The sequence below is a fragment of the Loxodonta africana genome, chromosome 8 (assembly GCF_030014295.1).
Source record: "Loxodonta africana isolate mLoxAfr1 chromosome 8, mLoxAfr1.hap2, whole genome shotgun sequence".
Classification (NCBI taxonomy): domain Eukaryota; kingdom Metazoa; phylum Chordata; class Mammalia; order Proboscidea; family Elephantidae; genus Loxodonta; species Loxodonta africana.
The window spans coordinates 107,247,083-107,319,171 of record NC_087349.1 but is presented as its reverse complement, the minus strand read 5'-3'; the positions used below and the strand labels follow the sequence as shown (position 1 = coordinate 107,319,171).

The window sequence follows — 72,089 nt, the reverse complement described above, 5'->3', positions numbered from 1 at the left end:
TACTTCCTACATTCCACCTTCCAATTATTAACAGATATTTACAGTTATTTGTTCTCATTTTGAGTCATGCCACATAAGCAAATGAAGGTCCTGAAAGCTTGACTCCATCCACATCATTAAGGTTAACTCTAGTTTGAGGAGGCAGCTCTTCCCCGTAGTATTTTGAGTGCCTTCCAACCTGAGGAGCTCATCTTCTGGCACTATATCAGATAATGTTCTGCTGCTATTCATAAGGTTTTCACTGGCCAATTTTTTCAGAAGTAGATTGCAAGGTCCTTCTTCCTAGTCTTTCTTAGTCTGGAAGCTCCACTGAAACCTGTCCACCTCGGGTGACACTGCTAGTATTTGAAATACCAGTGGCAAAGCTTCCAGTATCACAGTAACACATAAGTACCACAGTAAACAAACTGACAGATGCGTGGTGGTCTTTCTACTTACTCCTGCTATATTTTTTTTAAAAAGGACTAATTCCTCAGCCCTCTGTCACTTCCATTTCACTCCACTGGCAGTAAATGTGGCAGAATTCTTTGACTTCCCTAAAATAAAAAAAAAAAAAAAAAACATTTATTCTTGGTTTCTGAACTGACGGAGATTTTCCCTCATATTAATAAGTCTTAGCAATCATGCAGTGAGCATTTGCAAAGAGTTAAATTATCCAGGACCTCCTCTCACATTATATCTTTAAATTGGCCTCCCTTCCATTGTTATTAAACCATAGAAACCATGTAATACGAATTGCATTCATTCAATAAGAATTCCACTTACGTGCGGGAAAATATCCATTGGCCCTGTCACTATGAAGGACTACTAGACAAGTCTTTTTTAAGTTCATATTTCTCCCCTAAAATTTGACCTCTATGTAAGAAGACTCTCATAAAACTGGATTTCCTCACCTTTGCTCAAGAATAGTAGCTGTCTGAGTTAGAATTTGTTCAAGTAATGGAATCTTGACTGTCCTTTATATTATCTTTGGTACACAGGCTGAAGGCTTTATCTTTATCACTGTCATGATTCTAACAATAAAACAACTTTAGCTAACATACAGTGACAGGTAAATCATTTAAAAACAATTGTACAAAAAGTTCTTTTTCAGTCGCGATTATCTTTCTTAATAGTAATTCCTAAACCTGTCCATTTTAATGATTCATGAAATCACTCCCAAATGGTGTGTAAAACATGTACCTTCAAGTTTATTTTCAAATTTTATTGCAGTTATAAAACGGCAAAAAAAAAATTCCTGTTCTTCCTCTCACCAGGTAAAGAAATAACAGTTCAAGTTTATGTTTTCTATAAAAAATAAATAAAAGCAGAAAATCACCTACAACGGAAATTGATTCTTCTGTCATTTCAGCAGAAACTACAACACCTGAATTCAGGTAGGATGTCTTACAACGGAACCATTTGAGAGGGTCCCATCAGAACAAGGAAAAAAATAAAAGGCTTTTCTCATCCTCACAATTATTTTACATGATTTTTATAAATATATCTTTATTATTGTCTTAAGCAAAAACATCAAGGGAAGATGTATGTTGGACCAACCGCTGCTGAATAAAATTATTCATAGTTATTGTCTAAGATCATGGAAGAATTAGAGGGGAGGATAATGTAAAAGTTTGGCTAAAGAAGGCCTTCTAGTCTTAAACAATAGTTTATTGACTCAGCTAATCCTTATGCTGAGTGTTTATACATTAATTGCTCTTCTAGGTTCTGGAGGTTAAAAGACCAATAAGATTTTCAATTTAAATGCAGGGAATTTAAAGAAAATTAGCAGTAATAGATGTGTGGATAAATAAGCTATGTAATTAACTATGTAATAGCCTGTTGTTGTCGTCAGGTGCCATTGAGTCGATTCTGACTCATAGTTACCCTATAAAAAGCCCACTGCCGTGGAGTCGATTCCAACTTATAGTGGAAAAAAAAAATTTTTTTTTCTTTTTTTTTTTTAATAGTGAATAGGACAGGGTAAAACTGCCCCATAGGGTTTCCAAGTAGCAGTTGGCGGATTTGAACTGCAGACTTTCTGGTTAGCAGCTGAGCTCTTAACCACTACATCACCAGGGCTCCATGTAATAGCCTATGATAAGTAAAATAATAAACCAATAACCAGACCTCTTGCTATTGAGCCAACTCCGACTCACGGCAGCTCCATATGTGTCAGGGCAGAACTGTGCTCCATAGTGTTTTTAATGGCTGATTTTTCAGAAGTAGATCTCCAGGCCTTTCTTCCAAGGTGGCCCTGGGTGGACCCAAACTGCCAACTTTTAAGTTAACAGCTAGTGGCTTAGCTATTTGTGCCACTCCAAGTAAAATAATAAAAAAAAAAAAAAATTGAAGTATGCAAATTCTATACCAATACCACACAGAAATTAATCGTTAATTTATTAACTCTGCTGGGGGAAATACCTGTAACATATAAAAAAGGCAACGGGAGGAGGCATATCAGTTGATCTGATCAATGGATATGACTAGATTGAAGACAATGGTTAGACGACTTCAAGAAGTGTAGAGTTCTTTTAATATGCTTTTGAGGGGAGATGGCAGGAATGGCAGACAATATGAAGGGAAACTGGCAAGGCTGGGTCATGAAAGTCATGTCAGAAGGTGGAGTTTAAGTGATGGCAGCCATCAGATGTCTCTACGCAGGACACTGCTTTAGTCATATGTGTGTTTTATTGAACTATAGCAATTGAGAAACCCTGGTGGCATAGTGGTTAAGTGCTACGGCTGCTAACCAAAAGGTCTGCAGTTCAAATCCACCAGCCGCTCCTTGGAAACTATGGAGCTGTTCTACTGTGACTTATAGGGTTGCTATGAGTCGGAATTGACTCAACGGCAACAGTTTTGAATAGAGATTGAATTAAAGACCAAAGAAGTGACCGAAAAGGCAGAAGATTCTGTTAAGAGGGCATTGCTATAAGCAATGTAACAATGTAATAACTATGAGAATTAAAGGACAAAATGATTTTCAGCAGTGAAAAGCCACTATAAAGACAGAGTTGATGTGGAGTGAGAAAAGCGGAGGAAGAAACAAAGATTCCTGGAAGCCTGGCTTGGGTAAACGGTCTTAGCATTCCCAGAAACCAGCAATGTACAAAAAGAAGTGTGTTTATTCCAGAAGATAATAGATTAATTTGGGAATTACATCAAGCAGTCTGTGGCACAATCAGGTACAGATGGATTTTGCTTTGTTTTTATTTATAAATCTGACTGAGTGTGTTTATTTTCTAAAAAATTATACACTGGCAAAAATAATAAAGATACATTGAAAACATCTACTTATGAATCATAATAATTACTTTTTTAATCTTTTCTGTGGAAGCGTATGACAACACTTCCTACACTAACAAAACACTAATCATGTTTTACCTGCATTAATTCAACTCAACAAGCATTTATTGTGAACTACCTATGTCACAGTAATATTCTACAACAATAGAGATGCTGAGATAATTAAGAAATAGTACTTGTTGCCAAAGAACATGTAGTCTAGTGAAAGCAAAACAGAGAAGTGACCAACAATTCAAAATAATAAGAGCTTTAAAAGAGGTATTATGGAATCACAAACCGGCAGGGCCCAGGGGAGATAACAGGCGGGCCGAGGTACCATCTGGCCATACCGAAATGATTGTGCAATTTTCTGACTGATTCAGATGCTCCAACCCTAAATCCAAGAAGTAGGCAGTGGAGAAATGGTCAAGCCTCTTGATCTTGATTCCAGTGCTCTCTCTGGTTCCTGAGAGAGCTTGGATATGCCAGGAGATGTGAACTATGAGAAGCTTTTTTATAATCCATTCTGGCATCAAATTCCCCATTAGTCTGAGGTAATACGAGTTTGCATCTTTTTCTTTGCCTTCACAGGTATTTTAGTGGGATGTTTGGAAAGGCTACTTTTAGAAGATTTTTATATGGAATACATAACTTCAGGAAGTTCTCCACCAGAAATTTTTTTTCTAAATATGAAAGTCAATAAAGAGACATAAAAAAAGGTTGATGCATATGAATACGTAAGCATTAAACATTTTCATGCCATCAGTAAAACAGAAAAGTGTGGTCAAATATTTTTAAAATGTATGATAAAATATTAACATCATTGTAATACTCTTTCAAATCAATAAGAAAAGATAAATATCCACATAGCAAAATGTCCCAAAGGAAATATCTTGTGCCCAGTTTTTGCCTGGAGAACTGAGTGAATAAGGAGATGACCAGTTGAGATAGAGAATGCAGGAGAGGGACAATAGTTGCTGAGGGATGACTAATTTTCTTCCAAGGTAAAGACATAAACATGAGATTCCTCAGATTACATATGGATTCTTTCCTGGGATCCGTGAGTCCCCAGAAGGGATAAGAGCCACTGTGAGGAGGAAATGAATCGGGGAAAATGTATAGATTTCATATAACAGAACAAGGACAAAAACTGGAACATTTAAAAGACCAGAAGGAATCTGGAGACCTCTAAAGAAATGAGAAGGAAAATCAAGCGCAGTTCAAAGAGAAGTGGATACTGCAGTGTCATGGAAGCCAAAAGCCTCGAGGAGAGCGTGACTGATAACAATACATGCATCACAGCATTTGTATAAGGAAGGCACTGAAAAACGCCCAAGGGATTTTGAAATTAAGAAATCAGTGATGGCCTTAGTGAGTACAATTTCAATGAGATGCTTGCCTATGATTATGACGTAAACGAAAAACAAAAAAACATGAACACAATGTTATATGCAGAGTGTGATTTCAAATAAACAATACAAGGTATAGGAAAGATATAGAATGAAATATTAATGGTCTGGAAAAATATACCATGAAATGTTATGACTATTATGTCTGAAGTTTGTTTAGGAGCTCAAGTGCTAACCAAAAGGTTGGCAGTTTGAAACCACCAGCCGCTCATTGGAAACCCTATGGGGCAGTTCTACCCTGTCCTATAGGGACGCTATGAATGAGAGTCAACTTGATTGCAACAAGTTTGTTTGTTTGTTTGTTTTGAGTCTCTATTTTAAGAACAATAGGTTAATAAACAAATGAAAAATTAATAATATTCGATTATACTAATAATCACTAATTGGAAGATCTAGCCAACAGCAAAAGATAAAAAGTAAAAGAAGCCAGACTGAAAAAGCTACGTCCTGTATGATTCCAAATATATGACATTCTGGAAAAGTTAACACTACAGAGAGAGTAAAAAGATCAGTGGTTGGCAGAGTTGCGGGGGGAGGTGGTGGGAGGAATGTATAGGTAGAGCAAAGGACATTTTAGGAACACTGAAACTATTCTGCATGCCCGGGTAATGGTGGACTCATGACACTGTGTACCTAAAACTGTAAATACAAAGAGTGAACCTTAATGTAAACTATGGACTTCAGTTAATTATAATGTATCAGTGTTGATTCATCAATTGTAAGAAATGTCCCACATTAAAGCAAGATGTTAATAACAGGGGAAACCGTGTGTGTTCAGGGGATGAGTATGTGCAAACTCCCTGTATTTTCTGTACACCTAAAACTGCTCTAAAAATAAAGTGTACTAAATTTTCAAGAAGGTAAGAATAAATTTTGAAAATGTGTCTTGCCTACATTAAAAAGTTAAATACCTTATTAAAAATAGATCAAGAATACTTGAATAAGAGAGAAAAAATAATCAAATTTCTATTGGGTAAAGGAATGAGTAGAAATAGCTACAAAGCTGGAGTACTTGTAAGTCAAAAGACTTTATATTCTGCAAAAAAAAAAAAATTGGGATACGTCAGAGAAGATCGGCAAAACATTGGTAACTGCTGCAACTGGGTGAGGGTTACGTGGGATTTTGGGTCATGACTCTCTACTACTGTGGAAAGTATGTGTCAAATGTCCCCCAATACAAAGTCAAATATATACATTAAGACGCAAGAAGAAGAAACTGAGACCATGACAAATCAAACTCTCAGGGGTACTCAACCCTGTTGCCATTGAGTCGACTCTGACTCATAGGGACCCTATAGTGAGCACATAACATAATTTTAAATAAACATTTAAAGTAATAAAATAACAAAATAATCTATTAAGTGTGAGAATTTACAAAAAACAAAAAGTCCTGAGGTGATTGGGAAGAAGTAAATAATAAATGTCTAAGCACAAAAAAATAAAATTCGGTGGAAAAAATTTGGAAAGGAAAAGATAGTGGTGATGGTTGAAAGTAATTAATGTCACTGAATTATACATGCAAAAATTGTTGAAATGGCAATTTTTTTGTTACACACCCACATACGTATATATATATATAAACCAAACCAAATCCGTTGCTGTTGAGGTAATTCCGACTCATAGCCATCCTGTAGGACAGAGTAGAACTGCCCCATAGGGTTTCCAAGGAGCACCTGGTGGATTCCAACTGCCGACCTTTTGGTTAGCAGCCATAGCTCCTAACCACTATGCCACCAGGGTTTCATGTATACACACACACACACACACATATACGTATATATACATGTATATATAGGTATATTGGAAACCCTGCTGGCATAGTGGTTAATTGCTACTGCTGCTAACCAAAAGGTGGGCAGCTCAAATCCGCCAGGCACTCCTTGGAAACTCTATGGGGCAGTTCTACTCTGTCCTATAGGGTCACTATGAGTCGGAATCGACTGGACGGCAGTGGGTTTGGTTTTTGGTTTTATATATATATATATATATATAGAAATAGCAGATCCAAACACTAAAATAGGTGAAAAACCTAAGAACCAATTCCTTACAAAATAGAGAAACCTCTGGAAAAGGTATAAAAATGATCAAAAGAAAGCATTTTAAGTTTTTTTTTTTTTTTTTCTAATTACACCCCACATTTGCATTTAGTTTACTTGGATATTAGCTACACTGGGGAAAAAAAAGACAATCAAATGGAATTGAAATAATCACTGATTCTTACAGCAGAACACTGTCATCAAGCAGTTATTATCTCCTTTCCTTTCATATCTCTCCATAAACATGCAAAACATATTAATCAGTCTGCTCAGAGATTTCATAAAAAGTGCCTCATTATCTGTTCTATTAATAGTTGCCAGATTTTTTTAAATAAGAAGTTGGTTGCTCTGAATGATTAATATTTTAAATTGTTGTTTTCTCCCAGTTTAAAGCAAACTTGGAATAATTAAAAAGGGGAAAGCACTCGGAGATGAGCATTTTTTGTCAAGAGTCTCCAAGGATATTTCCAGTTCTCATTCAAGCAATAGTATTCTGAATCGTTTTAAGTATGGTATTTCCTATTAAAACACCCTCTTTTCACCAATCCCCTCACCCCTTCCCTTTACAACTGTACAACCTAACATTTCTCAGGCCTCATTTAATTCTGCTAGCTATATAACAAATTCTGATTTCTTCCTGATTTCCTCTTGATTTCTACCAGACTACTGCTCCAGCTACCTGAATGTTGCCAAAAGCATTACGTAATTATGATTAATGGAATAAAGTCCATAAATTGACAGACATTAAGTGTCCTTCAATTGAGGACCTGCTTAGACTAGCCATTCAAGCTGTCAGCTTCTCCTTCTCCCCCCGCTCTCCGCCCCCCAAAACGGGATAGCTTGTATTCCTTCAGTGGCTTTATCTCATGTTGATTAGCAGATGAAAAGAAGTGAATATTTTACCAGTGGATTTTATCAGCTTGCAGAAGATCTTTCAATTGTCTTTACCAGTGACATGGCTGAGGTGTAATGCATTAAAGAATCACAGGGTATATTTTGTTTTCTTTAATTTTGTATATGCTTGATTTCTCTTTATCCTCCTACAGAGGAAAATCAACTATGAGTACCCCAAATTACCGAATGTTTCGTTCTGTTGTGTGTAAGGCTGCCATGAGTCAGAGCTAACTCCACTGCAACCAACAAGAACCCCAAATTACCAAGGCTTCTAGGCTTCTGGTTCTGAGGCTTCCTAAGACTCGCTTTCTCCCTGTCCTCTCCTTTTATGGTACCCTGCCACCAATAAGGAGGAGCCCTGGTGGCGCAGTGGTTAAGCAATTGGCCGTTAACTAAAAGGTCGGTGGTTCAAACCCACCAGTGGCTCCACAGAAGAAAGATATGGCAGTCTGCTTTGTAAAGATTTGCAGCTTGGGAAACCCCGGGGGGCACTTCTGCTCTGTCCTATAGGGTCGCTATGAGTCAAAATCGACTTAATGGCAACAGGTTCAACCAACATGGGACACTGATAAAAGAAGAATCTGAAGTCAGCCACAATCCTTGGACTTAAATCCATTCATATCTTTGGGTCTTTGAATTTTTAATGCATTAATATGAAATTAATCGGGTTAGAACAATGTCATATATTACTGGAACCCCATAGAAGGAGGAATAAGCTTAGTGTAATTGAGAATAGGCTTTCACTGCCTCAGATATAACGTGCCTAAAACTGGCCCTGTTTTAGCCACTTCGGTATTTCTGGGGCCAGGACTGGTGGTGAGAGAACAAAGACAGGCAACAGGGAATTTGGGCAGGTTACCTTTCATTACATTCATTTTTTCCCCCTTCTCTTTCTGTTCTTCAATAGCCAGAGGTTGGGATTCCAGAAGCCATTTACTTGGACTCTTTCCTTTATGTACACCATCAGCATAATTGGTGATTTCACTTCTACGGAAGGGTTTCTCAACTTCAGCACTATGGCATTTGCGGAGAATAATTCTCTGTTGTGAGGGCTGTCTTGTGCATTGCAGGATACTTAGCAGCATTCTCGGTCTCTACCACTTGATGCTAGTAACACCCCCCACCCAGATTTGTTGTTATTTTTGTTGTTGTTAGGTGCCGACAAGTTGGTTCAGACTTATAGTGACATTATGTATAACAGAAAGAAACGTTGCTGGGTCCTGTGCCATCCTTGTGATCGTTGCTATGTTTAAGGCCATTGCTGCAGCCAGGGTGTCTATTCATCTCGTCGAGGGCCTTCCTCTTTTTTGCTGACCCTTTGTTTTACCAAGCATGAAGCCCTTCTCCAGGGATTGGTCCCTTCTGACCCATGTCAGAATGTGTCCAGAGTAAGCGAGACAAAGTCTCACTATCCTTGTTTCTAAGGACCATACTGCCTACACTTCTTCCAGGACAGATTTGTTCACTCTTCTGGCAGTCCATAGCATATTCAGTATTCTTAACCAACACCATAATTGAAACCCAGCTATAATAACCAAAAATGCCTCCAGACATGTTCCTAAGGGACAAAGTTGTACCTGATTGAGAACTGTTGGCCTATACATAGTGGAATCATTTCACGTTTTTCTCTTATTTTGATAGACCTAGAATATCTTTAGCCACTTTAAGCATGTCCATAAGACCTGCAAATCTAATCAGTACTAAAGGAAATCAAGAACATCTTCTCATGCACGCCTGAACCAATAAGTGATTGGGGCCTTGCATCATTGCAATCAAAAATCTAAGCCCTGGAGAAAATGAAGAGTTTCAATAAAGAATTGCAATTATTGGAGAGTCTCATTGCCATAGAGTTGATTCCAACTTATATTGACCCTATAAAACCAAAAAAACCAAACCCATTGCCACTGAGTTCATTCCAAGTGATAGCAACCCTATAGGACTCATAGCGATCTGATCCTAAAGAACAGAGTAAAGCTGCCCCATGGGGTTTCCAACAAGAGGCTGGTGGATTCAAACTGACGGCCTTTTGGTTAGCAGCTAAATTCTTAACCACTGTGCCACCAGGGCCCCTGTTGGAGAGTGAGGACTAGATATTTTGTAAACAAAACAAAACAATTTATTGACCTTCTACTACAAGGCATATTTCAATTCAGTTATTAACAAGAAAAAAAAAAATCCCTTCCCATAATTTGCTTCTTAAAGACTCATTTTTACAGTTGCTGCTGGTAATGGTTTTCTGGGAAGAATTACATAATCATGGCTCTACTGAAGTTGATTAAAGTTCCACAAACATAAATCCAACAGAGAAAAAAATATGTAACATGAATACACAATTAATACTTATTGCAGTATTTTATCATTTGTGTCTAATTACTTTGCAGCAAAATAATTATTTTTTACTTTCTTATGCATGTTTAAGATTAACGTTGCTGATAATTTAATGACTTTCAAATACAAGTGTACTTAATCCTCACAGTTCATACCTCATGATATACAATACAAGGCTTGGGGTGATTAAACAGTAATTTAATATATTAAACAGTGGTGGCTTACTCTGGTGGTGCAATAGTTAAGCACTCGGCTGCTAATTGAAAGTTTGGAGGTTCAAACCCACCAACCTCTCCGAGGGAGAAAGATAGCAGTCTGCTTTCATAAAGATTACAGTCTTGGAAACCCTATGGGACAGTCCTACTCTGTCCTATAGGGTTGCTATGAGTCGGAATTGACTCCACAGCAGTGGGTGGTGGCTTGCTTGTTGCTGTGATGCTAGAAGCTGTACCACCAGTATTTCAAATACCAGTAGAGTCACCCATGGTGGGGAGATTTCAACGGAGCTTCCAAACTAAGACAGACTAGGAAGAAAGGGCTGGCAGTCTACTTTAAAAAAAATCAGACAATGTAAATCCTTTGGATCACAACAGAATACTGTCAGATATAGACAATAGATTGGAAGGTACTCAAACTATACAGTGGCTGTGACAATGGACTCAAGTACACCAATGATCGTGGAGATTGCATAAAACTAGACAATGTTTTGTTCTGTTGTACATGGGATTGTCCTAAGTTGGAGCCTATTTGACAACTAACAACAATGACAAATGCAATCTCTGTTCTTAAAATGCATGCAAATCACATGGGTATCTTGATAAAAATTCTGATTCAGCAGATTTGTCTTGGGGCCTGAGATTCTGCATCATTCTAACAAGTTCCCAGGTGATACAATGTTGCTGGTCCAAGTGAAGCTCTCTGAGTAGCATGGTCCTAAGATGTTTATCTTAAGGGTTACATCATAGTTTGGCATGTGTGCCCTGTTGCTGCCCCAGCTTTGAGGAAAGGAAGCGTTTACTTTAAATTCAGATTTCAAACATAGATTCTTTTCAGCAAAAGATGTTAAAAACTCTGCCTATAGTAAAAGAAACACAAAGAGAAAGCAGTTTCCAGAGCTGAAGAATCCCAACAGAGGAAAGTCAGTCATAGGGCCCTGAGAGCTGATACCCTGGGACCTGCTGCCTTGAGAAGCCCTTCCGGGATAACAAGAAAAAGCCCAAACCCTCTGTGTTCTAGACGAGAATAAGGGCTCCAATGCAAAAAACCAGCATTCTAGCTGGAGTCACAAAACAGACTGCATTAAGGATTTATAGAAGACGACTCATGTTAGACTAGGACAGGGACCAACCATGCATGCTAAGGGAGAAGGAACTGGAGAAGGATATTAAAAGGTACTGTTGTCCATTTTTCGATTGCACCCAACCAAATGCAGACAATTTGTATAGTTCACATTCCAGAGTATGGCTGCAAATGTTTTCAGAAAATGCCATTTTCATGAAGTTTCAAATTAAGTAGCTACAATAGATGTTACAATATAAAATAACAGCCTTGATTGTCCAGCTTCTTCCTATCTGTGAGAGTCAAGAGTTTGGTTTTCAGAGCAGACAGAACCTCTTAACACCACCCCTTGAAGAAATTCTATCTTAACGAAGCTCATTTTTCTACCAAGAATTCTTAAAGATACTTCGAACAGATTTTAAAAATGCAAAAAGGAAATCTTACTCTTGGATGTCAACATCATATTTTTTTTTTCATTAAGTTGTTATTCATTATTATCATGTAGCAAAATTACTAACATGGAAATGTCAGATTAATTTTGCTGTCACTTTGATATAATTAGACAATTGTAGGCAAGCTTTTTCTTAGTTTTCCTTCCTGTTCTTATGATCCCACAGTCAAAGTTAGAGGTGTTCGCATAGTCCTATAGAGACCACGAATAGTAGAAAGTAAGGCTGGAAAGAGTGGAGGGAGGCATTCAAATAAGGATCTTGAATATGGAAAAACCCATTGCCATTGAAATGAGTCCAACTCATGGCAACCCCATGGATGTCAGAGTAGAACTGTGCTCCGTAGGGTTTTCAATGGCTGTGATCTTACAGAAGTAGATCACCAGGCTTTTCTTCATGGATACCACTGGGTTGCTTCCAACTGCCAACCTTTTAGTTAGGAGCTGAGTGCAAAACCTAGAGATGTGGAAATATAAGGAATTGTGTACCCTGACGTGTGTACCTGTTTCCACTTATTACTTCAAAATGGAAAACCTGGCAGGTAATAATTATGATGTTGATTTCTCTTAAGGAAGGACAGACTGGGTGGGACAGGCTAGCCTCTGTTCTGCCTTGTCTGTCCCCAGGGTCCCTGACACTGGTCCCCATTTTACTCCCGTGGGCCTCCATTCCATTTTCTGTAAAACAAGGATATTTGACAAGATGGTCCTAAAGTACCTCTCAATTTGATGATTCTACAACTTTAATATCTTTATTATTGAAGAAAATGCACATGATAATGCATCCTGTCAGCACATCAGCTAAAATAGGACATGATTAAGTAATAAAATGTCAGTTTTCAACATCATGGTGTAATTTTTTTTAAATGCATTTTGAGACAGGAAGATTGTTCTAAGATTTTATACGTGTTAATTTTTTTTTAAGTATTCTTTTCCCCCATGGTATGAATGGGAATAATTTAGTGGACTTTTTGTTAGTATCTATACAAAATTTTGTTCTAAACTATTGCATTATTAGCACACAGATACAAGTATCCTAAACACAAAAACTTTGAAAAATCAGAAAACTGATACCGAAGGGGAAATCTAAGAAAATAAATTTATGAATTCAAATTTCTATCACTTTGTTAAAACTATATTTTCATTTATTTATCTTTAATCTTCTGTAATATTGTTGTTACCCATAAGAATTGAAAAAAAATTATTAAAGTGCATTAAGTTAGATGATTAACTCTACTGTGCTTGCTCTACCAACACCCACCCCAATTAAACTCAACATTCAGGGCATTCTGATCTCACTATGAGTTGGAATTTACTCAACAGCAATTGGTTTGCTTTGGTTTTTTTTTTAACTTTCCATGTGCCTTGCTTCATATTGTTAATACTATGTCACTCTGCATTCTAATTTTTTTATTAATTTATTTTTTGTTGTTGGGAATACACACAGCAGAACATATACCAATTCAACAATTTCTGCATCCACAATTCAGTGACATTTATTACATTCTTCAAGTACTGCAACAATTCTCACCCTCCTGTTTTTCCTCCATTAACATAAACTCACCACGCCTTAAGTTTCCTAATCTTTCAAATTGCTATTTTCAATATGATCCCATCTAGATAGTTCTTGAAAGAATACAATGCTCAAGTCAGACATTGTCTACCAGTTAAGTTAAACTACTGTTTGGTTTTAAAGAGGACCTTCAAATAGCCACCAAACATATGAAAAGATACTCAACATCATGAGCCAGCAGAAAGATCTAAATCAAAACCACAATGAGATACAATTTCACTACCACTAGAATGGCTCAGATAAAGATAAATAAATAAAATGACAAATGTTGGTGAGAATATGGGGACCTTGGAACCCTCATCCATCCACTGCTGGTAGGAATGGAAAATGGTACAACTAAGACAGGACTCACAAGAGAGTTCCTACTCTGTCTCCACCCTATCTCCTAAAGTTGTTTTCTTTGCAGAGACTTCTTTGAATTAGGTGTCAAAAGAAACCGGTCAGAGCCAGTTTCTGATGTCATCTTAATACCTTAGGTGACCTTCTGCCTGATCTGGAAGAAGAGAGAATCTTTCTCAGAAACACACACACACATACCCCAACCTAATTAGAAAGCTAAGAGTCTGGCCAGCACCAAACCACTTTCTACATCTGATGCACCTGCACAAAGAAGGTCCTATTAATCAAAATGCATGGTGCCCCAGCCCACGAACCAGAGATATACGCCCACTTCCTACCCTTAGCCCCATAAAACCCTTCCCCTGGTACCCCTTGGGAAGGCAATCTTGGATGGCATGCAGCCCCAAATGTCTCCTTGCTTTTTTTTTTTTTTTTTTTTTGCCCACCAATAATGTCGACTTTCGTTCTCCCCGACTCAGTCTCTGTCATTTTGGCCCTGGATGGAGTCATGTGGAGCAGAACCCTGAGTTCCCAGCAACAAAGCCATTGTACAAAACAGTGTAGCAGTTGCCCAAAATACCAAAAATAGTACCACCATATGACCCAGCAATGTAACTTGGGTATATATATATATATATATATATATATACACAGAGATATATATATACAGAGATATATATATACAGAGATATATATATGTAGATATATATAGATATGCTCAAGGGACTTGAAAGCAGCGATGGGAATAGACATTTGTGCACCAATATTTATTTCAGTATTATTCACAACAGCCAAAAGGTGAAATAACCTAAATGCCCATGAATGGATGAACAGTATGTAGTAATACATATTATGGAATACTACTCAGCCGGAAAGAGAAATGAAGTCTTGATACACCCTAAAACGTGGATGGAGCTTGACGACGTTGTACTGAGTGAAATAAGTGCATTCCAATTTTTCACTAACATTTTATTGCAAGGTACACGTATGACTGAGGAAATTGTCAGTTGAGTTGTATGAGGCTGTCATTCCAGTAAAATCAGTGATTTGCAACAGATAAGAACACACCAACTTCTTATTTGCTTTCTTCAATCTTTAGAGAAATTTAAAATCTACAATAATCATCATAATATAGAGGTCGCCAGGCGGCAGAAGATTCCACTGCAGCTTGCTGGGCGGCCTTGCCATTCCCAGTGCCATTGTTTGGTCAGCCTCACCATCTGCATGACAATTGCAGTTCCTTTGCTCTGCCAGCCTCCCCATTTTCAGTGCCATTGCTTGGCAATCTGCATCAGAATTGCAGTTCTTTTGTTTGTCCTACCCCATGAAAATCCTGGCACCTGCGTGGTATGATTAAGAATGTTACTGATGTAACCTGTATGAACTCGCCTACTTATAAACCCCTTAAAAGTAACTATTTTCCTTGCCTGGGTGAAGCAGCCTTGGATGCAGCAGCCCTGATTTTTTCCTTCCTTCCTTCCGCAACAAAATAAAAGACAGATTTACACTCTCCCACCTCGGTCTCTCATTTACTGGCTGATAGAGTCACACCGAGCAAAACCTGGTCTTTCCACCCAATAACAATCAGGTATATTTTTGGAAAGTGGGTAGGTCCTTCTCAAACAGCTGTCCTAGAACTCATCACCTACCCACAGAAAGTACCTCCTCTCTGCTTTTTTAACCATCCCTAGAGAACAAGCTTCTCATCCAAATTGAACTAATTCTTCAGAGAGGACTCTTTTTACAGCCACAGACCTCACGTGATCCCCTATTTTAAACTGCACTGTTGTAGAGCAAAATCACGAAGCCTGGTTAAAATTGAAAGTAAAGAGTTTTCTTGAGGGAATAGAGACAGCTGCCACACAGAAGAACATTGCAGTAGGGAAACGTGGAGTTCTGGCAAATGGAACACATGAATCTAAGGGGGTGCAACGGAGGGCACGTGGTTATAGGGCTGGAGGAGGAAGTACAAAACAGAATACTGTAATTGGTTTACAGTGAGGTTGGTCAAAGGCGAGACAAAGTAAAGCATAATCTTTGACATTATTGGTAACATGAACACATGTATTGGCTAAAAGACATAATTGAAAGATACGGGGTCAAGGAAGGGGAGCTTCATGTTGGTTACAAAGCAGCAATAACATGATGGAATTTTTCAGGAGTGGTCTGTTAAAACTTACCTTGCTCAGAGCATCAGTCTTGGGAGGAAATTGGGAACAAAGAGTTTCCACCAGTGAACAAATGAGTTTCCATGAGTTATTCACATCCTTTAGGCTGAGTGCAAAGAAACACATTTCCTTAATAATAGGGATTGGTTCCTAGGCAACAAAGCTAGAGTCAGAGAGAAAGGTCACACTGAGCTTTTAGAATTAGCTCAGTCTTTTTACAAATAGGTCAAATGCCTCTTTTTTGACTTGATCCCTTATCAGAACTAACCTCAGTTACATTTTGCTTCTTGTCACCAACCTGTTTCTCAGCGCGTTGGCCTTCGTGAAGCTTCTAAGTCACATGGACAGCTGGGTTGATTTTTAATTACCATACATTTTCAAGATTTGAGGCCAAGTATTACACAATGGAGAATACATGGCCATAATGCAGGCTTTTCTACTTATACTAATTTTACGGGGAATAGCTGGTTCCAAGGAGAATATTTCAATTATCACCACAAATTCAGTTGCTACATTCAAGCCTATAATTATATCAGGTTTGAGGATAACTAAAAATCAATAATGCTAAATGTTGGTTTTAAATAACTATTTGCTTTCTAAATAATGATGAATACAGTGATCTAAATGTCAGAATGAATACATTAATGAAGTCGTAGAGGCTAATGTAATATTTGTTTGAACACTGTAACTAGTTTGGCCAAAGTACTGAGTCAAAAAAAAAAAAATTCCCCCAAAATTACATTTTATATAAAAGGATGTGTCCTCATAATATCAATTGTAATAATAATCCATCATAATATTGATTTTGTTCAAATATAAGCTTCTATGATAATATGGGTATAACATACAATTTGTCATTTCAGAAGCAGTCATTGTGAACCTACTTTGTGTTGACGGTAGTCTAATGCAGCACACTTGCGTGAACAAAACACAGAAGACCTCTTGCCATGCCAGTTGGGGAATCAGATAAAGAACAAGAAGCAAATAGTCACAAAAGATGAGAACTGCTGTGAATGAAACACAGAGAGTACCATGATAGAGAATTAGGTAGGAGAAAGAAACTAGACTAGAGACTATGGGGAAAGAGATCTTTCCAGGCAGAGATTTCAGATGTGCGTCATGTGGAGTAAGAACTTGGCTTGTTACAGGAATTCCAAGAATGCAAGCTGGAGCTAAAAAAAAAAAAAAACACAACTCAGCCAAACTCATTGTGATCCAGTCGATGCTGACTCATAGCAAGCCTATAGGACAGCAAGCCTATAGGACTATAAATCTTTACAGAAGTAGACTACCACTACCACATCTTTCTCCCATGGGGCAACTGGTAGGTTTGAACCATCGACCTTTTGGTCAGCAGCCTAGAACTTAACCACTGTGCCACCAAGGCTCCTCAAACCAAAAAAAAAAAACCCAAACCCAGTGCCATCGAGTCGATTCCGACTCATAGCAACCCTATAAGACAGCGTAGAACTGCCCCATAGAGTTTCCAAGGAGCGCCTGGTGGATTCGAACTGCCGACCCTTTGGTTAGCAGCCGTAGCACTTAACCACTATGCCACCAGGTTTTCCACCAAGGCTCCTAGAGTTTCATAAATAAAGGGTAGCAGTATCTGTTTATGGTGATGGAAAACTTAGCAATGAATACTGTTGATGGTTACATAATTAATGTAATTGATGTCACTGAATTGTATATGTAAAAAATGCCAAACAGACAAATGTGTTATCTATCTATATTTACAACAACAAAAAAAAAGGGGGGATAGGTACTATCAAGGAGAAATCCCTGGGTGAAGCAAATGGTTTTAAGCACTCAGCTACTAACTGAAGGGATGATGATTCTAACCTGCCCAGAGGTGCCTCAGAAGAAAGGCCTGGTGATCTGCTTCCAAAATGTCACAATCTTGAAAACCCGACGGAGCACAGTTAGTTCTACTCTGCACACATAATGTCACCATGAATCAGAATCAACTCCATGGCAATGGGTTTGGCTTTGGTTTAAGCCCTTGGTAAGGTGTTTATTTCACAAGTAATCAATCAATACACCAAACCCATTGCCATGCAGTTGATTCTGACTTATAGCCACCCTAGAAAACAGAGGAGAACTGCCCTCATAGGGTTTCCAAGACAGTAAATCTTTACAAAAGCAGACTGACACATCTTGCTCCCACAGAGAAGCTGGTGGGTTTGAGCCACTGACATTTTCTGTTAGCAGCCAAGTGCTTAACCACTCTGTCATCAGGGCTCCTTATAGGAAGCAATAGACACACTTAAACTAGAGGACTGACACAGTCCAATCTAAATATTTAAACAAAATCTCTGACACCTGGCTGGAAACTATATTGTGTGTGGAGTTGGGGATGAAGTGGGAGTGAACTTGAATAGATGTGGAGAGACAATGACATCAGTCCCCAGCCAGCTGACCCCTGCCAATTTTAAAAGTATGATGCTTTCTGAGTTCATCTTCTCAGGGGAATCAGAAATAGCCCACTAATTCACCTTTCAGCCAAATAATAGATTGGCTTATAAAATAAACAATATCACCCTTGAGCAATTTGTCCCTTAAACAATCAACTACATGAGACCAGTGCTTCAAGTCCTCTTCACTTTCAGCAAGCAAGGTTGTATCATCTGTATAACACAGGTTATTAAGGAGTCTTCCTCCAAACCTGAAGCACTTGCTGATGAAGATCAAAGATCACAGCCTTCAGTATGGATTACACCTCAACATAAACAAAACAAAAATCCTCACAACTGGACCAATAAGCAACATCATGAGAAACAGAGAAAAGATTAAGGTTATCAAGGATTTCATTTTACTTGGATCCATAATCAACACCCATGGAAGCAGCAGTCAACAGATCAAAAGACTAATTGCATTGGGCAAATCTGCTGCAAAGGGCCTCTTTAAAGTGTTGAAAAGCAAAGATGTCACCTTGAAGACTAAGGTATGCCTGACCTAAGCAATGGTATTGTTACTGCAATTTCGTGAGTTAGAGCCGCCTGCCGCAAACAGCTAATTCTTGAGACGGGGTGAGGTGGGTAGCAAGAGCTTTATTATATATATCGGTATATGGAGACACGGGGGAATGATCTCCTCCTAAAGCTGTCTGTCTCACTAGACTACTGATCAGCTTGGGTTTTTAAGGGAAAAGGGACCATAAGTTTTAGGGAGTTGTGGAATGTGCACTCTCTTTCTTCTGTTTGGTTTTGGTGGTAGTATCTCAAACATGTTCATCTTTTCCTGTCATTATCCCGTCCGCTCAGGGGGTAGCTGGCACCATCCTTCGTCTTACTTGACAGGCTTAGATCAGTATCACTTGTTTTCCACAGTCCTAGAGGAAACATTGGTTAACACTTACCCATTTGGGGAGCTAACATCAGGATATTACTTGGAGGCAGTGATGGGCTAGGGGAGGGAAAGAAGAGAAAGAAGAAAGAAGAAAAAAAAATTGGCTCAGGCACTGTTCAAGATATGGCTGAGCAACTGTTTCATTCCCCCCTTTTTGTTGTAGGTTTCTCAATCTTGGGAAACATGGTACCATGTCTCTCTCTAGCTACTTCTTGTTGGATGGGGGTGTCGGGTGGGGAGAGAAACCTGACATCTACTAGGGGTCATACACAGGTTGCGGTTTGGAAAGATGAAATTCGGCAATGTCTCATTGGATTAAGTGATGCACATCCCCGGAGTCTGGGAAAGGAGTAGTTCGGTTTACTAGGGCAAAGACCTCTCTAGCCTTGAGGGAAGTGGTGGCGCCCCTGGTAACCACTTTTATTAGACAGGGAGTGCAAATGTAGACTAAAGTGACTATTACTCCCAAAGTTATTAAAGGGGTCAACCAAGACCCCAAGGTGGGGAAAAGGTTAGTGAACCAATCTCACACACTCTCTTGCCTAGGTGTTGGGTCAGTCCATTTGGTTACCTTGTGGGTATCATCTAGTCTTACCTCTACCTTTCCAGTGGTGTTTATCTAGGCACAATAGCTTTTGTTAATCACAGCACACACTCTTCCCAATTTGGCTAGTAAGAAGTCTAAAGACTATTCTATTATCTAGGACCACCTCTGCCAAGGAGTTTAAAGAGGTTTGTTGGGCTCTAAGTATCTTTTTAGTTCTTAGGGCTAGCAGGTGGATAGTGTCTGACAAGTTTCTAATGGCTGCCTCTTTGTGGCACATTCTTAAACCTGGAATAATTTTTCTCAAGAACCACCACCCAAACCCATTTTCCTCTAGAACAGGGTTACTTTCTATCCCTGTCACCTCTAGGGATGTAGGATCTACTGAAAATTCATCCCTTTTCTTTCGGGGGATCTTCACAGTATGTTGGGCAGATGGTGGATGAACTTGGGCTGGGAAAGTCAGGAACCCCAGAGTACACTGTCCCACAAAGTGAACTGTTAAGCACTGAATGGCCCAGGTGTAAGGTGATGGCCTAGGAACGGGGACTTTACTGGTGGAGTAGGGTCTCCCTCCACATAAGAAGGTGTATCCTGGTAGAGTACACAAGGATAGATTCTTATTGGGGCCCTCGGGAATACCAGAATTGATGTGAATCAACTGGGGTATGGTCAAAGATTTGTCGCAGGACGAAAGAAGCTGGAAGTCTCGAAAAACCTGTTGTGTGACTTTAGCTCGGGGGCTTTGTGATTTTGTTTCTCATCTGGTTCCTGAGGTATGATTACAAAGATTAGCGAGGAGAAAACAAGGTATGGAAAATGGGTACTGTATGAGCCAAGCTCGGATTGGGGCCTTGGGGGCATGGTGAGTCAAAGTGCAGTTAGGGACAACTTTGTTATAGTCAAAAATCAGGGCTGCCATGGGGCTCAACGGTGCTCCTGACCAAAGAAGATGATGGCATATCCAGCAGCTGCTGGGATTTCCCCCCATGGCCACTGCTTGGGACATGGTGATTAGGCCATTGGACGACCAGTCCCACCCATCTGGGATGTGGGCAGGCTCTTGATATAAGAACTACCTGTGTTCCTCCTCCCTTACTGATTTTAATATCTTTTGGTGACCCTTTTTTAAACTTTACACAGTAATAAAACCCTGTATCAGACAAGGTAATATCTGAAATAATGATCAAAAAGTCTCGATTCTACGACCAAGTGGTGTCAGCCATGGGGGTCACTCGGGAGGAGCCAGAAGTTTTAAAGTCCCAGATAACCATCTGTTCTTTTTCTGGGGTTACCGGTATCTATTTAATGGGGTCAACAAGAGTCAGAGACGATACAACACAGGGAAGAGTCAGGGCATCTCCTACTTGTAAGGTCAGGATATCTCTGGTGTGTAGAATCGCAGGGGCCTGATTTGTTGTCACGGTGTGGCGTGCACCTTGGAAGAAGAGAAAAACAAAGGTTAAAACTATCATTTTGTAATTTTTTAAAACCTGTGCTTTAAACCTTGAATGGGTGTGTAGGAATAAGGTGATTCTTCAGTTCTTTCTTTTTCAAGCAGAGCTGTTTTTACTCTGGAATGATGCACCCATGCAGTCACTCTCGCCAACTTTAAACGTGAGTGAGTAGTCAGGAGGACTTCAAAAAGCCCCGCCCATTTGGGATCAAGCTCGTCTTCAGGGTGTTGTTGTCTCTAAGTCTTTAGTAATACCCAATCTCCTGGCCAGAATCTGCAAAAAAGGGTATCAGAGGGAAAAGACAGATGGAGAGAGGCATATTGGTTAATAATATTTACAACAGCTCTCAGAGAACGGATCCAGTCTCTCTTTTCCACCTCTGTCATTACCGAGGGGGGAAGGTAGACTTTTTCAGGAATGGTCTCTCATATACCAATTCATAAGGGCTTAACTTAAGCTCACTTCGAGGGGCCACTTGGATTCTAAGCAGTATAATAAGCAGGACTTTTAACCATGTTAAGTTAGTCTCTTGACATATTTTTGCCAGGGCCTTTTTTAGGGTGAAATTCATCTTCTCAGTCTTCCCTGTTGTTTGTGGCCTCCAGGTAGAATGTAGCCTCTAATTTATATCTTCTTGGGTTATTTGTGTCACGAAAGCTCCTCTATTGTCGCTTTGAATTGAAACTGGCAATCTGAACCAAGGAATAATCTCTTTAAGTAGTACTTTGGTTACTTCTCAAGCTTGTTCATTTTGACAAGGGAAAGCCTCTACCCGCCCTGAGTAGGTATCTATAAAGACCAACAGATACCTGAAGTTTCTAGGTGCCCCGGGCATCACTGTAAAATCTGTTTGTCAATCTTTTCTCATGTTAGTTCTTTGATGTTGGACTCCTGGTTCTGTTGGATGGGGCACAGTCTTCGGGTTGGTCTTTGTACAAAGGTGGCATCTTCTTGTGACTTCTTGAATGGCCTTGAGGAGACTTGGTCTTGTGATCACCTGTTGGATCTACTCAAGACTGGCATCTCTCTTATAATGAGTATTTTTATGTAAAGTCAATGCTACACCATATACCTGGGTTTCTGGTAACAGCACTTTCTCTTCGGGGCTCACTAACCAGCTAGAATGGGGAGCCGGGTGAAAACCCCATTCTTCAGCTCCTTTTAAGTCTTCAGTGGTGTAGGTAGGTGTGGGAAGGTCAGCAGGGTCCAGGTGAGGGATCAAGGCCATTTCTTTTTCTATCTCGTCTCTTCGCATCGTAGCCCTTTTGGCCTCTGCGTCTGCTTTCTGGTTCCCTACAGCTTCAGAGGATTTTCCCTTCTGGTGCCCGGAGCAATACACCACTGTCACCTGGAGAGGATCATTGACTGCTTCTAGGAGCTCAAGAATTTCTGGCACATGTTTTATCTCTTTGCTAGCAGACATAAGGAGACCCATCTCCTTCTACAATGCCCTGTGCGAGTGGAGTACAAGATGGGCAAGTCTGTTGTTAGTGTATACTGTTATACACCTTCCTCCTCTCAGCTGCAGGGCACACCCAAGGGCTACTAACCTGGCTTTTTGTGTTGAGGTGCCAGCAGAAAGCAGAGCAGTCTCTAAAATTTCAGCCCTAGTCACCACCACATAGCCTGTCCTTCAATGTCCTTTATACATGAAGCTGTAACCATCGGTGTATATTTCTAGCTCAGGGTCAGTTAAAGGGGTGTCTGACAGACCGGGCTTGCTAAAAATAAACCTCTTCTATAATCTCTAAACCGTCATGTACTGGCCCATCTTCTGAGATGGGTAGTAAGGTGGCTGGGTTGAGAGCAGAGACGGCCTTTAAGATTACATTTGGGTTCTCTAAGAGGATTGTTTGATATTTCCCCATGAGCCTTGCCATAAGCCAAAACCCCCCTTTTTGTTCTAAGAGGGGAAGGACAGTGTGAGGCTTGTGAACCATCACCTTTTGTCTTAGGGTAAATTTTTCAGCTTCTTGTGGTAAGTCACATGTTGCAGCCACAGCCCGGGGGCAAGGGGGCCATCCTGGAGCCACGTTGTCTAGCTGTTTGGAAAAGTAGGCCACTGGCCTCTTACTTGGTCTCAAAGTCTGGGTCAACACTCCCTGAGCAACTCCCTGTCTCTCATGTACAAACAGTTCAAATGGGTTTTGAAGATCTGGTAACACTAATGTTGGGGCCGTAATTAATTTATATTTAATTTTTTCAAAGGCTTGTTGACATTCAGAGTCTAAAACAGGGGTTCTTTATCCTCTCCCTTCAGGGCTTCATACAGGGGCTTTGCCATGAGTCTGAACCTTGGTATCCAGATTTGACAAAAACCTGTCATCTCGAGAAAACCTCTAAGTTGTCTCTTAGAGGTAGGGGGCACTACCTGCATAATAGCTTCTCATTGGTCCTAGGGAAGGCTCCACTGCCCCTGTGATATTTGGAACCCCAGATATCTTACTTGTTGTGATATTTGGGCCTTCTTTTTGGAAACTCGGTACCCACACGTAGCCAGATGGTTTAAGACCATGATGGTATTTCGATCTGAATCTTTTTGAGTTTCACTTGTCACTAAAATATCATCTACATATTGTAAGATCACCCCCTTTTCTAGCTGCAATGCCCTCATGCCTTTAGCCAATGTCTCTCTGAAAATTGTGGGGGAGTTTTTGAACCCTTGGACCAGCACCTGCCATGTGAGGTGTCTTTTTGCCCCTGTTTCTAAATCAGTCTATTCAAATGCAAACAAAAGTTGAGACTCAGGATGCAACGGAATGCGAAAGAAAGATCTAATGCTGAAAACCAAGCATATTTGCTGGGTATGGTTACTAGGGGAGTATATGGGTTGGGCACAACCAGGTGAATATCTTCTACTATTTAATTAATCTTTCTCAAGTATTGCACAAACCAATATTCTCCTATCCCAGGCTTTAACACTGGCAGAATGGGGGTGTATATGGGGACCAGCATGATCTTAAAAGTCTAATCTCTATATATTGGTGGACCAGTGGACCAATCTCTTCTAGAGCTTCTCTATGGAGGGGATATTGTTTCTGATTTACAACAGGCACTTCAGGCTTTAGGGCTATTTTAACTGGCTCAGTGAACCTGGCCCTTCCTGGCCTCCCTGATGCCCAGACTTCTGGGTTCACTTCTTGTTGTATGTGGACAGGGATCTTGCTAGGGGCCACTGGTTCCCCTACCAGCAAGGCTGCCTGCAAAGTGCATGCCTGATCGGGCGGAATTTGCACGAAAATTCCAGACGGTCCAAAAGTGACTTGTGCCCCAAGTTTTGGCAATAGGTCCCTCCTGAGGAGCGGGGCAGGGCATTCCGGCATATAAAGGAACTCGTGGTATAACAAGTCTTTTCTAATTTCACAATTCAGCGGTTGGTGGCAAGACTGGCCTGAAAGTTTTCCTGAAACCCCTACCACTGGGGCAGTACAGGGACTAAGAGGAGACTTGGCGGTGTTCAAAACCAAAAAGGTGGCACCCACGTCCAGAATAAAGTCAATAGGGCATTCTCCCACCTTTAGAGTTACTGGGGCTCACGGTGGGAGATAGCCAGTGAGGTTTGAGCCCCTGGGTCCCGTCATTCGGAATCATCTATCTGTGGGGACCCTTCCTGATAAGCCTGGAGAGTGGCAGGTTTTGGTCTATCTTGCCTTTCTCTTTTCTCTGGGCACTCCTGCTTCCAGTGGCCCAGTCTATTATAGAATGCACACTGGTCAGGTTCTAAAGGTCTCCCTCCTCACCCCCAGGCAGTCTTTCTTATGGCTCTTATCTCTCTTCCCCCTTCTTCATTCAGGGGGGCTAGAGCCGCTGCTGGTAAGGTTGCCTTTTGCTTCATCTTTTCTTTTTGTTCTGTTACCTGGTCCTGATTATTCAACACCTTAAATGCTACTTCAAGCAGCTGCCCTATTGGCATCTCAAGTCTTCCTTCTAATTTTTGTAATTTTTTTTAAATATCAGGGGCACTCTGTGAAATAAAAGTCATGTTTATAAGCCAGGCGTTGTTGGGATCTTCAGGGTTGATATCGCTGTACTGACGAAACATGTCTATCACCCTTTTTAAGAAAGTAGATGGGTCTTCCTTTTCTCCCTGGATAATTTCTCTAACTTATTGTAAGCTCTTGAGTTTGGGGGCCCCATTTCTCAACCCAATGATGAGGTAGTCTCGACAGAACTGAAGTCTACTCACACTTTCTTTACAATTGTGATTCTAACTCAGATCTCTAGTAGGGATGGCTTCTGTCTTGGGGGTCAGGCTCTACTACTAGGGTCTAAGTTATGGAGCCTATCGGCCTCTTTCCAAGCCTGCTCTAACACCATACGGCATTCTTCTGAAGTTAACAGCGTGGTGAGGAGCACCTGTATATCTGCCAGGTAGGGCGGTGAGTAGAGAAAATAGAAAACAGTTCAGCCATTCTATTTGGGTTACTCCGGTAGGGGGGTTGTGGCTCTTCCAGTTATATAGATCACAGCCGGAAAATGGAGTATGTACCAGCATTGTCCCCGTGGCGGCCCGTTACCATCCACTCCGTCAGGAACTTCTCTCAGTGGGTATCGCCCTGTCTGGATTCCTGAGGCACCCTCACCAAAAACAGTACCCTGACGGGTATGAGAAAGGGAGACCATACCTGAAGTAGTCGGACACTCATTGTCTGATCCTATTCCTCCATTGGCCTTTGGTGTGCTGGCCAAGCTAGAATCAGGCTCGGCCATTCTGTTTGGAGACCTTGCTGTCGTTTCACGGTCAAACCCCTAGGCTTCAACTGCACCTCCCCTATATGGGGTAAGGGGAGCCAAAACGGTGGCCAGAGCCCATCTCTCTGGGAGGGGGTCCTCTGATGAAGATTCAGGGAGTATTTTGGGCTTTGATTTTCCCTGGAAGAAAACCTGATTGAGGGGTACAGGGTCTGGTAGAGAGACATGAAGGCTTGTACTGAAGGGACTTCATCTCACTTTTTACTTCTTCTGCAGAACAAATCCAATTGAAGTATCATATTATAATGCAAAGACCCCTCTGGGGACCACTGTTTTTGGTCCCCCAAATGGTATTGGGGCCATATGCTGTTACACAGGTGAATCATCCGCTTTTTGGTCATGGGCTCATAACTATACCTTTTCCAGTTGGCCAAAACGCAGCCCAGCAGGGATTCAGATGGAATAGATGGGCCTCCTTCCTTGCTAATATCTCTTTTGTTTGAACTCTCTTTTTCCTGCCTCAGGCAGGATCAACCTTGCTTGGCAAAAGGGAAAGTTTGAGCCTCTTGAGCACAATGCTTAATCTGTCTCTTCTCTAAACCAAAACTGAACCCAGTGCCTATGAGTGGATTCTGACTCATAACGACCCTACAGCACAGAGTATAACTGCCCCATAGAGTTTCCAAGGAGTGCCTGGCAAATTCAAACTGCCGACCCTTTGGTTAGCAGCCGTAGCACTTAACCATTATGCCACCAGGGCTTCCATTTTTGGTTTTCTCTTCTCTAATTAGGTTTAATTCTTTCAGGATTTCTTGGGTTCCTATCTTAGGACCCTAACCTCTTTGGGGACACTTTTCTAAAATAGTCCATACATTGTGGACTTTCTCAGACCCATGAAGCTAATTGTCAATCTCAAGAAACCTAGGTCTAAACTGTTCTTGAACCTGGTGAGGGGTTTTGCACGAACAGGGATTTAGGAGATGACACACCGAGGGAAAAAAAAAAAAAAAAAAAATCTCATGAGGACAAGTAATGATACATAAGACAAACAGACAGACCAACAAAAGCAACAGAGATAACCTTGCTGTCTCAACCTCCCAGACAGCCAAATGGGTTGTACATAAGACAAACCTGACAAACAGAGAAAAACGCTCAGACCAGAAAAGCCAGAAAGGAAAAGGGTGAATGAGGATGATCTTAGTGGGGTCTAATACACTATTAGGAATGTCTGAATTTCCACTTTAATCCTCCAGATAACTTTTATCCTCAGTGCCAGAGGGAGGGGTTTCAATCTCCCAATCTAAACTGATAGAGATGTTGATATCCACTCCCCAAAACCAGGGTGCACAAACCAGAGACAGCCAACAATCCAAACACAAAAAAACCATCAGCCGATACACACTCATATGCCTGCCCAGCTCTAGAGTCACCAAGAGTCCCACCTTGTGATCCTGTTCACGGGGATGCTCATCCAAGGTGCCACTCGCCTTAGAAACCAAGGGCCCAGGTCTAGTTCCAGAAGCCACTGGCCCGCCCTATCCGCCCGGGCCCTGAACGCAACAGGGAGAGGGTTGCAGACTTACCTCAGGATCCTGGTTAGGTCTTGCCTTCATCCACCTCTTTGGCGCGGTTGGGGGCCACTGGTGCTGAGGGGAAGCCCGGGTCCAGGGACAGTCTCTGGGGACAAACAAAGCCCCCAGCGGCTGCTTGGTAGGAGAACTGTCGATGGGCCCAGGTCCTGCCACGGGGCCACCATGTCTCAAACGGCCGGCTGGACTCTCCGCCACCAAATTGTTACCGCAATTTCGTGAGCTAGAGCTCCCTGCTGCAAACAGCCCATTCTTGAGAGAGTGGTGAGGTGGGTAGCAAGAGCTTTATTATATATACCGGTATATGGAGACAGAGGGGAATGATCTCCTCCTAAAGCTGTCTGTCTCACTAGACTACTGATCACCAGGGGTTTTTAAGGCAAAACGGACCACAAATTTTTGGGAGTTGTGGAATATGCACTCTCTTTCTTCTGTTTGGTTTCAGTGGTCGTATCTCAAACGTGTTGATCTTTTCCTGTCATTATCCCATTGGCTCAGAGGGTAGCTGGCACCACCCTTCCTCTTATTTGACAGGCTTAGATCAGTATCACTTGTTTTCCACAGTCCTAGAGGAAACATTGGTTAACACTTAACCGTTTAGGGAGCTAACATCAGGATCTTACTTGGAGGCAGTGATGGGCTAGGGGAGGGAAAGAAGAGAAAGAAGAAAGAAGAAAAAAAAATTGGCTCAGGTACTGTTCAAGATATGGCTGAGCAGCCTGTTTCCGTATTTTCAATAGCATCATATGCATGGAAAAGCTGGACAATGAATAAGGAAGACCGAAGAAGAACCGACACCTTTGAATTGTGGTGTTGGGGAGGAGTATTGAATATACCATGGACTGCCAAAAGAACGAACATATCTGTCTTGGAACGAGAACAACCATGGCGAAATTGTGTCTTACATACTTTGGATATGTTGTCAGGAGGGATCAGTCACTGGAGAAGGACATGATGCTTGGTAAAGTACAGGGTCAGCGGAAAAGAGGAAGGCCCTCAATGAGATGGGTTGGCACAGTGGCTGCAACAATGGCCTCAAGCATAACAATGATTGTGAGTATGGTGCAGGACCGGGCAGTGTTTCTTTCTGTGGTACATGGGATCACTGTGAGTCAGAACCGACTCGACAGCACCTAACAACAACAACACATGTGGCCAAACAGTCAACATTTACCCAAAAGCAAAGATGAAAAGGCAAGGAGGGGCAGGGAAGTTATATCAATGGAAATAGAACAAACAAAATGGAAATAATGAGAATGCTGACACATTGTGAAAATGTAACTGATGTCATGGAAAAATTTGTATAAAAATTGTTAAATGAGAGCTTAATTCACCATGTAAACTTTTACCTAAAACACAATAAAATGCTTAAAAAAGAAAAAGAAATAGTATGTTAATTTCTCTCTCCTTTTTCTTTCCAAAAGTCTAAGATCAATCAGAAAATGATGTTTAGCTGTTCTTCTTTCCTCTGTCTTATCAATTTCTACCACTTTAAAAATTATCTCTATCAAAATATAAACATTCTCATATTTCTGATTTTAAAAGAAACCCCTCCCCTCCCCCACTTATCACATCATTTCTTAAGTCCCCATTTACAGCAAAACTTCTTAAAGGTTTGTCTGTCATCACTGGTTCTTCTTTCTCACCTTTTAGTCTTAGGTCTGCTCTTCCCATACAGGCTTCTGTCTCCTTCATTCCCACTGAGATCCTTCTTTCAAAGAGCTACAATATTTTCCTACTTCCAAATTTCTTGACATACAGCCCTCTTCTCTCAATTTCTATGACCTCACACTCTCCCGGGTTGCCTCTGACCACATTAGTCCACACTTTTCGATCTCTTTTGCTGGCTCCTCGTCCTCTGCAGGATTGACCTCCACACAGTGAAGGACAGCAGGAATTCATCTTGGGTCCCCTTCCCTAACTAGATGGGCTGCCTAAGGAAGCTTATCCAGTGCCAGGGCTTCACGTTTCATGTTTTTACTAATGACTCTCAATACTATGTATTTATCCCTCATAACTCCTTTGTTCTTCAAATTCACATATTCAGCTCCCTCCTAAATACGCTCACACAGATGTTTAATAGGCACCTCAACCTTAATACGGTGACAAAATTCTCAATCCTCCACTCCAACAAACCTGTTTCTACCTGTATTTCTCTCTTACTAACAGCATCACAGATATACCTCCTAGTTGCTCAAGGCAAAAATCTAGAACATGTTTTGTTTTATCCCTTTCTTTCACTAACTGTATATATCTAACCTTTCAGCAAATTCTATCAGTTCTGCTTTGAAAGCAAGGGCTAAGTCACATCCTAAGTCCCATTTACGATGACCATAGTGTACATCCAGAGTCATCTTTTAAAAATATAAACTAGACCATTTCCCTCTTCGGCTTAAAATTTTTCAGTGACTTCACATGACACTTAGAATGGAAGCTAAGTCCTTTGCCCTGGAGTATGGTACCGTTTAGGACCTGAAGGCACCTCTCTTTCCCCTCTCTCAAGCCCCAGCCTCTCTGGAAAGCGGCAAACTCAACCTCCTTCAAGGCATTTGCTCTAGTGATTTCTAATGCTTGCATCCCTTTCCCAAGTCTCCTCACAATTGCTTCCTTCTTGCTTTTTCATCCAAATACCAGCTCAATGTCATCTCCCCAATGACCTTCCATAACCATTTTCTGGGAAGGTGGTCTGCTTTACAATTCCCATCAAGACTGCCTATGCTAAGAGCTTGGACTCAGAGCATTCTCTGATAGGGAGACTGGGGCTTGGGTCTCTCTCTCCCAGTCCACCACTTGTATGTCAGTTTGTCACACTGTGGTGGCTTGCACATTGCTGTGATTCTGGAAGCTAGACCACTGGTATTTCAAATACCAGCAGGGTCACCCAAGGAGGACAGGTTTCGGTGGAGCTTCAAAACTAAGACAGACTAGGAAGAGGAACCTGGTACCCTACTCGTGAAAAAATCAGTCAGTGAAAACCTTGTGAATAGCAGCAGACTGGTCTGAGATAGTGCCAAAAGATGACCCCCTCAGGTTGGAAAACACTCAAAAGATGACTGGGGAAGAGCTGCCTCCTAAACCTATAGTGAATCTTAGTAAAGTTTTTGAGACCTTCATTTGCTGATGTGGCATGACTGAAAATGAGAAGAAATAGATGCACATATCCATTAATAATTAAAACACAGAATGTATGAGTGTATGAATCTAGGAAAATTGCAAGTGTCAAAAATGACATGGAATGCTTAAAGTTCGATACCATAGGCATTAGTCACTGAAATGGACTGTTATTGGCCATTTTGAATCAGACAATCATATGGTCTACTACGCTGGGAATGACATATTAAAAAGAAACTGCTTCACATTCATTGTCAAAAAGGACATTTTAAGATCCATCCAGAAGTACAGTGCTGTCAGCGATAGAATAATATCCACACGACTACAAGAAGACCAGTTAATACAACTACTATTCAAATTTATACAACAGCCACTAATGACAAAGATGAAGAAATTGAAGATTTTTACCAGCTTCTGTAGTACAAAATTGACCAAACCTGCAATCAAGATGCATTGGTAATTACTGATGATTGGAATGTGAAAGTCGGAAACAAAGAAGGATCGGTAGTTGGAAGATATGGCCTTGGTGATAGAAACAACGCCAGAGATCTCATGATAGAATTTTGCAAGACCAACGCCTATTCATTGGAAATACCTTTTTTCAACAACATAAATGGTGACTACACACATGGACCTTATCAGATGGAATACAGAGAAAATCGACTACATCTTGGGGAGGAGGTGATGGAAAAGCTAGATATCATCAGTCAGAATAAGGCCAGGGGTCACCTGCAGACCAGACCACCAATTGCTAATATACAAGTTCAAATTGAAACTGAAGAAAATTAAAACAACTCCACAAGGGCCAGAGTATGACTTTGAGTATATTCCACCTGAATTAAGAGACCATCTCAAGAATAGATTTGATGCATTGAACACTAGTGATCAAGGTCCAGTTGAGTTGTGGGAGGACATCAAAGACATCATACATGAAGAAAGTAAAGGATCATTAAAAACACAGGAAAGAAAGAAAAGACCAAAATGAAAGTCACAAGAGACTCTAAACTCCCTCTTGAACATAGAGTAGCTAAAGAGAATGGAATAAATGATGAAGTAAAAGAGCTGAACAGAAGATTTCAAAGGGCGGCTCAAGAAGACAAAGCAAAGTATTATAATGAAATGTGCAAAGACCTGGAGATAGAAAAATAAAGGGAAGAACATGCTTGGCATTTCTCAAGCTGAAAGAACTGAAGAAAAAATTTAAGTCTTGAGTTCTATTTTGAAGGATTCTATCGGCAAAATATTGAATGATGCAGGAAGCATCAAAAGAAGATGGAAGGAATACACAGAGTCACTGTACCAAAATGAATTGGTCGATGTTCAACCATTTCAGCAGGTAGCATATGGTCAAAAACCTATAGTATTAAAGGAAGGCATCCAAGCTGCACTGAAGGCATTGACAAAAAACAAGGCTCCAGGAACTGATGGAATATCAGTTGAGATGTTTCAACAAACAGATGCAACACTGGAAGCGTTCACTTGTTTATGCCAAGAAATTTGGAAGACATCTACCTGGCCAATCAACCAGAAGAGATTCATATTTGTGCCCATTCCAAAGAAAGGTGATACAACAGAATGCAGAAATTATTGAACAATATCATTTAATATCACACACAAGTAAAATTTTGCTGAAGATCATTCAAAGGCAGTTGCAGTGGTACATCAACAGGGAACTTCCAGAAATTCAAGCCAGATTCAGACGAGGATGTGGAATGAGGGATATCATTGTTGATATCAAATTGGCTGAAAGCAGAGAATACCAGAAATCTGCTTACCTATGTTTTATTGACCATGCAAAGACATTCAACTGTGTGGGTCATAACAAATTATGGATAACATTGTGAAGAATGGGAATTCCAAAATACTTCATTGTGCTCATGAGGAACTGTACATAGACCAAAAAGGCAGCTGTTTAAACAGAACAAGGGGACACTTTGTGGTTTAAAATCAGGAAAGGTGTGAGTTGGGGTTGTTATTCTTGCACCATACTTATTCAATCTGTATGCTGAGCAAATAATCTGAGAAGCTGGACTATATGAAGAAGAATGAGGCAGGACTGGAGGAAGAGTATTTAACAACCTGCCACATGCGGATGACAACACCTTTCTTGCTGAAAGCGAAGAGGACTTGAAGCACTTAATGATGATGATCAAAGACCACAGCTTTCAGTATGGATTTACACCTCAACATAAAGAAAACAAAAATCTTCACAACTGGACCAATAAGCAACATCATGATAAATGGAGAAAATATTGAGGTTGTCAAGGATTTCTATTTATTTGAATTCACAATGTACACCCATGGAACCAGTCAGGAAATCAAACTGTCTTTATTGCATTGGGCAAATCTGCTGCAAAAGATCTCTTTAAAGTGTTAAAAACTAAGTCATGTATGACCAAAGCAATGGTATTTTCAATCCCCTCATATGCATGCGAAAGCTAGACAATGAATAAGGAAGACCAAAGAAGAATTGATGCCTTTAAATTACGGCGTTGGCAGAGAATATGGAATATACTATGGACTGCCAGACGAATGCACAAATCTGTCTTGGAACAAGTACAACCAGAAGGCTCCCTGGAAGCAAAGATGGTGAGACTTCCTTGCACATACTTTGGACAGGTTATCAGGAGGGACCAGGCCCTGGAGAAGGACAATGAAAAAGAGGAAGACCCTTAACAAGATGGATTGACACAGTGGCTGTTAACAATGGGCTCAAACATAGCACTGACTGTGAGGGTGGCGCAGGGCCAAGCATGGTTTTTTTCTGTTGTGTATGGGATCACTATAAATCAGAACTGACTCTATAGCACCTAACAACAACGCTCCTAATCTCCTCTGCCTGTCAGAGAAATCTTCCTCCCTATTTTGAACCCACAGTAAATTTCTCTGTCTCTATGACTACCTATGACTACTTAATTGTACTAAATTAATTAACTTTATAGTTAGTGGGGGAAGAAATGTTCTTTCTGGTCATAAACCCACACTCACAGGACTGCTATGCTGTTTCAAATTGAACAAAGCTTGGCAACAGGATGGTCAGGCAAAGAGGGGCTGAACAAAGGCCCCTTCCCCTTTCTCACTTTTCACTGTTCCCATGCACTCTGAGGCGTAAAACCCCTAGACTCCTTTGCCTTACAGTCTTTCACCTGCAATGTAAACTTGGAGTCTTTCGTGTACAGAAGAGATTTCCTGTGCAAACTTCCCCTGGGATGGGATTCTGAAGGAGACTGGCCCCACAATAAACCCCCACACCCCCCGCCCCGCTCATCTGCATCCTAACCATTAAGTAAATAAATAAAAGTTTGTAAAATACCACTGGGTAATGTCAATTAATGAGACCTACAGCTCTCTATAAGCACATTTTTCATTGTGGCTCTTTGCACCATCCAATCTAAAAGACTCAAAGAGTCCTGTCCCCATGGATCACATCACGCCCTGTTAATCATCTCTATAGCGCTTACACACTCTGGTATTTTCGTAATGCTTATTGGTTTACTGTTGTCTCCCCAGCAGTACCCCCCACCATTATGCCAAGGAGAATGTAAGCTCTGTGAAAGTAGGAATAATGAGTAGGTATATTGTTCACTGATGTATTCTCAAGACTGGAACAGTACCTGACACACAGTGGGCTCTCATTATTGCTGAATGAATGAATGGCATGGATAAACTCATCATGATATGGAAAGGGTGAGGGGAGGTAAAGATGGGGAGATGGTGATAAAGCATAAACGCAGATAAGGTCTAAAGAGACTGTCAAGCAGTCAAACAGTTCGTACACAGCAACAGCTACTGCAGCTACTAGCTCAGTGAGCCACACTTACATAAGTTGTTCATAAGGAGACACGGAGCCAAATAGACTTAGATAATTCGTTACCCCTGACACAGCAGGCAGCATGAGCTTCATGTTTGCATTGGTTCCCTTGCTTTTCAGGTCCCACGAAGGTGATGTGGAACCAGGTCGAGGTGAGTGCTGTACACACAATGAATCTGTGTCACAGCTGAGGAACTCCGAGACCAGGAGATCCTGCTCTTAGATCGGGGTTGCTAGCAAACTTGCCCCTCCTCCCTAGTGGAGAGAGGCATTCTCATTATCTTTATTACCCTGGGATTTCTCCAGGGAGAGATGTTTCTAAATCTCTCCAGAGGGACTCACTGTCTTTATATTGCCCAGGCTGTCTGTTATGCAAAAGTCCTTGAACAAAGCTGTCAATGTCCTTCGCTTAGAAAATGTACAAAAATATCAGGCCCATAGAGCATTATCTCTTTGCAGAGGAGTCCTGTGACTTGATTTAGGGTGGAGCCCCTAAATGGCAAAAAAATGCTGTGACATCTTTTGGAGACCTGAGGGAACAAGGATCATCACCCAACTTCCCAGGAAACAGTATCAGGAAAGCACAAAACCCAAGAAGTTTAGAGCTACATGATGTGTCAGAAAATGTGGAGCTGAAAACAGCCTTGCAGGGGTTTCTCTGTCATGACACAATATTGAGATCATAACATTATACCCACTGCTCACTTATTGAAATGGTTAGCTTCCAAAGACCAGGTCATTATGTGAAAATCCGTGTTATGTGAAAATGAAGGATGACCACATCATATCACAAAATAGAAGGTGACTACATCATTATGTGACTGCCAGATTACATTATTACATAATTGCAAAATTATATCATTTCATAACTGCCAAGCCACTGAGAATGATAGCCTAGCCAAGTTGACACATAACCTTAACCATCAGTCAGCATTACTCTCACTTTGCACCTTGACGCTCCCTACTGGCAGATGTACACCATTAATGTGTAAAATAGTTGGTAGATTTTTTACTATTGTCATAAATGTGAAATGTCAGATAATGAGTAGTTAATAAGTGAGGAGTAGATGTATTCCCAGGCTCTCAGACATTGCCTGGAAGTAGTAGAAAAGCCAACAGATTAGAGGACACCAGTGGTGACTTGAAGGGACCAATTACCAAGGACCAGATGGAATGTTCACATTTAAGTGCAAAAAAACGAAGGGACTGATGCAACTCCCACACTGTGCCAGAGATTGAAGAGGAGTATCTTTTCTCGATCACTTTCAGGACAGGTAACTCGGGAGCCAGGCCTGGAAGCTGTGGTTGTGGGTGTTGGCTCAGAAACTTGTCCGTTAGTCTACAGTGACCTTAAGTATCACTGCCCACATCTCTCCCTCAGTAATTTATTCTTATTAAATTTTACAAAACATCTGTATGGAATACGTTAAAAATAAAATTGAAAAGTTCTTCATCACAGATAGTTTGAGAAATACTGGTCTAGATTAGCGACATCCTCTAGAATTTCTAGAAGTGTTCTATACCTGCACTGACCAATACACTAGCTACTGGCCACAGCTCTTGAGCACTTGAAATGTGGCTAGTGCAACTAGGGATCTAACTTTTCATTTTATTTACTTTTAATTAATTTAAATTTAAATAGCCAACGTAACTAAACGTAACTAAAAAAGTAACTAGTGGCTATTATATTGGTCAGCACAGGTCTGGGGTATGAGCATTAAAGTAAGACCCAGGCTCCACTGTTCATCAGGTTTGTGATTTACCCTCTTAAAGCTTCTATTACCTCATCATAAAATGAGTATAATAATAGAACCAATAACGTAGATGACTTACAGGGCTTAATGAAATAATTCATGCTAGGTACTTTTTTTTTTTTTTTTTTAGGTACTTAGCACCTGCCTGGCAAACAGCACTCAGTAAGTATTAGATGAGGATGATGAGGAAATTTATGACGATGATAATGATTGCAGAATGAAGTTCCAGAGGCACCTGTGGGAGGGGTTGGAGAAATGGGTAACTGGCTATTACATAAGAAATGATTCAAGTAGCATGGGAATAAGGTTTGGTTGACAATGGGGACACAGGCCTTTTATCTGCCTGTGTCTAAGAGAAAGGGCTGGGGGAGGTGATGGACTTCCACCTGATGGCCTCAAAGAGGAGAGTGGAGTCTTCATACAGGTGAGGGGCTCAAGATGTCACACGGTGTCAGGGGAGCTGCCCCTCAGGCTATGTGTACTGTGCACAGGAAAGGGCAAGGCTCTCTCAGGCTGTGCCCACATCATTTACCCCAAAGTCTTGCCATGTATTCTGTATATATTTATTGACTAACTTGGATCAAAGCACACATTTGCCAAAACTTATACCAAAATATTTTCTTAATGAAGGTATCAGTTTGGGTCCAATCACGAGGCAGAAACCACGACACAATTTAAAAAAGGGAAGTTTAATATAAAGAAATTAATAGTTATTCTTGATGAAATTGGATAGGAAAGTAGCTATAAATCCAGAAAAGGAACTCTAAGAGATTCCTGTCTTAGTTATCTAGTGCTACCATGACAGAAATAACCCAAATGGGTGGCTTTAACCAAAATTTATTTTCTCACTGTTTAGGAGGCTAGAAGTCTGAATTCAGGGTGCCAGCTCTAAGAGAAGGCTTTTTCTCTCTGTCAGCTCTGGAGGAAGGTCGTTGTCTCTCCTAAACTTCAGTTCCTAGGTAATCTTCACGTGACCTGGCATCTCTCTTCCCCCATCTCTGCTTCTTTTGTTTGCTTGTTTAACCTCTTTTATATCTCAAAAGAGATTGACTCAAGACACACCCTACACTAATCTTGTCTCATTAACATAGCAAAGACAACCCATACCCAAATGGGATTATAACCACAGGTATAGAGGCTAGGATTTACAACACATATTTTGGGGGGATACAGTTCAATCCATAACAATTCCCTAGTGCTGAGAAGAGTGCTCAAGGAAGGATAAACTTAGAATAGGTGTTTAGACCTCAGTGAAGAAAGTGTGGTTTCAGCCCACTGGATGGTAAAGAATTTTCCTGGGCTTCCCAGGGCATAACTGATGCACCGTGGCTGGACAAGTGCTGAAAACCTCTCTCTGGGATACAGGCAAACTGAAGCCCACAGGCAGTGTGATAGTTAACTGTATGTGTCAATGTGGCTAGGCTGTGGTTCTCAGTTGTTTGGCCAAACACTAGTGTAGTTGTTGTCATGGAGTAATTGCATGCAGTTGGCCTTGTGTAGTGTAGATTACTTTCTGTAATGTGATGTAGTGAAAAAAATTAGTGATAAAGGACATCTTTGTCTTGTTCCCATTGTCAAGGGGGAATGATTTCAGTCTTTTTCCATTGAGAATAATGTTGGCTGTTGGTTTTATATATATGCCCTTAATTATGTTGAGGAATTTCCCTTCTATTCCTATTTTGCTGAGAGTTTTTTTTAATCAGGAATGGGTGTTGGATTTTATCAAATGCCCTTTCTGCAGCAATTGATATGATCATGTGGTTCTTTTCCTTCGTTTTATGAAATATCACATTTTCTGAAAAGTAACTAAATAAATAGCATTGATACCATGACTCATAAATTTTGAGGGAATAAAACTGAACTTTGAATATTGATAGAAGTTGTTATTCTTGGATCTTAAATAGCATTAAATATGGAATACAATTACACCTGTATTTCTTCTTCTGGTATTTCGCTCTGCTTCATTTCTAAACCATCGGTTTTCCCACATTTCCCTCTTCATTCATTTAAGTAGCACAACAAGCTTGTTTATTCCTAAGTATTTTATCTTTTAGTGGCTACTGTAAATGGTATTGTTTTCTTGATATCTTTTTCGAAGTTCTCTTTGTTACTGTAGAAGAATTTGTAGGTTGATCTTGTACCCTGCCACTGAGCTGAATTCTTCTATTAGTTGCATTAGCTTTCTTGTAGAATCTCTGGAATTTTCTATGCATAAGATCAGATCATCTACAAACAGGGATAGTTCTACTTCTTTACCAATTTGAATGCCTTTTATTTTCCTTTCTTGCCTTATTGTTCTGGCTAGGACTTCCTGTACAATGTTGAATAAAAGTAGAACACAGTTCTACTCTGACACAAATGGGGTCACCGTGAGTTGGAGTCAGGTCCACAAAACCTGAGTTGGCTGGGTACGGTGCGCTGGGCACACATCAATCACCCCAGAAACAAAGCATACAACATCATTGCCTTCACAAAGCCTGTGTTCTAGAGAGAAATGATAATAAAATGTAAATAATCAATGAATAATTTCAAACAGTGGTAAGTGTTATGAATAAAGTAAAACAGTATAAGGAAAGGAAGAGAGTGACTCTGGGTGATGAAGTAAGGCTGGGGTAGGGAGGGAGATGGGGAAGGTTCCTGGTTATATCTGCACAGAGTCCTGAACTACTGAACTGGTGAAATGTTCCATGATCTGGGGAGATATAACTGTGTTAGTTTCCTGTAGCTGCCATAATAAATTACCACAAACGAGTGGCTTTACACAAAAGAAGTTTATTCTTTCTCAGTTCTGGAGGTTATAATTCTGAAATCAAGGAGTCATCAGGCTCTGAGGGAGGATCTATTCCATGTCCCTGTCCCAGTTTCCAGTGGTGGTCAGCATTCCTTAGCTTGTGGCTGCATCATGAAAATCTTTCCTCCATCTTCACATGGCAGTCTTCCTTCTGTGTATGTGTCTGTGTGTCCAAATCTTCCTCTCCTTTCTCTTATAAAGACACCAATCATTGGTTTTAGAATATACCCTAATCCAGTATGACCCCATCTTAACTTAATTGCATCTGCAAAGACCTTATTTCCAAATACCATCATATTCACAGGTAGCAGGGGTTAGGTCTTGAATACATCTTTTTGCGAGAGACTATTGAATCCCAGGCAGAGGGAACAGAAAATGAAAAAGGACCTAAAACAGAATTGCTTGAGGTCTTGGAAATATCAAGGAGTCCAATGTGGCTGGCACTTAGGGAGGAGAGAATGGGACAAAGTCAGGTCAGAAATACAAGCAGGATTACCGATGGTGGACAGGTTTCAGTGACTTCCAGACTGAGACAGACTAGGAAAAAATGGCTAGCAATCTACTTCCAAAAATTAGCCATTGAAACCCTTACGGATCACAACAGAACACTGTCCAATACGGTGCTGAAAGATAAGCACTATAAATACACAGTGATTATAATAATGGACTCAAGCATACCAATGATCATGAAGGTGGCATAGGACCGGGCAACATTTCATTCCATTATATGCAAGGATGGATTACCCAATAAGAAGGTATGCATGGGCATACTTGTGCTTACTTACTAATCTGTAGTCCACAATTTCATCTGAACCCTGCACTTTGAAATTCCTGACTCAAACAGTCCAAGCTTGCTTCCAAAGGCCTTCAAATGTCTCTTTTTTTGTCTCAAGCAATGAAAAGGAGAGGAAAATTGAGGGAGCATGGAGCAATGTGGATGGAGTTTGGGTGTGCAGGCCAGCTGCTAGGTCACCATACACCTCCCTGGGAAAGATGGAGCTGCGGGGGGAAAGGAGAGGCTTCTGGGGCAGTGGAAGCCTTCCTGTAATTTCACCCTCTACCCCCTGCAAATACTAAGTGTAAGCTTGTGGGGCCTCATTTCTTAGGATCTGGTAGGAGCTAGCTAGGAGTATGTGTGTATCCCCAGCTAGTGTATGTTTTCAGCAAGTAGAAATATGAGTTAAACTGGCCTTGACATTACATTAATTCATTCTGCAAACATGGACTGAGTGCCTCTGAGGGAGAAAGCACTGAAGACGCAGTCCCAAACAGGAGACATGCACACAGACATGCACACACACACACACACACCGGCCCACAGAGTTTATTATCCGGTAGGGAAGACAGACTTTGAAAAAATAATTACAAGTATGGGACAGGCTGCAAAGGAAAAGAACAGGTTCTATTAAACAGCAAGGGGATCTGAGTTGATTTGCGTGGGGGTTCAGAAATATTCACTGAGATGGGGTTCAGGGTGAGTACCGAAGCAGTCAAACTGGGATCCAAAAACTGAAACAGAGTCTGTGAGGGTTGCAGGACAGTCCAGATCTGGAAAGCAGTGTTAGCCTTGAAGCAGGAAGAGCCTGGAGGTCTCCAAAAACTGAAAAAAAAAAAAAAAGCTCTCAGGGCAGGAACATGGAGAGTGAAATAAGGGACACAACATGCAAAATTGAAAATATGAGTTGAGACCAAATCGTACAGCCCTTATAGCACATCCCAGGATTCCATGTGATTTCAAGGGCAACAGGAAGACATTAAAGGGATTTAAACCCAAGAGCGACATGATCAGGTTTGCATTTTTAAAAGGTCACTGACTATACTGTGGAAACAGATTGGAAGAAGATAAAAAACAGCTGCAAAAACACCTATTAGAAAGCTGTAGGAGGTAAAAGCTATTGTAACTTAGAGTGTTGGAAAGAGAGAAGGGAGGAAAGTGAATTTCTCAGCACCATGTCTGAAACATAATCGACATTCAGTAAATATTTCTTGAATGCTTTTGGTGCTCCCAACCACTTGAGAGAGGGGCATCAATATTCCATTTTACAGTTGAGGAAACAGATTTTTAAGAAGCTGAGCACATTGCCCAAGGTCAGAGGGCTGGGAGTCCAGAGGCCAGGCTCTGAAAATCCATAATGAACTGTGCTTGTCTGGCCAGGATGCCCTGATCATTGCCCACAGATCTGAAGGTTTGGAATGGAATATGAATAATAAGAACTACCCTTTCTGCATGCTCCATATTGGACAGGCACAGGGCACTGGGCGTGTTTGATATGGTTCTCCCACAGCCTGTTTTGCAGATGAAGCCTCAGGCATAGAGAACCCAGGAATACTGAGCCTGGAGGGCTGGAGCCTGTCATTCACCCAGGAGCTCCAATTCCAGCTCTCCTGGCTCCTAACCACGGCAATATTGCCACCTACTGTTTTAAACATAAGGAAAACAGCGCTGTGTCCTAACAGGGCAGCACATGTGGTCTGGAGATTTTCCATCAGGGAGATTGTGTCTAAACAAGACTTGGAGAGTGAGGGTGATGGGTACATAATGAGGACACAACTGAAGAAAGAAACCAAGCACAAAGGCGCTTTAAACCCACAGAATGCACAGGGAGAGGAGTAAGTTCTACACCATCTCCATGACCACATGTGTGAGCAACAGATGGCCCCCATAAATGGGATATGCCTGTTAGATGTGCTACACCGCTGATGTACCAAGTCCTATGGACAAGATGGTGACATATCTGCCACACTGTCAACTGGACTCCATGGGCCCATACCCTTAGACTAATTGCTACAACAAAAGTCCCAAATCCCAGTGGCTAGGCACCCATTTTTTACCCATTGCCATCAAGTTGATTCTGACTCATAGCAACCCTACAGAACAGAGTAGAACTCCCCATAGGGTTTCCAAGGAGCACCTGGTGGATTTGAACTGCTAACCTTTTGGATAGCAGCTATAGCACTTAACCACTACACCACCAGGGTTTCCTGGCTTGAAACCTGTTTATTTCTCATTCTCAGCACAGTCAATGCAGCTCACATGACAGTCCACGAAGTGATTTAGGGATCTGGCTCCTTCCATTTGGTTCCACCTTCAAAATGTGACCTTCAAGTTCACCATATCAGGAAAAAAAAAAAAAGAACGATCAAGAGCGAGAGACTTTATAGACTAAGCCATTCCCCAGTAGTCAGGGACATAACCAACCAGTTGCTGTCAAGCCTTCTTTGACTCATAGGGACCCCATGTGTGTCAGAGTGAAACTGTGCTCCAAAGGGATTTCAATGGCTGATGTTTTAGAGGAACCTCGGAAGAAGGGCCTGGCTATCTACTTCTAAAACATCAGCCATTGAAATCCGTTTGGAGCACAGTTTCACTCTGACACACATGGGGTCTGCTAAGGTATTAGGAAATGTGGCTTAGCTGTGTGCCCAAGTCAGCACCAACTGACTTGGATAGACTTCTTCAGTCACCTGACCATTCTTCTTTCTACTCATAGAACACTCTCACATCCTCCCCTAGGGAGCCAGTACAAAATTCCAGCCAGTCACTGCATCCAATTCAAAGGCCAGTATCTCCAGGCAATTTCACTTTATCAGGTTTGTGTGTGCCTCCTGTTGGGACTGCAACCTATCAACTAAAATGACAAATGACTGCTCTCCTCCCATCCAGTACACAAGGACAGGATAACTGTAATAAACACAACAATTTAGAAAGAAAATGGAGGACACTGCCAGTCACTGATGCACAACAACACCCAAATCCTGCAGGGCAGACACTGGCAAGTTTTTCTACCTTGGGCTGTGGGAAGATCCCCTATTAGACTCTGGTTCTACTCTCTGGAGGAACTCCATGGTCTGTTTTTCTCAGAGACCCCTGGATCAGCCCTATTTCTTGTTCATTATCCTTTATTATCTGAATTGGATGTTGGGGACTTTGCCTGCATAGGATCCGCATAGCTTTTGAATCCTACTTTCTGCTCATGGCTCAAACAGCCAAATACTTTTTGGATTTTGTTTGTGGTTTCTTTGACAATATAATTCCCTCAAAAAGTTTGAGGATTCTGATGTATGTTTCCAAATAGTTCCATATGGTGGTAATGACACTCATAAATGCTTACTTTTTGCTTTCTCATTCCCGTGCCTGTATCAGTTTAATAATGAGAAAGCAAACCTTCAATCTGATTGCTGCAATAGGCTGGGTCATAATATGACTTTGTAGTTCGAAGGCTTTCACGTCAATATCTTATTTACTACTCTTAGTGTTGAAGCAGTTAGATTTTTCAACCCTTCAAGGACCCACATTCCTGGACTTTCTGTTTGCAAGCCAGCCAATTTTCTCCTGAGTTCTTTCTTTTAATAGCAAGCCAATACATCCAATTGTAGCAAACACACATTGACACTTTGATATTTGTCCAAACACTTTTACTAGAATTGCTGAGTCATGAGGCTCACAATCTACCTCCAAGGGTATTGCAGGTGATAATCTTACTAATTATTTCCACTGTAAAATATAGATCACTATCTTCCTTGCCACCTACCAACTGACTCAAAATCAATGTCAGATGCCAGAAATAGATTACTACAGTAATCTTCCAAAGTACCATTTTTATATTAGTCCTGGTAGCCTAATTGCTGTGCCAATTCTCAAATCTTAGTGGCCTGAACACAGTAAATGCTCCTTTCTTCTCCATATCACATCCAATCAGAGTTGGCTGACTCAGCTCCAAGTAGTGACTCAGGGACCCAAGATTCTTCTATCTGTGGCAGTTCCGTAGTCAATATAAGCCTCCAAGGTTGCCATCAAAAAGGCAAAGATTGGAGGCACATATGTGGGAACATACTTGGAGGTGGTTGACATTGTGTCCACCGAATTCAATTGGCCGGGACACTTCACCCAGCCCCAACTCACTGCAAGGGCACTGTGAAGTCATTTCTCTGTGTTTGGAAGAGACAGACATTGGCGAGCTCTGGCAATCTCTGCCATACTATATATAATAAGCTCAGATGACTTTCTTTTAGCCCCTTGCTTCTAGATGGTTACAAGTGGTACTTAATAAAGCAAACAAAATTAAGATGGGAATCGGAGTTTCACATCCTCATTAGGTCATTTAAATTTGTTTAATCTGGAGTACGTGAGAGGATGGCAGAGCAGGTCTGTACTGTTTGTATGTCTGGGTAAGATTTGTCAATCACTCATTGCAGAAGCAGTTTTCAGAAAATTTGCAACTGATCAAAATCTTTTAGACAAGACAGTGCAACAGCACCCACATATGAAATAGGAAACCCTCCTGACTGTCGAGGGCAAAACTGCGTGAAGAAGCATGCCATTCCTATGAATCACATCGCCCGGCAGGTTACCCAGAAGACTTTGCACGTTTGATTATACACTGTGTATGGATGGAAGCAATCTGAGAGATCTGAATAGAACAGGTACTCAAGTTAAATATTGCAAAGCTAAAATTGAACTACTTGGAAGCTATGATCCATAAAAATGACTTATTATTGAAGATCTCTATTATGGGAAGGACACCGACTTTGAGACCAGCAGTGTGGTAGGTGCTGCAAAGCATTTTTGGACAAGGCACACTAAAGCTGCATCCGTTCATTGCTAAAGACCAGCCGGGATGAACACCACAGTGATGCTCTACATTTTCCAATCAGTGGATGTGTTAAAGTGTAATAATGCTCTGTAGCTCAAGGCCATAACTATTCTTCAGTTGACTTACTGTTTCTTACCTTAATTGTAAATGGAAATCAATTGCAACTGACAGAAGAATAAATAAAAATCTTTGATTCAGACAGTTTATGTGGTACATTAAATATTCTTAAGTTAGTTGAACCTCCCATTTTGCCCTTATTACAAACAAAATAGTAGAACAAAATAGAAAATTTTGTGTGTTTTAAACACAGTTTTTCCAGTGTTTTCCAGTGTTTAGCAGATACTAATATAAGGATAGTTCAGTCAGTAGAGCATCATCAGATTTTAATCTGAGGGTCTAGGGTTCATGTCCCTGTTCAGGCAGATTACCACTTTGGAAACTCTGGCGGCATAGTGGTTAAGTGCTACAGCTGTTAACCAAAAGGTCGGCAGTTCGAATCCACCAGGTGCTCCTTGGAAACCCTACAGGGCCGTTCTACTCTGCCCAGTAAGGTCACTATGAGTTGAAATCAACTCAAGGGCAACCGGTTTGGTTTTTTGAATCTAAGGACTGCCATCACTCTGATATGGTTAATTATGATGTTAATGAATAATGAAATCAAACATCACTTTAAGGCCCCAGTTAACATCTGAGCCCAATGAGACTTTTAAATAGCCTACTCTTCCTCTCCAGTAAGTTGACATGGCTATGTTAATGCAGGGCAGGTGTCCTCTACTTACCTATACCACCTCTCATCTGCTTTACCCCAGGGCCTTTTATAGAATAACAGCCCCAGCCATAGGAGCTCACAATCTAGATTAGATGTATTTTCATTTACACACACTCATAGTACATATTTGTATGTTAAAAGAATAGGAAAAGATTTCTGAGATGAATCTTTAGCACCTTTGATACTTCTAAATTTTGTCTAGTTTATTTTATAAGGAAGTCAGCTTGTTTGCTCCTAGTTGAACTACTCTGCCTCTGAAAATTTAATTGTATCAAAAGAACACTGCATGCTGTTTAATATTACAGTCAGTTTGATGAACATGCCTTTTTTATATGCACATATAACCCAAATGTCAAATACATATTGGCTTAGGTGGGAAAAATAATGTAAAAAGCTGGAAGGAGAGAGTCCTATTAAAGTCTTTAAATATTGATATGTTAATAAGTATTCTTTCATCAGTGTTTAATAAATTTGTAGGAGAATATAGGTAATTCCTGTGTACTTTAACTGTAATCTCAAATTCATTTGAAAACATACCAGAAAAGATTGTTTTAAGGATAATCTGGGGAGTATAAAAATATAACAGAGATTAAAAAAAAAAATTCTGTTGAAACTGCTGTCATAGATTGGATTATGGCCCCCCAAAAATGTGTATATCAATTTGGCTGGGCCATGATTACAGTATTGTGTGATTGTCCTCCATTTTGTGATTGAAATTTTATGTTAAAGAGGATTAGGGTGGGATCGTAACACCCTTACTAAGGTCACATCCCTGACCCAATGTAAAGGGAATTTCCCTGGGGTGTGCCTGTACCACCTTTTATCTTATAAGACATAAAAGGAAAGGGAAGCAAGCCGAGAATGGGGGACCTCATACCACCAAGAAAGCAGTGCCAGGAGCAGAGTACATCCTTTGGACCTGAAATTTCTGCACTGAGATGCCTCCAGACCAAGAGAAGACTGATGACAAGGACCTTCCTTCAGAGCCGACAGAGAGAGAAAACCTTCCCCTGGAGCCACTGCCCTGAATTTGGACTTTTATCCTACTGGACTGTGAGAGAATAAATTTCTCTTTGTTAAAGCCATCACTTGTGGTATTTCTGTTATACAAGTACTAGACGACCAAGACAGAATTTGGTACCAAGAAAGTGGGGTGCTGCTCTAACAGATACCTAAAATGTGGAAGTGGTCTTGAAACTAAATGGATAGAGAAGCAGCAGTGGGAGAGAATCTGCAGCGGCAGAAACAGGAGACCAGTACCAGACAGCACTGGAGCAGACCCACGGAATGAAAGAGCTGAGTGCCTGTGCACAGAAGGCTTCCTGGTTGAGTGGGGTGCCTCCAGGCACTTATCAGTAGAGCTACAGAGCTTTGGAACATTTGCCAAATGTGGGTGTGAGGCCCGAGGAGCCGAGAGGCCAAGAAACTAGGAAGCGGAAGCCAAAGAGACAAGGAACACGAAAAGCTGAGCTGCCTCAATCTCAAAAGGTGTGGCCATGACCTCTGAGGTTTCAAAGCGTGAAGCCATGGCCTTTGGTGTTTCTAAGGGTGGAGTTCCCACTCAGATGGACTAGGAGAATTGTGCACCTAAGGCTGAGAGAACAGATTTGCTGTCCCAGTGGACCTGGAAGACAGAGCTGTAACCCAGGGCTGAGGGGCCTTCACTCAAAATCTGGAGAGTGTGGCCAATACTTACAGTCTGGAGGGCAGGGGCATTGTGTAAATTGTCTCAGAAAACAGAGGATTATTTGCAAAGCCTTAAAGGCTAATGGAATGTGTTCTGCTGACTTGCTTGGTGCCTGTTATCCTTTCTTTTCATCCAGTTTCTCCCATTTGTAATGGAAATGTCTAGCTTATGCCTGTTCTGCCATTGTACCTTTGGAAGCAGATAACTTGTATTCTAGAGTTGACAGATGAAGAGGAATCTTTGGATTTTGGACTTGGAGTTAAGACTTTTGCTATGATATGATGGGATGAATATGTTTTGCATGTTGCAAGGATATGATTTTTTGGAGGCCAAAGGATGGAATGTCATGGATTGAATTATGTTCACCCAAAAATGTGTGTATCAATTTGCTAGGCCATGATTCCCAGTATTGTGTGGCTGTCCTCCATTTTGTGATTGTAGTTTTATGTTAAAGAGGATTAGGGTGGGATTGTAACACTCTTACTAAATTCACATCCCTGATCCAAGGTAAAGGGAGTTTCCCTGGGGTGTGGCCTGCACTACCTTTTGTCTTAGAGATAAAATGAAAGAGAAGCAAGTAGATTGTTGGGGACCTCATACCACCAAGAAAGTAGTGCCAGGAGCAGAGAGCACCCTTTGGACCTGAAGTTCCTGCGCTGAGATGCTCCCAGACCAAGGGAAGACTAATGAGAAGGACCTTCCTCCAGATCCAGTAGAGACAGAAAGCCTTCCCCTGGAGCTGGTGCCCTGAATTCAGACTTCTATCGTACTGGACTGTGAAAGAATAAACTTCTCTTTGTTAAAGCCATCCACTTGTGGTATTTCTGTTATAGCAGCACTAGATGACCAAGACAACTGTCTAACCCAGATTCAGTCTAAAGAAGAATTCTTTTTAGGAGGAGGATATAGAATGTGTGGCTAACTGCCTCCATGAACAACTCCTTCCTTTGCCACGAAACTGGAAGAATTAGATGGTGCCCAACTACTATTACCCTATGCGGCAGTTCTACTTTGTCCTATAGGATCACTATGAGTCAGAATCGACTCGACTGTAATGGGTTTTTTTTTTTTTTTTTTGTTTAACTGAACATTTGGTTTTACTGAACATTTTGATCAAATAGTCCATAGAAGAATCCCAATCAAAAGGAGGACAATGCAGAACAGAAATTCAAATTCTCTTGGAGCCATGAAGGCTGGATGAACCACTGAAACCTTGCCCTCAGGTATAATCTTTAAACCTTAAACCAAATATATCTCCTAAAGTTTTCTTAACACCAAATGATAGTTTAGCTTAACTAGTAAAAAATGTCTGCCTTGAGAATTATGCTTTTTTTAGAACTATCTATATGGGATTAAATTGACAACAACAATTTGAGAGATTAGACAGAAACCTTAGAAAGCAGTGAATTAATGGGGGAGGAGCAACTCAGAAAGGAGGGTGAGAATGGCTGCACAACTTGAAGAATGTAATCAACGTCACTAAATGGTACATGTAGAAACTGTTAAATTGGTATGTTTTCCTGTGCATATTCTCAACAAGAAAATAAACAAAATATAATAAAAAAAAAATAAAAAGAAGAAGAATCTGTTTTAGTCAGGGTTCTCTACAGAAACAGAACCAGTAAGATTAGATAGGTAGACAAATAAATAGATGTATACAGATGTAGACATATATATATGTAGACACACAGATATGTAGATATATAGGTATATGGACAGAGATTGTGAAGAATTGGCTCACGCAGTCATGGTGGCTGGCAAGTCTATAATCTGTAGGTCAGACTACAGACAAAAAATTCCAGCAATCTTGTGTCCAAAATCCATAGGTCAGGATATCAGGCTGGAAATTCCAGCAGTCTCGTGTGACAAGAAAGGTACTTGTCAACAGTACTGGTAGAGTATAGTACCAATGGTGTGTATGTGCGTTTCAGGACGGAAGGCAGGATCCTTACACTGAGGAATCTTGCTAATGGTCACACATCAATAAAAAGCACAACCTATTTGTTATTCACAAAACAAACATTTCCTGAGTGCCTGCAAAATGTTCGGTACCAAGCCAGGAGCTGAGAATTCAGTGGTAAGCAAATTGTTTCAGTCACTGCTCTTGTCATATTTACACTCTAATAGGAGAGACAGATAAATAATCATCCACTGAAAAGATAATTGATTAATACGAAAAACGCTATGCATAAAAAGTATGGGACAATGTAAGAAAGCTTGGGAGTTAATAGAGGTTCTATAGCATGAAGCTGGGGACAGAGAGATCAGGAGTTAGCCGGGTGAAGAAATATCAAGGCTTCTGGCTTTTCTGATTAGTTAGGGCATGGTGCCACCTGAAATGAGGAACACTACGTTTTCATACAGCAGCCTTGGGTGGGAAGATCAGACGTTCATTTTAATATACATTGAAACTAGTGTGTCTATCAGACCTCCAAGTGGAGACATCAAATAGGTAGTGAGTATTCATGATAAGAGCTCACTGGAGAAGGCTAGAGTGGTGCTATAACTTTGGAAGATACCTTGATTTTCTACTCTGTCATCAGAAATGTGTCTCACCGTCTCTTCCTCAAATTTAGCATCCAAGGAGTGAACTCCCAGAATCAGTAGTTATCTACCCATCATCCAGTCCCTTTCATTCTCTTTTTCACAAGGAATGACATATTCCTCTACATCAGTTGCCATCAAGTCAACTCCAAATCGTGATGACCCCGTGTATTTTAGGGTAAAACTATTCTTCAAAGGGTTTTCAGGGTGGATTGTTGAGAAGTCAAGCACCAGATCTTTCTTCTGAGGTGCCTCTGGGTGGACTTGAACCACCGAACTTTTTGTTAGCACCAGAGCAAGTTAACTGTTTATGCCACCCAGGGACTCCATATACCTCAAGGAGGATTAATTTCAAATGGGAGCATTCTCACTGGCAGCCCAAAGATTTTGTTAAACAGTAAATCATTAAGCACAAGTAGGAAGGGTTTTCCATCACTTTTCATACCAAGATGGAGGACAGCAACAGCACTTCGAGAAGTGGTCACAAAGAGCAACTGGCCATCCCAGGAGCCAGGATTTCATAAAAACAACAAGTAAATATCTAGCAAGGGAAGGAGGCAAGGCAAAGGTCCTCACTTTTCTATTTTTCTTCTGCCTGATTTATTCAGTGCCTTAGCCAGCAAGTATTGTTCCGCATGGCTTTAACAGGGATCTTTACTTAAGAAATGAATGTTCATTGTGGTTCTGAATATGAGTACTATAGTGGAGTGCATTTATTTTAATTCATATGATGGTGACTATACTAAAACTTAGGATCTGGTGTCTCTGAACACCTTCATTAGAAAATTATTTGCAACGACTCTTTGGGTGAATGCAAATACGTGAAAAGAAAACAGGTTGAAGGTCATCATTCACAGAGCCAGCACTAGCAGCAACAATTAAGAACAGACATCTATTCTAATTTTTCAGGTGTGTGTGATGAGGAACGTCAGAACTGTTTTAATTGCTAACCTCTCAAAGGAAGGAACACACCATGTTAATTAAATTCACTGATGATAGAAAACGTGGAGGTGGATTAATCACTTCTAATGGCAGAAGAATTTTCTTTAAAAGCTAGGTTCACAAATAAGAACTGGAATGCACTAAAGGAGAACTCTGTTCTTGGACAGTGTGCACACACTCACATGCACACATGCATGCATACACATGCACGTACACACAAAGAAAACCTAGCTCCCCCAAGAACATAGATACAGGATGTACATTTTTTAAGATCTTTGAAAAAATGCAGTTGCCATCGAAGCACGGCATCTCAAAATTACTCACTGAACAAAGATGTAAGAAAGAAAAAAAAAAAGCTCCTCAATAATTAGGAAGCTGTGGCTTTACTAACAAAAAAAGTAAAGTAGTGCACCCCTCCAACTGTATTTTTGGACCATGACTGTTTTTGTATAGTTCTGTATATCAGCCATTAGAGACCTCATTCACTTTTCTCTGACACATCGATAAAACATCAAAAAAATGTGGTGACTTCACCTGGAGCAAAAGAGAATGAAGAACACCAAAGACACAAGGTAATTATGACCCCAAGAGACAGAAAACCCAGTGCCGTCGAGTCAATTCTGACTCATAGCGACCCTACAGGACAGAGTAGAACTGCCCCATAGAGTTCCCAAGGAGTGCCAGGCCAGGCAAGAGACAGAAAGGGCCACATAAATCAGAGACTACATCAGCCTGAGACCAGAAGAACTAGATGGTGCCCAGCTACAATGGATGACTGCCCTGACAGGGAACAGAACAGAAAATCCCTGATGGAGCAGAACAGTGGGATGCAGACCTCAAATTGTCATAAAAAGACCAGACTTAATGGTTTGACTAAGACTAGAAGAACCCCAGAGGTCACAGTCCCCAGACTTTCTGTTAGCCCAAGGCTGGAACCATTCCCAAAGCCAAGTCTTCGGACAGGAATTGGACAGGACTGTGGGACAGAAAATGATACTGTGAAGAGTGAGCTTCTTGGCTCAAGCAGACACATGAGACTAGGCGGGCAGCTATTGTCTCGAGTGGAAATGAGAAGGCAGAGGGGACAGAAGCTGGCTGAATGGACACGGGGAATACAGGGTGGAGAGAAGGAGTGTTCTGTCTCTTTAGCGGGAGAGCAACTAGGAGTACATAGCAAGGTGTATATAAATTTTTGTATGAGAGACTGACTTGACTTGTAAACTTTAACTTAAAGCACAATAAAATTTTTTTTTTTTAATGTGGTGACTCAAAAGCTTTTGATGCACAGCTTCTGAATAAGTTACACATCTATAAGGAGCATCTGAGTTTTGTCTTCATAAACTGAAAGACGAGTAAAGTACAGGTTACAAAGATTATATAATCAAGCGTCTAACCAGGAAAATGGCTGGTTCTACAGACCCCATACTGGAAATATTGCAATTATCAAAATCTAGAGATGGAGCATGCAGAGATCCAGCTAGGCATGGAAACAAGACAGCTACAGAGATGTGAAAAGGGACTGAGAGCTGCGGAGCTCATGTGGCAAAGGACTTACGTCACATTCCTTTGGGAGCACAGAGTTCTTCTAATTGTTGGGTCCAAAATAGTGTGTGGGACGTGGGGAGCCACCAGCCCAACACAGAGAATCCAGCCTGATGTTGAGAACCAGCCACACCCCAGAGCTTTAAGCCAAAAACTGTGCTTTGTTGGTGGTCTCCTTCCTGAAGCTCAGGGTACATAATTCAAAGCAGCAGCTATCAAAATAGGCAACCTGGGAGGTACAAATGTTCAGATGCTAAATGAAAGGTTGGATCTTGGAGTCCACCCAGGGGTGCCTCAAAAGAAAGGTCTAGTGATCTAATTCCAAAATATCAGCCACTGAAAGTCCTGTGAAGCACAGTTCTACTCTGATCCACATGGGGTCGTCATGAGTCGGGGCCTACTTAACAGTGACTGGAACTGGAAGATAATCATACTCAGTAGCTAAGATCCATGCTTTGTATTTTGTAGCTTATATTCATATATGTCTTTTATCCCTCCCATAGCAGTGGAAACACGTACAAAACTAACTCTACTGTTTTTATTTCATTTCTTGATACATGTACATTGGACCAACACTGTCTATCTTCAACTCACTGATGATAAGAAAGGGCTGAATGGAAAAGGGGCTATTGGTTGCCCTACTTTTTCATTTTCTTCTACGTCATCTTTTTCAGAGTAAGTGGTTGGCTAATACAGGGAAGGAACATGAGTAAGAAAGGATATGATAGTGTTCTTTGTTCATGTTTCTTAGCATGCCAGTGCCATCTTTCTGTGATCAAAGCTAGTTCTGTTTCGCACAGAAAGTGTGGCCTCTTGCAGCTGTCGGAGAGTTACCCCTGCTTGCTCAGAGGTAACACACTTGCCTTGTACTCCCTGTGAGTCTCGCTGAAGTCCCAGCATAGAGGATCCACTAGAATTTTATGACCATGGGGCATCCTAACTCTATCTGCAAATGGGATGGTAGGGGATGGCAGACATACAAATGGTGCGTATCTCCACTGCTCTCAAACATGCTCCATTGTCCCATTGGACCTGACTTACAAGACACAAGTTCAGAGATAAAATTATTAAGAATTTCAAGACAGCAACAATGGAGCATTAAATCAAGCGACAGGGCTCTTCTCAGGCCAGGACCTTGCAGCTACACAGTCACACACCCATGAAGTGGCCCTGTGGGAAGGACTGATAATGATACATTATGTCTTGGGAGATGTGGTACCTACAAACTAAATACTATAAGCAGGTCAGAGACACTATGATCTCCTGTAAGAATTTCCAGCAGGCACTGGCGTTTTTCAAGTTTTCCATCAGCCCAATATATCAAAGAATCAGGCTACAAGTCGGAAAAGATTGCATCTCAGCAATAACAATAACTGCTACACTTTACTTGGAGTCCCTGACTGATGCAAATGGTTAAGTGCTCAACTACTATCAGAAAGGTTGGTGGTGCAAACTCACCAAGAAGCACCTCGGAAGGAAGTCCTGGCAATCTGCTTCCAAAAGTTCACAGCCTTGAAAACCCTATGAAGCAGTTCTACTTTGCACACTGGGGATCACCATGAGTGAGAATTGACTCCATCTCAGCTAACAACAACGATGACCCTTTACTCAGACTTCCAGCCAACATGGTGCCATAGACAGAAGCACCACCTTGTCCCTCCATAGCAAAGGCCCGAAAAACTAAATAAAACACAGACAAACCTCATTCCTGGAACCTGCAGTGCCAAAAGAAGAGACAGAGAACTCAGTCAAGCGCGGAATGGAATAAGAAACTGACAGAAGGCGGAGAGCGAGGAGAGACACATGCGGAGGGCCCGATCAGCTAAAGCAGCACAGCTCCACCATCGTGGACTCCCGTCAGGGCTTGGCAGACAAGGAGCATAGGAAAGCAGCTTTGGGGAGCTCCCAGCAGAAGACAGAGCGCCCTGTAATCAGCAATACCCGCTTTCCCACCTCCCAATCTCTCCCCGCTGCTCTACCTCCGAGGTTCCTGGCTGACTGCGGTGGCTAGGCCCGCTGGGAAGTGCAGTATCCGCGCCCATTGGATTCGCCCCACCCATGTCGGAGACCAGTGGACGGGAAGTAAGGGAAAGCAGCTTCAGGAAGTTCCCAGCAGGAGACAGAGCACCTGGTAAGGAGTGATATACGCTTTCCTAGCTCCCCCGTCTTCCTCCTCTTCGGCCTCCGCTGCTTCCCACCAGCTGCAGTCTCTTGGCCAGGAGGCAACTGCTTTGGCCTCAGGCTGCTTGGATTCGCCCTGCCCATGCTGGCCGGGTCTCTGAACTGGTGTTGTTTCTTTCTGTCTCCTTTGGTTTCTTCTGTGCCTCCTACCACCTCCCCCTCCTTTCTCTGGAATACCTGGCTCCATATGCAATCTTTGCTTCTTCTTGAAAGGCTGTGAAGCCACGCTTGACTGGGGAACAACTCCCCTGGCCCAAGACACCATGTTGGTGGGTTCCCTGGGGCTTTTCTTCCTCTTGTTTTGTTTTGTTTTGTTCTGTTCTGTTCTGTTTGTTTGTTTTCTTTTTCTTTTCAAAGCTTGGGAGCCCCTTCCAGCCTAGGACCCACTCCCCTAATCTGTGAACTGACATAGGTAGGATCCCTGGGGGCATTTCTTTTTTCTTCTTTCTTTTTTTTTCCTCTCTTTTTCCCTTTCTATCTGTTTTCACTTCTCAGTTCTTGTCTCTCTATAGTTATCCTCTTTTCCTGTCTCCTGAATACCTGGTGCTGTGTGACATCTATACCCCCTCTAGCCAGGCTATACTACACAGCCTGGGAGCTACTTGCCCAGTCTTAGCGGCCCCATCGGTGGGACTCCAGGACTCCTGGGGGCTTTTCTTTTCCAAAATTTTTATCTAGTTTTTTCTTTCTTTTTCCCTTCTACTTTTCTCCATTTCTCAGTTTCTCATCTATCCACATCAATGGCAAGCTTCCTTAGCGCTCTTTTTTTTTCTCTTTCTTTGCTTGTTTGTTTTCAGCTCCTGTTTTTCTCTCCTCTTTCCCATACCCCTATTAGCTGCACACATCACAATCTCCCCCCTCTTTCCTGCCTTCCTGCACTGTGCACTGAACATCACACCTCCGAACAGCACAGGCACAGCCTTCTGGAACCTGCCCAGCACTGATTCCTGGCCCGCCCTCTCGGCCCTAGTATGTGCCACAAACAACCCATTCCAGCCCCTCCCCTTCAGCTGGACCTGCCCTGCTGCACCATAGATGAATGACTGGCCCTGCCCATTGGACAAGGAGGTGAAAAGTATCGTGACTACAGATGAGCAAACAACAAAGAACGCACAGCCCACTAACTCAGACATAACCAAATAAAACAAAAAAGCAGGGCAAAAAAAAAAAAAAAAATTCAAATCTACAATCAAGAAATGAAGAAAATAGCTACTGAATGTCCCAAAGACAGCAGACAATTTCAAAACATACTAAAAAAAATAAAAAGGGCAGGATGGATCCAGTAGGTGTCCAAAATAAAACACCAGATGACTTTCCAGTAGAAGAAAAGGCACTAGAACTACCTGACAGGGAATTCAAATCTCTAATATTCAGAGCAGTCCAAGGGTTGAAGCAAAAAGCAGACAAAAATGAGGAAAAAATAGACAAATTTTTGGAAAAGGCAGACAAATTCATGGAAACACAGACAAAAAAAATGGAACAATTCAGGAAAATAATACAGGAACAAAATTACAAAATAAATTCACAACTAGAAATCATAGGAAAACAACAATTAGAAATCCAAAAGATAAACAATAAGATTTCAGAAATGGACAGTGTCATAGAAGGGCTGAGGAACAGGTCTGAAACGATGGAAGACAGAATCAATGAAATTGAAGACAAACACTTGGATTCAACTCCATTTGAGGAAAAAACAGAAAGAAAGAATGAAGAAAAATGAAGAAGCCCTGAGAATTATGTGGGATACAATCAAAAGCAAAAATTTGCAAGTGATCGGAGTTCCAGAACAAGAAGACAAAAGGGAAACACAGAGGATCACTGAAGAGTTGCTGACAGAAAACTTCCCTAATATCATGAATGATGAAAAGCTGACCATTCAAGAAGGTCAACAAACCCCATATAGGATAGACCACAAAAGAAAAACACCAAGGCATATCATAATCACACTTGCTGAAACCAAAGACAAAGAAAAAATCCTGCGAGCAGCTCAAGAGAAACAAAAAGTCACATACAAGAGAGAAACAATAAGACTAAACTCTGATTATTTGGCAGAAACCATGCAGGCAAGAAGGCAATGGGATGACATATAAAACCTAGAAAGAAAAAAATTGCCAACCAAGAATAACATATCATGTGAAACTTTCATTCAAATATGATGGTGAAATTAGGACATTTCCAGATAAACATAAATTAAGAGAATATGTGAAAACCAAACCAAAGTTATAAGAATTATTAAACGGAATCTTTGACCTGAGAACAAACAACATCAGACCACAGCCTGAATCTAGGATGTAAGATTGTACCAGCCAGATACCAACCTAGGAAATGAACTCTCGAGGACTATCCAAAACCAAAACAATTGCAATGGAGAACCAGAGAGGTTAATCTGTAAATGACAACAACGTCAGAACAATAAAAGAGGGAATAAACAGTGTAGGTATAGAATTTTCTAATGGAGAGGAAGGCAAGGCTATACCAAGTAATAATAGGAACCTATTTTTTTATTATTATTATTACCTAGGAAAAAAAAAAAGAAAAAATTTTTTTTTATTACCTATTTTTTCTTTTTTTCTAGGAAGACAAGGGTAAATTTCAAGGTAACCACAAACAAAGTTAACAAACCTATCATCAAAATAAAGAAGAAAAACATAAAGTTTCAATAAAAACAAAATCTACAAAAACTAAAGAAATGAAAAAAATCCACAAATAAGAGGGACTCAGCACAGGAGAGTAAGAGGAACAAAGAAAATGCTAATACCACAAAAAAAACACTACAAAATGACAGCAATAAACTTAACAATAAAGAACAACAATGGATCTGTAAAGTATCTCATAACATGGATGCATCTGGAGGACAGTACGCTGAGTGAAATAAGTCACAAAAGGACAAAGATTGCATGAGACCACTACTGTAAAAACTCATGAAAAGGCTTACATACAAAAAGAAACAATATATGATGCTTATGGGGGGGGCGATCCCTGGTGGCGTAGTAGTTAGGTGCTGTGGCTGTTAACCAAGAGGTTGGCAGTTCGAATCCGCCAGGCGCTCCTTGGAAAGTCTATGGTGCAGTTCTACTCTGTCCTATAGGGTCGCTATGAGTCGGAATCGACTTGATGGCACTGGGTTTGGTTTTGGATGAGGGAGGGGAGGGGTGGGGATGGAAAACAATAGACAAAGGGTAAACAGTAACTTTGGTGAAAGGTAAGACAGTACACAATGCTGGGGAAGCGAGCACAGCCTGTACAAGGCAAGGCCACGATAGCGCCATAGACTCATCCAAACTCCCTGAGGGACAGAATTGCTGGGCTGGGGGCTGTGGGGACCATGGTCTCGGGGAACATCTAGCTCAATTGGCATAACAGAGTTTATAAAGAAAATGTTCTACGTTCTAATTTGGTGAGTAGCGTCTGGGGTCTTAAAAGCCTGTGAGTGGCCATCTAGGATACTCCACTGGTCTCACCCCTTCAGGAACAAGGAAGAATGAAGAAAACTAAAGACACAAGGGAAAGATCAGTCCAAAGGACTAATGGACCTCATCTACCATGACCTTCACCAGACTGAGTCCAGTACAATTAGATGGTGCCTGGTTACCCTCACTGACTGCTCTGACAGGGATCACAATAGAGGGTCCCAGACAAAGCTGGAGAAAAATGTAGAACAAAAGTCTAACTCAAAAAGAAAGACCAGACTTGCTGGCCTGACAGAGACTGGAGAAACCCTGAGAATATGGCCCACGGACACCCTTTCATCTCAGTTATGAGGCCACTCCTGAGGTTTATCCTTCAGCCAAAGATTGAACAGGCCTGTGGAACAAAACAAGACCAAAGGGGCACACCAGCCCTGGGGCAGGGACTGGAAGTCAGGAGGGAACAGGAAAGCTGGTAATAGGGAACCCAGGGTTGAGAAGGGAGAGTGTTGACATGCTGTGGTGTTGTTAACCAGTGTCATACAACAATGTGTGTACTGTCTGATGAGAAACTACTTCATTCTGTAAAGCTTCATCTAAAGTTCAATAAAAAAAGGTAAACACACACACACATACACACACAAAAACAATAACCTTTTCCTTCCAAAAACCAAACCAAACCCACTGCAGCCCAGTTGATTCCAACTCACAGCGACTCTGTAGGACAGAGTAGAACTACCTCATAGGTCTTCCAAGGCTCTAAATCTTTACAGAAGCAGGTTGCCACATCTTTCTCCCACGGAGCAGCTGGTAGGTTTGAACTGTATACCTTTCAGCTAGTAGCTTAGCACTTAACCACTGCATTACCAGGGCTCCTTAACCCTTTACTTAGAAAAAAAAAAAAAAAATTAGCTCTTATTAATTGTCTGTTCAACAGTAACAATTGTACTGAAGGGATATTGTCCATCAACCTCCCCTACAGCGTTGATTGAAGGCAATTCATCCACCACCCAAGAGGATACCTCCTCTTGACAACCCTTGAGACAGGATAGATCTATTTGTATAAGAATAACTGCATAGTGGAAAAAAAAAAAAAATTAGGAAGCAAAACTGCATCTCCAGAATGATTTAATTTTATAAACCATCAGAAGAAAACCCTCTATATCTTAGCAATGACTGTCTCTAGGTAGTATATATTTAAAAAATATATTTTATTTCATTGTTCAAATTGTCTACACGGAGCTCTCAATTGTGATAATGAGAAACAAGTGCTGCTATTCTTTTAAAGAGGCACAGAGCTTTCTGACAGAGGAGCACTTTCGCTTTCTCTTCTCCAGACTCAGGTGCTTGTATCGTTCTTACTGTGAATCACTGTAGCCCCGGCATTCCATAGAACAGCAGAACCCAGACACACTTGGAGTGCACTTTCCTTTTTTTTTGATCCTGCAGGTCAGCTGGCAATGATAAAATATGTCTGAGTGCAAGGAAGAGTAGAAAACAACAACCTTTCTGTAAAAAGGAACTAGAATTTTAAAAAGGAAATCATTTAGCCCTCCACCTTGGGTATAGGTGGAGCTCAGTAAGCGTGTGTTAAATTGCATTAAGGGGTTTCATGGTTTCTGTCTGCCTTTGATTAGTTACTCGGGCTTTGCTTAACGTATTAGAGTTGAAACACAAAGGAATTTTGTTTGCTTGTTTGTTTGTTTCCCCAGGTCTATACTTAAAAGATTCATAATTTGTATATAATTTGAGGTCCCTTTGAAATACAGGCAGTCGTATCTTTAGGAAGCTACACCAGAGAATAATAAAAAAAAAAATACTTAAAAGATTCATAATTTGTATATAATTTGAGGTCCCTTTGAAATACAGGCAGTCGTATCTTTAGGAAGCTACACCAGAGAATAGAAAACATAAAATCAAATTATATGCAAAGTGAAGAAGTTGCCATGATTTCTTTATAAGCCATTGCCATTTTCTCATCCAAGACTGAGGCTCTGGGCCCCCACTGATCGGGGAGCAGAATGAGTAACTAATACCAGCACCGGAACTTTTAAATTCACCCCACCTGCTGAAATTCTCAAATCGGGGGCTTGTTCCTTGATTTTATTTTATTTTTCTAAATTAAGCTTCCCCTCTTTGCAAAACCACCCAGCTATTCTACTCCAAAGACCAGCAGGAAGAGAGGTGTGACTAAAGGAACCCAAAGGCTGGTAGCTCTTATGAGGTAGTTTACATTCATAAACATCATGATCTATTGAAAGAATTGACAGTAAATGCATAAAATTAAGCAGGGATTCCAACTGTCTGGAGCACTGTTGGTAAGTGTGTCAAGGAACAAATTCAAGAGCTCGAGTTAATTTGAAGGCAGGAGTGAAAACAGAAACCTGTACACCGTGTTCACTGAAGCACTTCTCACGATAGCCAAAAGGAGGAAACAGCAGAAATGCCCACCCACAGATGAATGGATAATGTGGTATACGCATACAGTGGAATGTTACTGAGCCATAAAGAGAAGTGGAGTCCTGACACATGCTAGAACATGGATGAACCTCGTCACAAAAGGACAAATATTATACGGTGTCACTTATATGAAATAGGCAAACAGGTAGACACTAAAGCTTATTAGTGGTTCCCAGGGGTGGTATTGGGGGAGGAGGAGTTACTGTTTAGGGGCACAGAGTTTATGTTAAAGGCGCTGGAATAATTCAGAAAAGGATAGTGATAACGGTTGCACAACATGAAGAATATAATCAAGGTCACTGAATTATAGGTGTAAAAATTGTTCAACTGGCAAATGTTTTGTTATGTATATTTGTACCACAATTTAAAAAAAAAGAAGAGTTTGAGTTAAAATTGCAACATTCAGAACAGGTCTGTCTCAATGGAAGCAGTGACATTATGGTAGAAACCGCTGTGAACTATCATTCAAGCTTCTTTCCCTTTCTTCTGGAGTGCACAGCTAGACTACAGCCCCCAGCCTCCCCTGCGGTTAAGAGTGGCCATGTAGGCAAAATGGAAGCGTCTCTAGGCCTGGCCCCTGAAAGCCTTCCTCCCCAATCCTCCCTCCCCTTTCCCCTTTTTAGCGGCCAGGTGTCAGCACCCAGGTGTCTTTATAAGGCACTTGTTGAAGATAGCAGATCCTCTGTCAGCTGGTGCCCTGAAGCACTTTGTGTACTGGAGAGCCCCTCCTTCACCAGCTGCCGTTGAGTCAACCCCAACTCATGGTGCCGCCATGTGTTTTAGAGTAGAATTGTGTTCCATAGGGTTTTTTTTTTTTAATAATTTTTATTGTGCTTTAAGTGAAAGTTTACAAATCAAGTCAGTCTCTCACACAAAAACCCATATACACCTTGCTACACACTTCCAATTACTCTCCCCCTAATGAGACAGTCTGCTCTCTCCCTCCACTCTCTTTTCGTGTCATTTTCACCAGCGTCTAACCCCCTCCACCCTCTCATCTCCCCTCCACCATAGGGTTTTCAATGGCTGTGACTTTCCAGAAGTAAATCACCAGGACTTCTTCTGAGGCACCTCTGGTTGTATTCAAACCCCCAACCTTTCAGTTAGTAGCCAAGCACTTGAATGTTTGCAATGCCCTGGAACTCCTAGCCCCTCCTTACCCACTGTCATTCAGTCAACTCTGCTTCATAGTGACTCAGTAGCTGGTGGGTTCAAACCACCAGCCTTTTGGTTAGCATCTGAGTGCTTTAACCATTGCACCACCAGAGTTCCTTTACTCCCTCTTTAACCAAAAACCAAACCCATTGCTGTTGAGCCGATATCCCCTGCTTAAACCAAAACCAAACCAAACCTGATTCCAACTCATAGCAACCCTTCAGCACAGAAGAGAACTGCCCCATAGGGTTTCCTAGGAGTGGGTGGTGGATTTGAACTGCTGACCTTTTGGTTAGCAGCCAGCTCTTAACCACTGTGCCACCAGGGCTCCACCCCCTCCTTAAAAAACGATGTCCTTAAAATAGAATACTATTGCCTTTGAGCCATTATACATTTGGGGGCCTATCTGGTATAGCAGTTAGCTTTCCTAACCAGTTGAGATATTTGCTCAAGCAGAACAATTTAGATTTGTTTGGTTATTCAGAATGTTTAATGAATCAAGCTTATTTTTTAAAAAAAAAAAACATAAAATGAGGGCAAAGACTGGAAATTTTATATGGTGAGTAAGGAATTTATCAATAAGCTCTTAATATGCTAATCTGACAGTATTTTATAGCCCCAATTGTGGACTCAAGTTGAATTTACGTACTGAGAAGTTAGCGATTGTGTGAATTTGCTTAAATATTATTCACCTAAGACATGTTCATTGTATTGTGTTGGTGGTGACTTGATACGAGGCCCATTCAGTTTTTGATCAAGTTCAAATAATGATATCCTCACCTTAAAATTTATAGCCAACAGGTTTAGCACATTTCATATATTTTTTAATGCTTTCTGACACTTTTGAAGTTTCTTTCATTCCATTATTTGTGACAGGGACAGATTCTTTTTTTTAACTTGTCCAAGTTTCCCACTCCCATTTCCACTCTTCCACTTTCCAATTCATTTCAACCCTTGGAGAGGAGTAAGTGCCAGCTCAGTTACAGGACCTCTTTTAAAATAAAACTGCGAAAAAATGGATAGGAAAAATGGGTGAGAGGTGGGAGGGAAGAGGTAGCCCCTTTATGCATGTACACATATTTTAACTGCATCCTTACTTTGATAAAGCACTTGAAGCCATACAGCTGGACACAGATGAAGAGAAGCTTATCATCGTACAATTGGTATTCACGACCACTAGCCTCATGTGAGTCCTTAATGCAGAAAGAACTTCCTTCAACCACATACTCTCCTTGTTGACTATTCATATTTCCTTTCTCTTCATACATTCCATGCCTTCTCCCCATCTTCCCTCTCAGCTGATCGCCTGACTTCCATTCCACTGAGAAAATAGAAGCAATCAGGGGAGAACATCCACAACTCCCTTCCTCACGTTCATCTGCAGACCTGAATCTGTGCTGCCGAGACCCTGCTTCTATGCTGCTACTAAGGATGAAACATGGAGGCCACCACTTCAACTCAGTCTCCAGATCTCATTTTCTCTCTCTCTCTCTCTCATTTGCATCAGTAATTTTCCCTCTGCTGAGTCACTCCCATCATCTTACAATTTTGTTACTTCTCTCATCTTAAAATAATAACAATAATCTTTCTTTGACTCCACTTTGCCCTCCAACTGCTGCCTGACTTCTCAGTAGCACTCTACTCTGACAGCTGTCTGCACTATATGCTTGCTATACATACTTCTCTCCTCCCATTCTCTCCAAAGCCTACTCCAGTCGGGTTTTTGTCCTCACCGCTGCACTGAGGACCTCCACGTTGCTAAGTCCAAAGGTCATTCCTCAGTCCTTTTTTACATCCAAGATCTATAAAAGGTTACTTATATTTTCTTTAAGTTCTGTAAAGGATTTTTCTTTTTCTACTTTTATGTATTCAATCCATTCAGAATATATTTTGGTGTATAACGTCAGGTAGAAATGAAACTTAATTTTTGTCTCTCCAAATGGTTAACCAAATACGCTGACTACTTCTCAATTAATGGCAACTCCATCTTATCAGTCGTTCAGGTCAAAAACCTCAGTAATAGCCTCAAACCATTTCTTACCTCACATCCAAACCATTGGGAAATGGTGTTAACTCTTTTCCCAAAGATCTCCAAGATTTCTGCAAATTCTTTAAGGCTTACATTTATTGCATTTAACTCTTTAATCTAATGGAAATACGTTTTAGTATACGGTGTCAAACAAAACTGAAACTCATTATTTTTTCCTCGAATAGCTGATCAGTTATCCCAACTGTATCCCTTCTTCATATCACCTGATGTTTTTCTTAACTGAGTACAGGGTGGTATTCTACTTCATGAGACAAAACCTAAGAAGGCTTTCTTCAATCAATTTTTATGTAAGACCTAAAGAAATTGATAGGGTCACTGTGGGTTGGAATCAACTCGATGGCAACAGGTTTAGTTTTTTTTTTTTATGCAGTTAAGAAAATTGCAAGTTCTGACTAGGTTTCTATGGTCTCTGAATTTTTAGTGTGGCTAATTTTGGTCTCTCCTAGTGCTTATGTATTTAAAGGAACTGACCTCAAGAGTGCTTATGTATTTAAAGGAACTGACCTCAAGAATTGAACCTTAGGTGCCATTTTAAAACACACATTTTAGATTATATACCTCTTTTTTAAATTTGTACTTGAAAATTTCATGAATTGCTTTATAAAATTACTTTATGGACACCACTTCCTTCATTACTTTAAGCAATCAAGCAGATTTCAAGATGATCTGATCTTAAGAATACTTAGAAAAAGTTCATTATTCTATAGGGTATCAGAATTCACATTTTTATCAACTTTTCTGTCTATGATGAATATCAAGAAACAGAGACAAGAGATAAAAACTTTGACAATATAAATATTTGCACTTCTTTACCCACTGTTGCTACTCTTGGTTAATATTATTGAGGCAAAATGCCCCACCAGTGTAAGTATAAATGCATGGCAATATTTCCAGGTGACTCACTTATTGAATAATTTTTGAGGCAGTTTGCTAGGTGCTATGATTATCTATCTCTCTATCCTAAAAGCATGAAGTGAAAATATTTAAACCTAATGTGATGGTTCATGTGGTGGCAAGATGTAACATGCTCAGGCATCTGTTGCTTCCCTGTTACTACTCCGGCAAAATAGCCATCAAGAAAACAGAAGGGGAGAAGACGCCATTCACACACCCCATAGCTCAGTGCAGGCTCCTCAGAGTGAAGACCACACGTCACCCACACCTGACAGAGGTGAGATGCAGGCCTGAAGCTCTACCAAGATCTCCTAACTCGAAATCTCAGAACACAGGCCAAGGCATCTTTCATTGTAAACAGTTAAACGACTCCCTGATATAGTAAATAAAAGGTGACATTGTATATATTTGAGCAAATTATTAAACATACTTAGGTTTCAGTTTCCTTATCTGCAAAAGAGGAATAATGGCAATACTTACATTAGAAGTTACTTGAGAAAAATAAATTATATAGGCAAGGGGTTTGGGACATTGCCTGGTACACAGTAAAGTACTCAATTCTTAATAGATATCAGTTTTAAATATTGAAACAAAATATAAAATATTCAGAAATAAACTGAAGAAGAAATATTCAGGAATTCAATGAAGAAAACAACAAAAAATGACTAGGGAATACTTCAAAAAATCATAACTTGAGTGACATACTATTGGGAGTGTTGAGGAAAAAGGTGGGAAAGAGAATGAGAATGCCATATTGTAAAGAAATCCATTTTTCCAAAGCTCATTTTTAAATTTCAAGTAGTTATACACAAAATATTCAAGGAACACATTTCATAACTCAACAAAATGATGCTAAGGGTCACTTCAAAGAACATGCAGAAAACAGTATCCAACTTTCTTACCACTGAACAAAAAAAAAAGCATATTGAAGGTCATTTTCATCGCCAGACATTAAAATATGCTGTACAGTTAGAACAAATTTAACAGTGTAGTACAGCTATCAAAATGGCAAGTGGTTATTGTTGTTAGGTGCCATAGAGTCAATTTTCTACTTAAAGCTACCCCAAGTAACAGAATAGAACTTCCTCATAGGGTTTTCTAGGCTGTAATCTTTATGGGAGCAGATGGCCAGCTCTTTCTCCCATGGAGCCACTGGGTGGGTTTGGCCTGCCAACCTTTCTGTTAGCAGCCAAGTACTTAACCACTGTGACACGAAATAGGAGAACACATCAATAAAACTGAAGAGAAAATACAGAAATGTATCTAAGGACATAATAACTTGGAATACGATAGAGGTGACATTGCAGATCAATAGGGAAAATAGAAATCATTTAATAAATGGTAATTGGATTATTGATTAAGTAATTAGAAAAAAAAATAAACTCACTCCAAATGCATTCTCAAGTGAATTAAAAAGTAAAATTAAGCTATAAAAAATTGGAGTATAGGAACAATTATGTGATTTTATGTGTTTGGAAGCATTTGGTATATTAATAAAAATGGAATCTACAAATTAGTGAATTTAGGAAGCCATGCTTGACCAGTAAAATGTAAGCAGAATTAGGCAAGATAAAAAGGAAGAGATATTGGAATATTTACGCTCTTTTGATCATATTAAGGAGATGAGCCAAGAACATTTTATCAAGGGGAGAAAGCATTCTGGCCAAGCAACACTCATGGTGTCTGAGTTACTGGATACTCTCCGTCTGCTAACGATATAATAATTAAGAAAACTACAGTCAAATCATTAATATGTAATAAATTTTAATCTGAGATGGCATGGCAAATAGAGATCCAGAGATCTCTGCAGGTCAGGTCATTCCGATAACTACTCTGGCCCCACTGTCTACTACAATGACCATATCTACTTTTTATTTACCTTTTTTCAGGAATTGGTCTCTGCTTCCCAACATATTCCCATACCTCTTGACACCAGAGACACTAGTTTATTTTGACCAGCATCCATAGCCAACAAATAGCCCCCAAAGCACCCCTCCCCAACGTATGCTAAAACCAAACCAAACCCAAACCCAGTGCCGTTGAGTCAACTCTGACTCATAATGACCCTATAGGACAGAGTAGAACTGCCCCATAGAGTTTCCAAGGAGCACCTGGCAGATTTGAACTGCCGACCCTTTGGTTAGCAGCAGTAGCACTTAACCACTACGCCACCAGGGTTTCCAATGTATGCTAAAGATAGGCCATATTGGTGGTACTTTCATAACCCTATCCATTTTGGAGAAGATACTAGTCTTTTATCAGCCCTCATGGGACGTAATTAAGTTGCACTACTATAGTATAAGTCAGAATTGACTCGACGGCACTGGGCTCTGGACTATATAGTATATCAGTTTCCTAAAGAGCAAATTATCTCTCCAATTTATAAATCGTTGCAGTCTTTCTGGAAGTCAATCTGATAATTGACACCAAAAATGAAACATATGTTCTGACCCAGCAATTTCACTTTTAGGAATTTTTTATAAAGAAAATAATTAGAGATATTTTTAAAGATATTTATAGAAGACTGGTCATAGCAATACTATTTATCTTTTTTTTAAAAAAGCTGTGTTCCAAAAATTGGATATGGTGCAAATAAACTATGTAAATAATGTATTCATAAAATACCCATAGAACATAATATATGACGTAAAAAACTATGCTATAGAGCAATGTTTGTTTATATAGGAAAATATTCCATATACATTGATGGTTTTACAAAAATCAGATTGACTGATACACAAAATACTAAAAGCAGTGTGATTGATATTACTTTTGTGCAAGAGGAAAGTGAAAAACCACCGGTATTTGTGGTGCATAAGACATTAAATTGCAAAAGGAAGAGCCAAATGCATTTGTCATTTTATTATGTAGATGTAATTCAGGTACTGTCATTTTAGAAGAAGACTGGAATATAATTTTTGTGTGTGTGTGGCTTGGCACAGGCTAAGAAATGAATAGCTCAAAACTATCTAGGAAGATACCAAGCATCACAGCTCTAAAGTTATAAGGAGAGGGGCAGTGAGTTTATGTTAATGGTGGAGGAATAACTTGGAAAAGTATAGCAACAGTGATTTCACAACTTGAAGAATATAATCCAAGTCAACGAATTGTACATGGAAAATAATGAGGAGGGCATGAGCAGATTTGTATAAGGGCCAAAAGACTTCTTGGGAGAAAAGGAGAGAAGGAGAAAATCTCTTCCTTTTCTTTTGAGGTTCAACATTTTGAGAAAATTCCTGATGGGCTTAACCAGTCATGCCAGCAGCCTACCAGAGGCTTCAGTGGGAAACTCAGCAGAGGAGAGGTAGGAAGTGAGATTTGTAAAATGTGCTGAGCGTGAGGACCACTTGGTCATCTGCAATAGACGGTTCCAGGCAGAGCACATGGCTGGTGCAAAAGACCCTGCTTCTCACACCTCTCCGCTAGCCCAAACCTGGTGTTGGGGAAGGCACTGTTCTAGATTCCGGGGAGACAACAAAGCTTATGGGGGATGTCTCTATGTGTGTGTGAAGCATAAATGTAAGAAAGCAAGAGCAAAAGAGAGAAAAAACAGAAGAAACTATTAACAGTAATTGTCTCAGAATAATTGGATTATTTTGTGACTTGCATGTTTTTTTTAGAGCTGCCTTTTCTGTGTACTTTGGTGGTAATTGCAGAAAAGCTTGGAACAATGACAGTAGCCCCATAAATTACTCTACTGTCTCCTAACTTGTGCAAGACATATCAGAAATAAAAAATCAAAGGTATCTTTTCATAATCACCTCACAAATGATTGAAGCGGCTTTTTGGGCAAATAGTTTATAGTGTTTGGTTAATTGCTTGCTCTCTCTCTGTCTCTTTCTCCCTTATATCTGCATATTGAGAGGTTTTCATCTTCCAGTAGAACTGTTTTGGGGGAAAGGGTCATCATTTTTGCTGACTGTTTTTTGGAACTGAATCCTTTGGAGTAATCCCAGGGAAAGATAACCTCTAGGACTCCATTCCAATAAATTATAGCAATTTGTAAAAAATAGAATCAGCATATCCATCCCACCCCTGCTTTTGTGAGTGTGGGAGAGCCAATGCAGGGAAAAGGTTCCCTGTACAATATATGTATCCTGCTGGTGTCTGCCTTCTTCCCTGGATTTTTCACATACAAGATCAGGTCTGAAGAACACTGGGGAGCTCCTGTCCCATAACAGACAGCTCCCGCCTCTACCAGTCACGTGACTTTTCAGTTTTCCTCTGTATTTGTGCATTTGTTTGTTTTGTTTTGTCTTGTGCCTTTCATTGAGGATTTGGAGGTTACACTAATTGCTAAACAACAAAAATGTAAAGATAAACTAAAATAAAATTTGATTGTGAACGTACGTATTTCTACTCAAATCAGTTCTGGGCCTTTATGATAAGAAAAAAGAAAAAAAATCAGGAGAATTTTGGTTAGAGTGGCGGCCCACCTATGCTTTTTCTCCTTCCCACAACTCCGCTAAAACAATAATAAAAATTTTTACAAGACACTAATCCACAAGGACAAAGAGTATGGGAAAGGAGAATGACAGTAAGATATTTCAATTAGTATCTGAAAACCAGACATGGTTGGGGGTGTGATAACTGACCAAGGGACCAAGGAATGGTTCACAACTAAGTACCTACAGAGGGGGCTATGGAAAAGAACACAGCCACGTTCCCCCATGGAAACCCTGAGAGAGGCAGTGCCTGTTGTGCACCAGGTGTCACAAAACGGGTGGTGAGGAATGGACTGGCAAAGAGGGGTCCTGCAAATAGTCTGGACACAAAGCCAGGTTCTGCCACCTTCCCATGCAGTGAAGTTTACTTTCTGAGAAATTGAACCTGGAAATGCTCCAAACCAATGGAAATGAAAAGAATTAGTGAAAGTTCATAATGAAACAGTAGAACCCTCAACCAGCCTGAATACCCTCCACCCTGCCCTTTTCCTGTCCATCTCCACCCCTCCTCACTCTAGTCAGAAGATTGGAAGATTCTTCTCTGAAGATACTAACCAGTCCCCAGAGAAAAATACGTCCAGGCGCTGAAAATTGAGCAAACCCCAAAGACCCACCACAACTTAAACATTCTAAAGTGAGCCATTGATTCATTTCGTTGATCAGTGAATAATTATGTAATGAGCTCATTCATCTAACATGTATTAAATGATTGCCTACTATATTCTAAACTCTGTTCTAGTTGTTATAGATAAAGTAATAAGACAAAATCCCTGCTTTTATTGACTTAAATTCTTGTGAGAGAATGCAAAAAATAAATGAACCAACAAATATGTAAAATGGCAGTTGGTGTGAGTGTTATAGAGAGAAATAAAGCAGAGTAATGGGATAAACAGTACCCCGGTGGGAGGAGTTTCTCTTTTATATGATAATGTTCAAGAAGCAGTCAGAAGGCCAGTATGGCAAGAAGAAAGTAAGAGGTAGAGTCGTAGGAGGTGGGGTCAGAGAGGCACTGGGACCCAGACCAAGTGTGGCCCTTTGGTGACTGATAAGCACTTTGACTTCCCTCTGAAGCAGATGGGAGGCCATTTGAGAGTTTTGAGTAGAGGACAGAGAGACTTGGACTTGCATTTTTGAAGGATAATTCTTGCTGATGTGTGCCGAAGGCTCTTCTCCCAGATCCATTCCCTGGCCATCTCTGCTCTGTTCTGTAGCATAAGAGGAAGAACTGGGCATGCTGGGATTTGTATTTCCTTATGATTCAGAACAAAGCAGAGAATGGTTGGGATTATTTCTGGCTACTTTCCATAGTTTAGCCAGAAAAGGTTTCTAGAAAGAGGAGAGGCCAGGACAGGCTGAGGGGAGAAACTAGGGCTTTCTCTCTCTCTGTCTCTTTTTTAGGCAGCAATTTCTCTGTAGTGTCAGGTCCCACGATGCAGCCCCTATGATTCTAGGTTCTGCTGTATGTGCAACACTGGCTTTCAAAGCCTGGAAATCTCACGCCATCCAATTGTATCTCCACCTCTAATGCTATTTCCTCACAACTCTATTTGCCTTCTCAGCTTTTCCGTCAGTGTGTAAGCAGTTCTTTGAATAAAATTTCCTCTATTTGAAATACCTACAGTAGTTAAAATTGTCCCAAGGTGGACCTTGATTGATACAAGGCTGTTGCCATAATCCAGGCAAGAAATGATCGTGTCTTAGATTAGGATTAGATGGTTAGATACTAAAACAGAAAAAATAGAGACAGGTCAGGGATCACAGAAAAAAAGTCAAAAATTACATAATTAACTTCAGGGAGATAAAAAGTTGATTATAAACAGGAAAGAAGAACCATATTCTATGATCAAAGGAAAGGAAAATAAGACAAAGCTCTTTAAAATTAAAAATATAGTAGGTAAATAAGAAATTCAATAGAAGTTTGAAAATGAAGTCTAAGGAATTAGCAGGACGCGGAACAAAACAACGGGACTAAAATTAGCAAAGAAAAGAAAATCAGGGCTAATATAGAAAGTCCAATGTAAATAATAGTTGTCCCAGAATGTGAGCACAAGGAAATTAGTGGAGAGGACATTATTCGCAAAGTAATAAAATATTTATTCAACTTCTGAATCTGAAGGAAAATGGCAGCTGCCTGATTTCAAATCTTCCCACCCATAAGCAATTAAAATCACACAGGAGCCACACATTCAGCATTACTGGAATAGAGATTAGTGTAAACTTTAAATCAAATTCCACACTCCAACAGACCTTCTACTGCCAGCAAGCCTGTGAGGGTGAAGAGCAAAGAAAGGGTGACTTAAGAGATTTTGTAGAATAGAAAAGCATGGAGAATTCGGTGTTAGGTGCTGTCCAGTTGATTTCAACTCATGGCGACCCCATGTTATAGAGTACAACTGCCCGATAGGATTTTCTTAACTGTAATCTTTATGGAAGCAGATCGCCATAACTTCCATCTATGTAGCTGCTGGGTTGGTTCGAACAGTCAACCTTTGCGTTAGCAGCCAAGTGCTTAACCATTGCCCAGCACTTAGACCACCAGGACTCCTTATGGAAGACTTAGAAAAGCAGGGGGAAAAAAAAATCACCCCAGAAAGAGAAAGTCAACCCAAAGAGAGAAAGTCCTACATTAAATGCTGAAATGCTGAACCCTGGCCAGGACTTGGTAGATCAAGGTCCTAGCTACAGAAAAAAAGACAGACTTGACAGTGGGTGGAACCAGAAGACAGCTGAAGAGAAGTAGTACTTCTGGATGAGAATCGCTACATAGAGAAGAGGTGATGCCTCTAGGAAACATGACAGTGAAGGGAAAGAACAAAACGGGAAGGGACACTAACAACCCTAGGTAGAAGAATTGTTGTTGTCACTGGCTGCCATCAAGTTGCTCCCAAGTCACGGGATCCCCACGCACAACTAAATGAAATGCCCAGTTCTGCATCATCCCCATAATTGGTGGGTGTCCAACTGTTGTGATTCACGGTTTTCATTGGCTGATTTTTGGAAGTGGAGCTCCAGGCCTTTCTTCATTGTCCAACTTTGACTGGAAGCTCCTCTCAAACTTGTTTGGCATCATAGCAACACTAAGCCTCCAGTGACAGAGGGGTAGTGGCGGCATATGAGGTGCTCCCGCCGGGAATCAAACCCAGGTCTCCCCAAGGAAGGCGAGAATTCCACCACTGCCCTCAGCGGTAGAAGAATTCTCATCTTTCCCAGTATAGTACATATATATTATATGTGTAAGAATGCAGATAAAATTGGGAGGAGAACGGGGAAAGTAGAGTAAGATCATTAATTGTTATATAGGTAGCAAGTGGGAATCAAACAATACTTTTAAAAACCGATAGATGAGACGTCGTTCAGTGCTGCCAAGCCAACTCCAATTCATAGAGATCCTATATGACAGAGCAGAACTGCCCATAGGATTTCTTACACTGTAATCTTTATGGGAACAGATCACCAGGTCTTTTCTCCCATGTGTTTTTTTTTTTTTTTTTTAGTCACTGGTGGTTTCAACCCATAGACCATTCCTTTAGCAGGTGATTGCTTAAAGATTGTGCACCCAGGGTTCCTGCTAGATGAGATAGT

At 40.8% G+C, this 72,089-nt stretch overlaps 1 pseudogene; it reads left to right on the top strand.

Annotated features, from left to right (window-relative positions):
- Window positions 1-20,300: 20,300 nt before the first annotated feature.
- Window positions 20,301-44,421, top strand: LOC100658555 (low molecular weight phosphotyrosine protein phosphatase-like; annotated as a pseudogene).
- Window positions 44,422-72,089: the final 27,668 nt, after the last annotated feature.